This window comes from Hemitrygon akajei, chromosome 11, assembly GCF_048418815.1.
Source record: "Hemitrygon akajei chromosome 11, sHemAka1.3, whole genome shotgun sequence".
Lineage (NCBI taxonomy): Eukaryota > Metazoa > Chordata > Chondrichthyes > Myliobatiformes > Dasyatidae > Hemitrygon > Hemitrygon akajei.
This window is the reverse complement of record NC_133134.1, coordinates 123,108,593-123,180,681: the sequence shown is the minus strand read 5'-3', so window position 1 is coordinate 123,180,681 and position 72,089 is coordinate 123,108,593.

Here is a 72,089-nt window from a genome sequence, read left to right as displayed (position 1 = left end):
TCCGGAGAGGGGGACATGCACCCAAGTCCAACCAAATGTCACGTACTGTCTTTTACCTCTCTCCTGCTCAGGTGGAGGGATGCTGCCCCACCCACCCATGCTCAGTGGCTTAGGGACATCATGTCCAGTCTATACCTTCAGAAGATCCATTATTCAACTCTCAATTCAGACAATTTAGAAAGGGGACCCTTTATTGAATATTTTCAGAATTCCCAGCCAAACTAAAGTCTTTCTTTCTTCCTTTCCTCTGCACACAACTCCCTCACTTTCAGCATTCTGCGGTAAAATTCTACGAACTCAGACGTGTAAACATACAACAGTTTGTGTGTTAGGAAAGTACACCTTCCCTATACCAATGCAGCTCTGTGGGGATAAAGGTTCTGTTTAACCCTTTTTGCTAATGCAATGATGGCTTGGAGATGGGAATTGGGAAGGTTAGGTTGGGGCAGGGAGGCAACCAAAGCACGATTGTACTATGGGTGCATCTCTTTCATAGATGTGAATTGTACATTTGTTACATTTGTTATGTACTGCACAAACCTCCTTTGTACTATGCTATCTTGATTTTTAAAAAAATACAAATATTGCTAAGAAATAAAAACAATGAGTTAATCAGTTTATTGAGATTGACAGTCTAGTTTTTTGAACAAGAGAAGTTTAATACAGGTTCTGCAATCTGAAATATATCTTCTGAAGTATTAACATTTATTATCAAAACCCAAATATACTGCTTAAAATATTTAAGATGGGAAGCTAATAGACTTGTTTGGTAGACTTGATCTGAAGAGGGAAAATATGTTTTCCTTTATGGAATAACTTTAGTGTTCTCAGTAAATTTCAAAATGCTTTGTATAATAAAGCACTGAACTCCATGAACATGTAACTACATCTCAGATTTATGACGTTTAAAAAAAATCACTAGAATTTTAAGTTTGGTTAATGGATGATTATTTGCAAGGAGCATTATCTTTTTAAAATCATGTTCTGCAGCATTTGTTGTTCCTCTTAACTAGCACTTTAGGCAATTATACTTTTTATTTTACGATGTGGCATTCCTTCAGCACTGTAAAAGGGGTACCAACCTGTATATCATCAATAGTTGCCTTGAAGAAATGATATTAAGGCAATACATACAAAAAGCAGGTGTAATGTTGAGAAAATTATTAATTCAGATAACCAGAGAGAAAATAAATGAGGCCACTTCTTTATATGTACAGTACTATTGCAAGGAACATCTAAGGTTGAAACAATTTGATGAAATTAGTTCTTGTATTTATATGGTGCTTTTAACAACTTCCTATACCACTTTATAGCAATGAAGTTGTCTCTAAGTTTAGTCATTATTATAATATTAGATCATAAAACATAGGAGTAGAGTTAGGGCATTCAGCTGGTCAAGTCTGTTCCATTATTCCATCATGGCTGATTTATTATCCCTCTCAACAACATTCTCCTGCCTTCTCACCATAACCGTGGACACCTTGACTAATCAAGAACCTAGCAACCTCTGCTTTAAATATATTCCATGACCTGGCCCCACAGCTGGCCGAGTAATGAATTCCACAGATTCACCACCCTCTGGCTAAATAAATTCCTAAGTGGATGTCCATCTATTCTGAGGCTGTGCCCTCTAGTCCTAGACTCACCCACTATAGGAAACACCCTCTCCACATCTACTCTGTCTAGGCTTTTCAACATTCTATAGGTTTCAATGAGATCCATCTTGATTTTTCTGAACTCTAGTGAGTAGAGGCCCAGAACCGTCAAACACTTATCATACATTCAACCTTCCTTACACTCCTGGTATCCTTCTCGTGAACCTCCTCTGAACTCTCTTCAATGCCAGTATGTCTTTCCTTAGTTAAGAGGCTCAAAACTGCTCATGATACACAATGTGCAGTGTATTGCACTGAAATCTTATATGTTTCAATCAGATCCCCTCTCAATCTCCTTAATTCCAACGTGTACAAGCCCAGTCTCTCTAACCTCTCTGCGTAAGACAGTCCAGACATCCCAGGAATTAACCTCATGAATCTACGCTGCACTTCCTCTACAGCCAGGATGCCCTTCCTTAACCCTGGAGACCAAAACTGTATCAATATCGTGCTTGAAGTGCTGCATTTTCCTAATATTTTCCATGACATAGTACAATTGCTCTTGGTAAGTAACTTTAGAAGCACAGGTTAAAGCTTTTAGAAGGCTAGCAATTATAAACTAAGGTAAGATAATGCACCACTGGCCTCTCAGTGTTAGATAACATGCAAGATTTTTATCTGTCATTTGAACTGTATCTTCATAGCTATCACAATTTAATGCAAACTCAGCTTAACTATATTTGAGTGAACTCCTTCCAAAAATATCCTTGACATTTGCAGAGAACTTGTTCAATAGCCTGGATAACTCCTATGGAAGTAAAGGCCAAAACTGTTGAAGGGAAAGATATGAAAGGTGTTAGAGCCGTGTTTCCCAACCTGAGGTCCATGGACCACTCAGGTACTGATAGAGGTCCATGGTATAAAAAAACTGGGAACCCCTAGATTAAAATGAGTAGGGGATGCTACAGTGTGATTTCAGTGAAAATTGTTATAAAAGAATACAATTGAACTCTCTTTTGTACATTACACACAAAGTAATATTTGCCTACCCTTTGTATGCACAAGAAGCTGCAATCCACAAGGTGTAGCAATGAATTTTCCTCCAATACTCCCTCAAAAGGGAGCTATTTTTCTAACTGACTCCACATGAGAAGCTAATATCTTTTTGGAACTTTGGCAAATCTTGTTGTGTATCGTTGGAACTTGACTGTTAATTGCTTTAGACAGGTTGTACTTCACTTCTAAAATTTGTTTCTACTGAAGAATTAAATGTTGCATGTAGAGTACAAGATGTTATGTGTTTAATATTTCAGTAATATTTAAGTAATATTGTAAATATATTGTTTAAGTATTCTTTCTGATTTACATAATTCATTATATGTTTTATGTAAGTACGTGAATAGCAGAAGTCGTTACATCACTGAGTCACATGTGTATGCCTCACTAAAGAAAAACTAAGTAGACAAGTTACCCTGGGCTCCTAAGCACACACGTCCTGGTTCCTGTGTTTTTCTTTCTATTAGTTTCTGAAGTACAAAACATAACAGTGGCAACAGGGAGTTTTCAAACGAACCTGAGATGACTACCTTCCTGTTGATGTGCAGTGAGATAGAAGCATAGAAACATAGAAAACCAATAGCACAATGTGCCGAACATGTACTTACTTTAGAAATTACCTTGGGTAACCCATAGCCCTCTAATTTTCTAAGCTCCATGTACCTTTACATGGTCAGGTTTTAAAAGTAAGTGCAGCATGTTTATCATCATTAAGATGATAGAGAGACATTCAAGTTAAAAAAGTGCAGTATGGTTTTTTTTCTTTGCAAGGGGATGGAAACAGTCAAGTTAAAAAAAGGCAGAAAGTAGACAAAATTCATGGGTTCATAAACAATGTGTACTGGGTGATAATGATCAAAAAAGAAAAAAAAAGCAGAAATGGCTGGTTACATTGGAAAGATAGACATGCTCGCTTGCACAGAAGATAACTGAATGTTGTAGATTGAGTAAGTTGAGCAGTATTTTGAAGCAAATGTAATGGCTGATCAAAAGTGAAAACCAGCCAAAATGAGCTTGTTGACATTATAAATATAATGCAGAAACATTTAGAACCAAAACTATTGTTGATTGCAGAACACTTTATGTTTCAGAAACAGAATCAAAAGGAAGGGGAATCCATTTCTGCATACTTGGCTGAATTGAAGAAATTGTCTGCATATTGTCAGCTCAGTGATGAGCTTAATGATGCACCAAGAGATCACTTAGTTTGTGGAATCTTACAAGAAAGCATTCAGTGGCTCCTACCTGAAGAACAAATCACATGTAAAAGATTGGTTGAAATTGCTGTATCAATGGAAACAGCATACTTAGATGCCATTGAGTTGCAGTCAGGAATGAAGGTGAGCATGAACAAAATTGAAATGTCTAAACAGAAACCTGTCTAGCTGAAAAGTTTGTGTTATCATTAACAATTCAGATTTAAACATGAACATTCTAGAAAATGCAATAAAATAGGACACATACGAAGAGTATGTCAGCCAGACAAAAATAAATGTATGGTGCAAGGTAGAGAAAATTTTAAAAAGACAAGTTACAGTTTCAAAATAAGCACTAATCTGAAAACTGTTGATCAAAAATCTGATATTGATATGACCCAAGTCTATGTAGCCTTGAGATTTCCAATGTGAAAACTATCAAGAGACATGCAATATGGCTTTCACAAGAAATGAATGGCAAATTAAATAAAATGGAATTGGACACTGGTTCAGCTGTTTCAGTCATTACACAAAATAAGCTTGAACTGTACTTCCAAGATACTGAACTGAAAACTGCAGATATCAAACTCAGAATTTTCACTGGAGAAAAAAACCTCTTCTGGGAATAACATTAATTACAGTGAAATACAACAATCAACAAGCCACATTCTGTTTGAATGTGGTAAGCGCACATAAAATACTGGAGGAATTCAGCAGGCCAGCAGGATCTAGGAAAAGGGTACAGTCAACATTTCGGGCCAAAACCCTTTGACAGGACTGAAATGGAAGGGTTTCTCATGTTTGTGATTGTATGTGGCAAAAACAGGAGGGTCACCATTGTGGGTTGTGATTAGTTGAGACAGCAACAACTTGCTTGAAGATCCATCACCATTCACACGCCACATTACCTACAATAGAGTCAACTGAAAGCAAATTAAGACATGTATTAGATGATGAATATATGCACTGTCGACCCCAACATTTTCTTCCAGTAATTTTACCCATCACTGCAAGATGTTTGAGGTTCTTTTTCCTCTGTACACATTGCAGAAATTCCTACTGCTATTTTCTGATATCATCTCTCCTCTTATTCCATATTTTTGTAACACTTGTTACTCTGTTCTTCCACGACATTTTTATCATTCTTCTCAAAAACACATTTCTGTAGCTCCAAGTCTTCCCTCATTTTGCTTTGATATAAGACCATAAGACATACAAGCAGAATTAGGCTATTTGGCCCATTGAGTTTGCTCTGTCATTCAATCATGGTTGATCCTTTTTTCACGTCCTCAGCTCCACTTTCTAGCCTTCCCCCATAACCTTTGATGCCATGTCCAAACAAAAACCTATCAAGCTGTGCCTTAAGTATACCCAATGACCTGCCTCCAGAGTTGACTGTGGTAACAAATTCTACAAGTTCAACAAGTTTAAAGAAATTTCTTCACATTTGTACTCTGTCTAGGCCTTTCAACATTTGAATGGTTTCAATGAGATCCTACCCCCACCCCCTCCACCATCCTTCTAAATTCCAGCATGTACAGACCCAGAGCCATCGAACGTTCCTCCTATGATAACCCTTTCATTCCCAGAATCATCCTTGAGAACCTCCTCAGAACTCTCTTCAATGCCAGAACATCTTTTCTAAGATAAGGAGCCAAAATCTGTTCACAATACTCAATGTGAGGCCACACCAGTGCATTATAAAGCCTCAGCATCACATCCTTGCTCTTGCATTCTAGACCTCTTGAAGTGAATGCTAACATTGCATTTGCCTTCCTCATCACTGATTAAACCAGCAAGTTAACCTTTGTGTTCTGCACAAGGAATCCAAAGTCCTTTGCATCTCAGATTTTTGGATTCTCTCCCCATTTAGAAAATAGTCCGCTCAATATTTCTACACCAAAGAGCATGACCATGCATTTTCCAACATTGTATTTTATTTGTCATTTTCCTGACCATTCTGCTCTTCTGTCTAAGTTCTTCTGCAGCCTTTCTGTTTCCTCAAAACTTCCTGCCTCTCCACCAATCTTTGTATCATCTGCAAAATTGGCAACATTCACTTCCATATGTTAGTGTGGAATGAATGTAGCTCTGTAACACTTTGAGATTTATACCCATAGAAATTATGTTATTCTTTAGTATATTGCCGAACATTCAAATGTGCATTTGGCAATCCCAACGCTTCTTTTTATTTCAACATCAGCCCTACTATCAGATGTTATAGTGCTCCCTACGTAATTGAACTTCCATATTTGTTTAGCTGTTACATTCCAAATTTCAATTTGCATTTGTGTTGCATTTTTCTTTGTGACTACAATGCATTCAGTCTTGCTGCAGTTGATGGTCAATCCCCTCTTTGCATTTTCTTCAACAACTTTAACCAGTATTGCTTGGAGCTTCTCTTTGAAGCTCCAGGACTGTGCTGAACTGATGGACCAGACTGTATTCAGGGATACATCTTTGAGTCTAAGTGAGTAGACCACAGCTGTCACTGTCTTCATTAAAACCTGTGTGGATGAGTATATGCCTATGAGAGCTTACTGTAGACACCCAAATCAAAAGCTGTGGATGAACCAGGAGGTTCATAGTCTGCTGAGGGCTAGATCTGTGACATTCAAGTCTGGAGACCCAAGTCTGTACAAAAAAAAAACCAGGTATGACTTGCTGAGGGCTATCTCAAGAGAAATGGAACGATTCTAAATGAGGTCAGAGATGGAAACAGTTGCACAACAACTTTGACAGGGTTTGCAGGCCTTTACTTCCTGTGAAGTGAAACCTAATGTCATGAATGGCAGAGATGCTTCACTGCCAGATGAGCTCAATGCCTTTTATGCTTGCTATGAAAGGGAGAATAAAACTACAGCTATGAGGATCCCTGCAGAACCCTGTGAGCTTGTAATCTTTGTCTCGGAGGCCGATGTCAGGTTGACTTTCAAGAGGGTGAACCCTTGCAAGTTGATAGGCCATGATGGAGTACGTGATAGAACTCTGCGAACCTGTGCCAACCAACAGGTGGGGGTGTTCAAAAATATTTTTCATTTCTCATTGCTACGGTCAGAAGTTCCTAACTGTTTCAAAAGGGCACCAATTATACCAGTGCTCCAGAAGATTAGTGTGAGCTGCCTTAATGACTATCACCCTACAGCACTCACATCTATGGTGATGAAGTGTTTCGAGAGGTTGGTTATGGCTAGAATGTACTCCTGTCTCATCAAGGACCTGGACCCACTGCAATTTGCCTGTCACCACAATAGGTCTACAGCAGATGTGATCTCATTGGCACTTCATGTGGCCATGGATCACCTGGACAATACAACTACCTCTGTCAGGATGCGGTTTATTGACTACAGCTCAGCATTGACACAATTATTCCTGCAGTTCAGATTGAAAAGCTCCAGAACATGGGCCTCTGTACCTCCCTCTGCAACTGGATCCTCAGCTTTCGAACCAGAAGACCACAATCTGTGCAGATTGGAAATAACGTCTCTACCTCACTGACAATTAAAACCGGCACACCTCAGGGATGTATGCTTAACCTGTTGCTTTACTCACTTTACATCCATCACTGTGTGGCTAAGCACAGCTCAAATGCCAACTGCAAATTTCTGATGATAGAACTATTGTTGGCAAAATATTGGATGGTGATAAGAGGGTGTACAGGAGTGAGATATATATGCTATTTAAGTGGTGTCACAGCATCAATCTTGCACTCAGCGTCAGTAAGACTAAAGAACTGATTGTGGATGAGGGAATGAGCACCAGTCCTCACTGAGGGTTCAGAAGTAAAAACAATGAAAAACTTCAAGTTTTAATCTGGACCCAACATACTGATACAGCTCACCGATGACACGACCGTGGTGGGTCTCATCAGCAAGAATGATGAGTCAGCTTACAGAGAGGAGGTGCAGTGGCTAATGGACTGATGCAGAGCCAACAACTTGTCTCTTAATGTGAACAAAACAAAAGAGATGGTTGTTGACTTCAGGAGGGCACGGAACAACCACTCCCCGCTGAACATCGACAGCTCCTCGGTAGAGATCGTTAAGAGCACCAAATTTCTTGGTGTTCACCTGGTGGAGAATCTCACCTGGTCCTTCAACACCAGCTCCATAGCAAAGAAAGCCCAGCAGCGTCTCTACTTTCTGCGAAGGTTGAGGTAAGTCCAGCTCCCACCCCCCCATCCTCATCACATTCTACAGGGGTTGTATTGAGAGCATCCTGAGCAGCTGCGTCACTGCCTGGTTTGGAAATTGCACCATTTCGGATCGCAAGACACTGCAGCAGATAATGAGGTCAGCTGAGAATATCTTTGGGGTCTCTCTTCCTGCCATTATGGACATTTACACTACACAGTGCATCTGCAAAGGAAACAGCATTATGAAGGACCCCATACACCCCTCATACAAACACTTCTCCCTCCTGCCGTCTGGGAAAAAGCACCGAAGCTTTCAGGCTCTCATGACCAGACTATGTAACAGTTTCTTCTGCCAAGCTATCAGACTCCTCAATACCCAGAGCCTGGACTGACACCTTAGCCTATTGTCTTGTTTATTATTTATTGTAATGCCTGTACTGTTTCTGTGCACTTTACGCAGTCATGTGTAGGTCTGTAGTCTAGTGTAGCTTTCTCTGTGTTTTTTTTTACGTAGTTCAGTCTAGTTTTTGTACTGTGTCATGTAACACAATGGTCCTGAAAAATGTTGTCTCATCTTTACTATGTACTGTACCAGCAGTTATGGTCAAAATGACAATAAAAGTGACTTGACTTGACTTGAGCTTCAAGGAAGGGATGACAGCAACTATATTTCTTCAGGAGTTTGAGCAGATTTGATATGTCACCAAAAACACTCACAAATTTCTACAGATGCATAGTGGAGAGCACTAACTAGCTGCATCACCATCTGTTATGGATAGGCCAGTGCACCGGATCAAAAAAGGATCAGAAATGGCTGCTGAATGTTGTAAACTCAGATAGCTCCATCGTGGACACCAGCCTTCTCAGCATTGAGGACACCTTCAAAATGTGATGCCTCAAAAAGGAATCCCTATAACCCAGCACATGCCTTCTTCTCATTTCTACCATCAAGGAGGAGAAGGTGCACACTCGATGATTCAGGAACAGCATTGGTTTGAAGCTTTGACTGTTGGGATGGGATAGATCAGCAGATTGAGTAGCTTGACATACACTCTTTGAGGAGCAGACATGTCCAGAAGATGCTGAGAGCAGTGCTTCTCCATTCCTGGGAATAGCCTCCATTGCTCTGTTAAAGGATTCATGGGCACAAATTTTTTCGTAATTGTGGATGCAATTACAAAGTGGCCAGAAGTGTTCCCAATTGCCTCCCCTACAGCCTCACACACAGCTGATGTGTTGAGAAGCCTCTTCTCAAGGACTGGTGTTCATAGTGACAAAAGTCCATAATTTGCTGCAAAACAGTTTCAGTCATTCCTGAAAGTGAATAAAATAAGATATATTACATCTGCACCTTACCACACAACTACAGATGGCTTGGTGGAAAGGTTTGCCAGAGTTTAGCGAGTGCACTCTGAGCAATGTCAGCAGAACACACTACACCAACACTGAATCAGAAGCTTGGCAATTTCCTCCTTGCATATCACAATGCAGCTCAATCCACAAGCAACAACTCCCCACCTATGCTCTTCCTGGGTCATCCCTTGTACTCAGGCTTGGATCTCCTTGAACCCGACCTCAGAACGAATATGAAGGACAAACAACGGAGACAAATCGAGTGCTCCATGTGACAGAGAAGTCGGTCAGGGTCTTCTCGAACCAGAAACCCTGGATCAATAGTGCCATGCAAGCAGCACTTACTGTGTGACATAAAGCTTCATTGTCGGCAATCAGCTGGAGCTTAAGAAAACCAGAGCTATGATCTGCGCAAAGCTATCAAGGCTGCAAAACAACAATACAGAGACAAGGTTGAGTCAAGATTCACAACGAATAGCACACGTGACTTGTGGCGCGAGTTGCAATCCATTGCAGGCTTCAAAGCCGAACGTAGTGATGACGTCAACATTGTGGCCTCGCTCCCAGATGAGCTCAATCACTTTTAAACTCTGTTCGATGTTGCTAACTCTGAACCTCCGCGGAAAGCCACCACTACAACCTGCAACCTGGTCATCTCTGAGGCTGAGGTACGCAGATGTTTCCAACGAGTGGACAGTCGCAAGGCTGCGGGACAGAACGGCATCCCGGGGTGAGTACTCAGGATGTGCGCAGCACAACTGGCAGGTGTGTTTACTGATATTTTTAATCTCTCTCTCTCCCAGTGTAGAATGTTCTCCTGCTTCAAATTATTCATCACTGTCCCTGTACTAAAAAGACCAAGGTCACATGCCTAAATGACTGGCATTCTGTCGCATTCACCTCAATGATAAGCAAATGCTTTGAGAGGCTGGTCAAGGATTATATCTGCAGCTTGCTACGACCCAAACTGGATCCCCTACAATTCGCCAACCAGTACAACCGATCGACAGACTATGCAATAGCCACTGCTCTACATACTGTCCTTACACATCTGGAGAAGAAGGATGCTTATGTGGGAATGCTGTTCTTGGACTACATTTCAGCATTCAACACCATAATTCCACCCAAGCTCGACAGGAACTTCAGAGACCTTGGCCTTGACCCTGCCTTGTGTAGCTGGATCCTGGACTTCCTGTCAGGTTGCCAGCAGGAGGTAAGAGAGGGCTCCATCACCTCCACCCTTCTGACTCTCAACACAGGAGCCCCTCAGGGCTGTGTACTGTCCCATCTGTTACTTCCTGTATACACATAACTGTGTCACCACCCACAGCTCTAATCTGCTAATTAAATTTGCCGACAATACTACATCAGTTGGCCTAATCTAAAGCAATAATGAGGTGGCCTATGGGAAAAAGTCATCTCTCTGACACAGTGGTGTCAAGAAAACAGCATCTTCCTCAATGTTGCAATAACAAAGGAGCTGGTTATGGATGACAGGAGGAATGGAGATGGGCATCTATTGACATCAATAGATCTGAGGTTGAGAGGGTAAATAGCTTTAAGTTCCTCGCTATCCACATCACCGAGGACCTCACATCATCTGTACACACCAACTGTGTGGTGAAAAATGCACAACAGCGCCTCTTTCATCTCAGATGGTTGAGGAAGTTTGGTATGGGCCACAAAATCCTAAGAACTTTCTACAGGGGCACAATTGAGAGCATCCTGACTGGCTGCATCACTGCCTGGTATGGGAACTGTTCCTCCCTTAATCACAGGATTCTGTAGAGAGTGGTGCAGACAGCCCCGCACATCTGTAGTTGTGAACTTCCCATGATTCAGTACACTTACAAAGACAGGTGTGAAAGAAGGGTCTGAAGGATCAACGGAGACCCGAGTCATCCCAACCACAATCCTATTCCAGCTGTTACTAACCAGGAAATGGTACCACAGCATAAAAGTCAGGACCAACAGGCTCCAGGATAACTTTTTCCAGCAGGCCATCAGACTGATTAATTCACGCTGGTTTGAGTGTATTTCTATGTTACATTGACTGTTCTATTTATTATAAATTACTAAGATTGCACATTTAGAGAAAGACGTAATGTTAAGATTTTTATTCCTCATGTACTGTATTGAGGGATATAAGAAATAAAGTCAATCCAGTTCGGTAAACTCACTCCTTACACACACGCATTCACTCACACACAAACATTGCCTTGTCATTTTGTTGCTGTTGCGGTGAATGTAGCACTTCAATGTCTACCCGGGTATACCCAGTGCTTTCCTTCTGCACTGCTATATATATTCAGAGTCAGACACCAAAGTTTAATTTTATTTTATTCTTTACTTGTACTTATCTGTAAATGTGTGATTGTATTGAGTGCTCTGCTGGGTCTTAAGCTGAGCTGATGCAATTTGGTTGGCTTTATGGTGACTTTTCTGTCATACACGGCAGACTATTCTATTTCTTTAGTAATGGGGATATGAAAATATGTATATGTTGTTTGTATACCGTGTTTAAGGTAGATTCTTCGGTTTATTTTGTAATATGATTGTAACTATGTATGTCGTGGGGATGCATCATATTCTAATTCATGTGTAATATTAAGTTAACTTTGTGGGTAATTAAAGATGGTATTGTGGCGACCCACTTCCCAGCGCACTCGAACCGGCTCACAGAGAAGTTTTAATAAACCTGTTTTGCAACTGCAGCTCACCGACTCCGTGTCGTTATTTCAGCGCTGCGTGTAGCACACCGCTACAGTATGCCTTTAGGCTGAATAAAAAGGAGCTCATCACCCTCAGTGGGAGGGAGAGAAAGGGGCCGCCAGGAGTTCAGACTGGAGAAGAATAAGTATGAAGTTATTATTATGTTTTCTTGTAAATAACATTTTGTTAATATTGGCATTTTTCTTTCCACTAATTTTTGTAGTTTGATTTTTGATGCACCTAATAACTAAAGTACTCAGTGACTCCATCCATTTCATTTTTTGGCCAAAACCCAAGTTTCTATCATTCCTCAAACAAGGTTTCATGTTTCTCTCCTGGACAAGCCATCCTGGTGAGGGATTACAGAGGTGATCAAAAGTGGGTACTTGAGACTGGATCACCCTCCCACACAGTAGAGATTGCATCTGATGTCATCTGGAGGAGAGTGTTGTCAGAGGAGAAAGGTGTCCAAAGCTGTCGGAATCACTTCCCACAGCCCCAGCGTCAACTCCTACAACCATCATGGAGGAGACTTCAGAATCTGAGACTGTTTCACATTCACAAGTCTCTCCTGTCAGGCAAAGTGACTCCACCCCTCCTTGTCAGGAAAGTAGTTAACCCACAAGAGTAAGAAATCCTCAATGGAGACAAAATCGTCAGGTCTGAGTAGGACAATTTAAAATTTACTATGCTGTGGAAGTCTGTATATCAGTTGCATTAAAAGCATACTGTATATGTATACAAGTTAAAATGCATTTTATATCGAGTTGGAGTCTTATAGTTAAGCAGAGGGGAGTGTAGTGTATTTAACATTTCAGTAATACTTGAGTAATGTTGTAAAGATATTGTTTGATTAAGCATTCTTTGATGCACATCATTCGGTACAGGTTATGTGTAAAAGCATGTGAATGGCTTACGTCATTACACTATTACGTCACATCTGACCGCCTCATTAAAGAGAGGCTCAGCACACACATCCCAGCTCCCATGTTTTTTATTCAATTAGTTTCTGGAGTTACAAACCATAACACAAGACATAACTATTTCTTTTTTTCTCATTCAGCAAGCCGAAGATAAATTTTAACTTTGACATGCGTAACCTATTTTCTGTAGGCAAAAGTTGCAGGTATTTTCTACAAAAACAGAAAATGCTAGAAACACTCAGGAGGTCCAGCAGCATGTGTAGAAAGAAAACATGCTGAAGCAAATTCAGGTCTCCAGCATCTCAAGAAATATTTTTTTTTGATAGGCATTCTGTGAAGGGAGCAATGTTAATCTAAAGGAGAAGAGTTTGCAGTATCATGGAAGTTGTGAAAAGAACCTAAACTATAAAGACTTCTATCTAGCAAATGAATGTAATAGCATTCAAAAGATAACACTCATGAAAACACCACATTTTCTGAACCGTTCATTGTAATGCCATCTTAGATGAGCTGCATGTAAAGTAGAATTTAAATAATCAGAGGGAAATTTATTTTCTAATCAAAAGTGTCAAGTGTATCATATTGTTCCAATTAGGCATTGTACGTTATTCCTGTGTTTGGCTGCACTGAATTCTATGTCGCTGTCATTCAGAAGCAGAGAATAAACCTTTCAGAGTTTAGATTCACTGATCTAAAATGGTGATCTGGCATTGGGTATAAATAAATATAAATTCTTTTGCTCAACTTGCTTTCAACATGAAGATCAACTCCATCACAATACATCATTATTACATTATAATACTATTATTATTATTTAAATGTTTCTTTTCACATTCTTTATTCCAGCTGCTGGCTCTTCTACATGGAACTTATGTAGTTTTCTCTACTTTCAACTTGTTTTTCCAGGTAATTTGTGTCTAAATATCTGAACATAATATGGACTACAATTACCTACAAGGTATCACCATCCATTCATAATAAATTGTATTAGCTCAAAACACAGCAGGGAAGACACTGTGGCGAGCATGTGGTCCATAACGAGGAAGCTCATTATCTCAACAACCGTTTTATTGTGATAAACACCACACAGCCCGGGCACCATGACCCAGAGAGTGAGTCTTGTACAGATGGGGGAGGTGACCATCACACGTTCTGGTTACAGTTAGGGTGACCCACAAATACATAAGCAAAGAACTGTATAACCCAAGCTAAAATGTAACAATAAATGAAATGAAACTTCCCACCATTATCCCACAAAAGCATTTTAACACAAGAACAATAAACAGTGGTGCTCATTCGACATGCAGGAGTAGGCTGTCGCTCACCTGTCCCTCACTGGAGTGTCACAATACCTTATTATTTAAAAGTTGCTCTTTGCATTCTTTTTTTCATCTTCCACTTTCCACATAGTATACTTTGATATTTTTTCGATCTCATAATTTGGGTCAATGGTTATAATGAGGACATCCTAAGGTAGTAGCTGCCTCTACAGATAATCTTCTTGCCAGGTGAATTAAATTAAGTTGAACATTGTTTAAATTAAAGTAACATTGAATCAAAGGCTTCCAAATTAATTTACATGAAATTAAATTTTGTTCTGACCAAATGGAAGGGTAAGATTTGAGAATTCTCGTCCATTGTTTAAATTTTGTACTTTTTAACATATACAAAAACAGTAAGATTTTTAGCAAATTGTAAATCATTTAATAGCAAGTTGCGTCACCAATAGACCTAATTGCCATAGATAGGCAACTGAAGAAATGCTTATTTGTGGAAGTAAAAATGTGGAAAACATAGAATGTCTTTCTTTCAATGCTGAGTCACTTTATTATTCAGCATTTTCTAAGTTTCTTCTGTGTCTGTTCTCTATTTCACCATCCACTTAATGGCAGCACTTTTAGAAGCACAATATTTATTTACTTTTAATGTTTTGGATCCATTTTCACCAATATTCCAGGCCGTACTTTCCTATCATATTAACTTGCTATTCAAAAAAATGTATTTGCCTCACTTTTGACTAATTTGCCAATTGTCCTCATCTTTAATCTTTAGTTAACTGACACTTCTATTTAATTAACAACACACACAAAATGCTGGTGGAACACAGCAGGCCAGGCAGCATCTATAAGGAGAAGCACTGTGGACGTTTCGGGCCTGAAGGGTCTCGGCCCGAAACGTCAACAGTGCTTCTCCTATAGATGCTGCCTGGCCTGCTGTGTTCCACCAGCATTTTGTGTGTGTTGTTGTTTGAATTTCCAGCATCTGCAGATTTCCTCGTGTTTGCACTTCTATTTAATTCTTTATTTAACTGACCACAGTTATTTCTAGGTATTGTTTCAAATATATTCACCACTATTTGCTCCATTAGAAAAGCTTCCTGGCTTTTTCTACTATATGGAGATTACATAAAGGCAAGTCTCTTATCCCATTGCAATAAATTTCTTCCGATTTTCTTCATGCTATTAACATTAGATCTAATAATCTTTGATTAACAATGCACAATATATATTGAAACTGTTTTAACTGATGTTTCATGCAAGTTGGGAATAGCTACCTTTCTTAACTATAAATAGATATATTTTTCCAAATGACCTCACCTTCTACTACCTTTCTCTCTATACATTCTCAATAGGCACTGTGATCTACTTTTCTCAGTTTTATGCAATCTGCAACACCAAATATCTAGAACATGAAGGGAACAAAATTCCTAATACTGAACCCTTGTTAGCAGCTATTTACACTTTACACATCAGTCCATGGCCTCATCTACTGCTGTGATGAGGACACACTCAAATTGAAGGAGCGACACCTCATGTTCTGTCTGGGTAGCCTCCACGTGATGGTATGAGCATCAATTTCTCGAACTTCCACTAATTGGCCTCCCCTCTACTTCACCATTCCCCATTCCGCTTTCCTTCTCACATCTTATTTCCTTACCTACCCATCACCTCCTTCAGGTGCTCCTCTGATTTCCCTTTTCTCCATGGCTTTCTATCTCTCCTATCAGATTTTCCCTTCACCAGCCCTTTATTTCTTTCACCAATTGACTCCTCAGCTCTTTACTTCACCCTCCCCTCTCCCAATTTCACTTATCACCTACTACATTGCATTTCTTCCTCCCCACCCCCACCTTCTTATTCTGACTTCTCATCATTTTTCTCCATTCCTAATGAAGGGTTTCAGCCTGAAACATTGACTATTTACTCCTTTCCACTGATGCTGCCTGCCCTGCTGAGTTCCTACAACATTTTGCTTCTGTTACTTTTCTTTATACTTCCCTGTTGTCTGAAAATCAACCTTTTGTCCTTCCTGTCTGCTTTCTGCTCCTCAGCTAGCTTTGAAGTTTGTTGGAAAGCAACAATATTATGCGGTGCCAATCCTTATTAATCCTAATAGCTTCATTTAGCTAACATCTATAATATGGTGTTCTGTCAGGTGTTCTTGGAAATTTGTACCCTCTTTACAAACACCCTTTTGGGTACTTTGGAGAACTGGAATGCAAACGTGAGCAAATCTGCGGTGGAATTCATGTGTTTCCATTTCTGAAGATGCCATGGATTATTTTAGAGTAGATTTTGACATTTTGACCACATATACTTTACCACTTTTTAAAAAAAAATTCAGACCATTTGATCACATCAAGCATCACAGTCCACTGCATCTTTTTCAGATGATTGCAACACAAAGGATGGTGGATGGTGAGAATTGCCTGAGGCTGAACTGAAATTAATTTTGCAATATAGAAGGAGGGCATTCCCCTGTTAAGTCTAAGCTAGCTCCCAGAATAATCCAAAAATCCCATTCTCTTACTTATAAATTTGCAAACTGTAGTGGTAGTTAATAGTGTTAATCCTTTGCCATTCAGTTAGCCACTTCATATGGGTAGAGTTTACATACTGTACACACACAGGGTAGTCAATAAAGTTCAGCTGAGTATTCTGCATGCTGGCGTTCAGGTCTGCTCTGCACTATTCCTCAGTAATGAACACAACATAGTGTCAGAAGTGATTGATCATTAATGAGACATTGGTGCTACAGGAGGATTGAGGTCCCCAACAAGAAAGAATTTACAATAAGACTGTTCTTGTTTACATTTATCAATGGAAAATATCCACAGACTTATAAAACTGAACTGCCTATGTTAGCTGTAATTGTATCTACCATGAGGCATGAGCTAAGAAAGGGCCGAGGTTGCTAGGCAATGCCTTCGACCTATACCCAAAAGTCGATACATTGTAATAATCTGTGGGCTACTAGCCTAAGTAAGTGCACAGAGACACAGATATTGCAGAGGTCAGTCAAACTCTCAGGGATAGAAAAGAAGACTTCTGTAGTCCAAATAAATAAAGTAATAAATATCCAAGCAAACAGGAAAATGGAGCAAATATCTGCAGTATTTATATCTACTTAACTAATAAAACCTGCCAAGTTGTTTGGTATCGCTAAACCAGGGGACTTTAAGAGATGGCTCAGATGCAAGCATTCTCACTCAGGCTTCGAAAGAGCATCAAGTAAGCACCTGGATATACTGCACTGGCATGTTACGAAGGATGAACAACTCTGATGGGCAGAAGGGTGCAGAGTCGCCCATGCCGCCGCCCCCCCCCCTCTTTTGGAGAATCACAAATCGCTACTATTTCGATGCTGCTACCAAGGAAGTAGGACAGACAAAGGAAAGCTGCCAGGGCAGTTGTTATTGATAACAGCTCATGAAAGTTAATGAGAGAGAGACACAGCTAAGAGGTACCCCATGGTGGAATGGCTCCTACTAACAAAAGAGGAGCGGAACCATTGATTACTGCTATTGTCTTTTGGAGAAGGATTGTGTACTTGGTACTGTTCTATTCATTGAAACCCCTCAGGGGGCAACCAGAGTGGGCTGGTTTGATGGGTTGCATCATCCCAACCTGATTGACACCTGAGACCCCGTGAGTGGGGATAAAAGTGAGGTCTGGGGTAACACCCCTCAGACGCACCAGGAGAAACGCTTGTGAGCAGCAGAAACCCATGAGACAGTGTGGGACATCGGAGACCGAACGAAGGGTCGGTAAATTTTAACTCACAGTGTCTATAGCGAGACCGGTGGGGGCTTGTGTGTGTGTCCACCCTTGCCTGGGTGACGAGTCCACCACGGAAGAACGGTCTAACTAAAGGACGGAGGGGTCACACTTGAATGGCCACAACAATGACACATCGACGGATCGAAATCATAAAGGAAGGTTGGCAAAGACCATAGTTGTCACTGTTTGCGCTCTCTTTCTCTAGTCTCTCTCTCTCCAACAATTGCAACACATCGACCGACAACTACCGCAGCCTGCATGAACTGAACTGAACTTTATATTTCCATCTGACAATTCATTATCCCCTAGACAACGATAGAGCTTGTTTTAATATTGATTATTATTATACCTGCACTTTTAGGTTTAGTATTGCTAATGTGTATTATCTATATATTTGCATTGATATTGATTTGTACATTTTTACTAATAAACACTGTTGAAAATAGTACCACCAGACTCCAACGGACACTTCTATCTTTGCTGGTAAGACACCCAGTTACGGGGTACATAACAGGCAACAAAGCAGATGACATCATGGGTGAATTAGGACTGAGAGATGAGTACAAAACACTGTAGGACAAATGCAAAAAATATTTCACAGGAAAGCAAAATGTGATATATGAGAGGGCAAAGATCAACCTCAGAAAACAGGGTCTTCATGAAAGTGTAAATGATTTCATCACAGTATTATATACCCTGTCAGACAACTGTGAATATGAAAATCTGAGAGATGAGCTCATTAGAGAAAGGACTGATGCTAGGCTACTGGACCCAAAATTGTCAAAGACTTCCATTGCAGGCAAATCTCACACTAGAGAAAGTTATTACGATGGTCAGGCTGAAGGAGAATGTTCATCAGCAACGGGCACGATTCAGGCATGAAAATGATGCTGTAAAGCTGGAAGCTGTAAACAAAGAAGGGTACAAACCCAGGTCCAGTCAGTAAGACTACAGAAAGAGGCAGCGTTAGAGCTCAGCTCAAACAAAACAAACAAGTAAAACAAAGAACAGGTAACATGTCCAACTGCAGAAGATACAGCAAGCCTCCATTCCATGTCAATGAACTCTGTCCAGAAAATGAAATTAAATGCCTCTAATGCAATAGAGTTGGCCCTTATAAAAAAAAACAGTGTTTATCAAAAACAGGCCTTCAGGAGGTCAAAGAAGACCCTGATTCAGATGAAGAGAGAGCATTCCTTGGGGTTCTGGATTCAAATAGATAAGGCTGGTGTAATATGGTTCAGTTGCAATATGAGGAGATGTTCGAAATGGACACTGTTGCAGATGTCACAGCAATCCCTGAATGTCTGTTCACAAAACTGGTGATGAAAAACAGGCATTACTCTAAACCCAACAAGGAAAGTGCTCATAGGGCCAGGGAAACATAAGCTCAGCGTGAAAGGAATGTTTACTACTTCCATCCATAAAAATGGGAAACAGTTAAAAGAGAACATATTTGTCATTCAAAATCTCTTCTCACCACTACTAGAAAACATGCCATACTAGAAAAGACATACTAGAAAAGATGCTGAACCTCATTGCCAAGGAGTCTGATAAACAATGTTCAGAGCCAGGAGAAGTGCCTGGAGTTGTTCACAGGCCTGGGGTATTGAAAGAAGTGTTCCTTATGCAACTGAGGCCAGGAGTGACACCTTACTCTCTTACCACAGTGAGGCATATACCTGTCCCTTTAATGAACAAAGTCAAAGCTGAACTTCAGAGAATGGAGGCACTTGACATCATAACTAGAGTGAATGGACCTTCTGACTGAAGTGTAGGCATTGCTCCTGTTCCCAAGCCAAATGGCATAGTAAGCATTTGTGTCTAACAAAATTGAATAATGCAGTGTGGTGGGAGAAATTCATTCTGCCCTCTGTTGAACATAAATTGGGTGTGCTGAGTGGAGCAGAGTTCTTCACCAAACTAGATGCAAACTTAGGTTTCTGGCAGTTTCATTTAGCTCCTGAGACACAGAAGCTCTCAATCTTTATCACACTGTATGGATGCTATGCCTTCAAGAGCCTCCCTTTTGGCAGACCCTGAACTTTTTCAAAGGTGGATGAACCAGATTTTGGAGGGACTAGAAGAAGCAGTTTGCCACATGAATGATATACTCAACTTCAGATGCTCAAGTGAGGTATGTGGCTGGAGTGGAAGCTGCCTTGCAGAAACATAAGCAGACTGGAATTACCCTGAACAAAAAGATATGTGAATTTGCAAGGTTGGCAGTGGTGTTCTGTGCTCACCATCTGTCTTCAGAGGGAGTGCAACCAGATTCAGACAAATTGGCTGGAATTCAAAAGATGGGACAACCTACAAATGTATCAGAGATCTGCAGGTTCCTTGGCATGGTACACCAGCTGAGTAAGTTCATTCCAGATTTGGCAGAGAAATCAAAATCACTACATGACCTCCTCTCTCAGAGTGTAACACGCTGTGAGGTTTCACTTTTAAGGCTAATGTAATGGCTTCTATGTAATGTTCCACTGCTAAGGTAATGGTTTCTCTGCAGCAGCAATGTTTGGGTTATGGCTAGAGATAAAGGGATTTTGGAATGTATGTTATCCAATGGGAGAAATGTTCTTTCTTGTGTGCCTGGAAGCTGGGATTTTGGTGGTCTTTCATTGGGAAATGATGGAGAGAGAGGGGACACGAATGGTCAGAGTCAGAAGACCACTGGACCGAGTGGACTGAGTGAGGGCCTGAGGGCCAGCAACACTCAGAGGAGGTTGATGGTTAATGAATAGCCGTATCAGTGAACTCCAATGATGTGCAATAGACTTTTTCCTTAAAATGGGCCCTTTTTCTTTTTATTTTCTTTACTAACCCTTTATTCATATTAAGATTTATAAAGTTCAATCATTGAACTGCATATGGTGTACTGTTTGATATTTTGCAGTACGGATTTGTAACCAGGTAACACATCACACAGCATCCACACAAAGAGATTTCTCAGTTTGGCGGGGCCAGGAGTTGCTTTCCCCTAGACGAACACTTGCTGCCCGAGCCTCGGGTTACAATTGTGGGGGCGACATTCGTGATTGATTCCGTGGGATGCTGCCTTGAGCAATGAACCAGTGGGTTGTGTGTTCAAATTTGTGCTGGTATGGATGCTGCTGGGGTGGATCCTTTGGGTTACCAGTAATTAATGCCTGCATGTTGAGTAGGGTGGATATTGGTTAGTTCAAGTTTTGAGTACGGTTCTAGCTATTGGCAAAGTTGAAATTGTAGCACCGAGTTTTGATAAACTGGCGGGCTCAGACCCTGTTTTCGTTCAGACCAGCACTGACGTAAAGGTGGTGGGACGGTCTGCATCTATCGGTGCCCCAGATGAGGCAGGGCCATGGCCTGTCCATAATGTCAAGGAGGAGGAGAAGGTAGCCGAGCTGGCTGAGTTACAAGTTGAGTTTCCCGTAGCTGGGGGCGAGACTTCAAAGACAGAGTTCTATCGTTTCTGAGGAAACTTATAGAAACCTGCAAGGAGAAAGTTGGGGAGAGCTTTCTGGGGACATTGTCCTTGCACCCAGTGTTTCGAGCTGCTTTTGAGGAAGTGCGTGGCTGCCTTGTGCCCGATACCAAATTTAAATAATGGTCCGTGTGATTCACCCAGTCGAAGCCACTGGTGGTCCAGCCTGGGGAGGTAGCAAGATTGATGGGGACCCCCAAATTTCCCGGTGTGCCTGAGGGCCAGGCCCTCTTATTGGATGCTCCAGAAGACCTCGAGGGGAAGATAGATAGATAGATAGATAGATAGATACTTTATTCATCCCCATGGGGAAATTCAACTTTTTTTCCAATGTCCCATACACTTGTTGTAGCAAAACTAATAACATACAATACTTAACTCAGTAAAAAAATATGATATACATCTAAATCACTATCTCAAAAAGCATTAATAATAGCTTTTAAAAAGTTCTTAAGTCCTGGCGGTTGAATTGTACAGCCTAATGGCATTGGGGAGTATTGACCTCTTCATCCTGTCTGAGGAGCATTGCATCGATAGTAACCTGTCGCTGAAACTGCTTCTCTGTCTCTGGATGGTGCTATGTAGAGGATGTTCAGAGTTTTCCATAATTGACCGTAGCCTACTCAGCGCCCTTCGCTCAGCTACCGATGTTAAACTCTCCAGTACTTTGCCCACAACAGAGCCCGCCTTCCTTACCAGCTTATTAAGACGTGAGGCGTCCCTCTTCTTAATGCTTCCTCCCCAACACGCCACCACGAAGAAGAGGGCGCTCTCCACAACTGACCTATAGAACATCTTCAGCATCTCACTACAGACATTGAATGACGCCAACCTTCTAAGGAAGTACAGTCGACTCTGTGCCTTCCTGCACAAGGCATCTGTGTTGGCAGTCCAGTCTAGCTTCTCGTCTAACTGTACTCCCAGATACTTGTAGGTCTTAACCTGCTCCACACATTCTCCATTAATGATCACTGGCTCCATATGAGGCCTAGATCTCCTAAAGTCCACCACCATCTCCTTGGTCTTGGTGATATTGAGACGCAGATAGTTTGAGTTGCACCATATCACAAAGTCCTGTATCAGTTTCCTATACTCCTCCTCCTGTCCATTCCTGACACACTAATTAGTGGCCCCTGGTCCACTAATTCCCAGTGACGGCAATATCCAGTGTCCTTGTGAGACAAGCCAGGGGGAAACTAGAGGGAAAAGGTGGAAAGTTGACAGCAAAAATAGAGGTGGTTACCACTTGGTCAAGACCCCAGATTGTGAGCACTCTGCGTTTGGTCCTCAGGTTCTGTGGTATACGCTGCCTTTCGCTAACTCCCCATTGATTGAGGAAGAGACTCCCAGCCCTTCTCCCATTGAGTTAGATGAGAGGGTGTGGAGGTCTCAAAGAATTAGGAGACCCCAGATAGGCTGGACTACCATTTTGGGGAGTTATGTCACTGCTTTGTACACTTGGATTAGACTTTGTGTTTTGCAGGAAGGGTTGGTGAATTATCTTATCGTAATGAGGACATGACTAAATTTTGTGGGGGGAAAGTGTACATGCTGTAAGGTTTCACTGATAAGGCTAACGTAATGGCTTCTATGTAATGGTCCACTGATAAGATAGTGGTTTCTCTGTAAGCAGCGATGTTTAAATTATGGCTAGAGATAACGGGAGTTTGGAATGTATGTTATCCAATGGGAGAAATGTTCTTTCTTGTGTGTCTGGAATCCGGGTTTTTCACGTTCTTTTGTCGGGGAGCGATGGAGAGAGAGGACGCGAATGGGGAGAGTCGGAAGACCACCACATGGATTGGACTGAGGAGCGAGGGTCTGAGGACTGGCGACACTCGGAGGAGGTCGATGGTTGATGAATAGCCGTATCAGTGAGCTCCAATGATGCACAATAGACTTTTTTCCTTAAAATGGGCCCTTTTTCTTTTTATTTTCTTTACTAACTAACCCTTTATTCATATTAAGATTTATAAATTTCAATCATTTAATTGCATATGGTCTGAAATTTTGCGGTGGGGATTTGTAACCAGGCAACACATCCCGCAGCATCCACAGAAATGAGATTTCACAGTTTGGCAGGGCCAGAATTTGTTTTCCCCTGGACAAACACATGCTGGCCGAACCTGAGGGTTACAAGAGAAATGTTTGACCTGGCATACAAAACAAGAAAAGTCATTCACATTACTTAAAGTAGAACTTATCTCTCCATCAACATTGGCATTCTTTGATTTGAACAAAGCAACCAAGGTCTCAGCAGATGCCTCTCCCTTTGACCTAGGTGGAGTGCTCATGCAATATTGCAGAGGTGTATGGAAGCTAATGCCATATGCATCAAGAGCAGTGATACCTACTCAACAGTGTTACCGATAAATCAAAAAGAAGACACTGTCTCTTATATAGGCTTGTGAACACTTCAGCTGTTACTTGATGGACACTGTTGTTACATGAATGAAATTGCTGGAGAAAATTACTGGTAGATACAAAGCAGCGTCTTTATTCAACAAAACAAGGTACAGCATCATATGGAGATGCTCTCGGTGGAAAGGTCTGCTGGCCCAATGTGGGGCTCGATATTTAATGTGCCAAATATCAAAGGACAACTCCATATTTACAATACATGGACAATGCTTTCTTTGCAATCACACCTCCCAACCTGCCTCCATACCACAGATGCCGGCATCATCTGGACTGGGAATCACAGCTTTTAGAAATCTATCGTTCCAAATTAAATCCACAATACTTATTCAAAGGCAGAAGACTGGTAGCCAAAGTCTTCTGCTAAATGTAAATGATCTAAACCCAAAATTCACTTTAACAGGCACCTACTGTTTCCTACTTGAAACAGACTACAAGCCAATTGTCAGTCTCCACAGCTCAAAGACTTTGATGACTTACCTCCACATCTGCAAAGTTTTAGACTGAGAATAGTGCAATGCTGTTATGACATTGAACGTGTTTGCTGCAAATCTTCCACAAATCTGACACTCTGTCAAGGATACCATGCAAAAGAGAGTGCATGGAAGCTGACTCCTCTGTCATGGAAAATAGCAATATCTACATAGCTCAGGTACATGAAAGCTTTCCTGGATGATAGTTGTGCTGAGTTGAAAAAGGACCAAATGTGCAGCAGGGCCATGCAATACTGTAAGCAGGGATGCCCAGTTGTTCCAAAAGGAGCTCACAAACTCAAACCTTTCTGGCTTGAAATAGACACACTCGCAATTCCTGATTGTTTCCTGCTAATGGGCTCCAGACCCATCATTTCTGCTTCTGTACACGACAACATCATTAGTCCAATCCACCAGGCGCATCAAGGTATTGAAAAAAGTCACATTTTGTGAAGTAATCTGTGTGGTGGCCTGGCCTGAGCGCACAGCTGGGAGATAATGTAAAGCAAGGTGAAGCTTGCAGAAAACTGCACAAGAGTCATGCTGAACATCTCTGTCCCACAGACGTTCCATGGCAAGTTGCAGGCACATAGATTTTTGAGCTGAAAAGAGACAACTATGTTCTCACTGTGGATTGCTACTCACAGAGTGTGGAGGTGTCCAAGCTGTCCTCTATGTCCTTAATAGCAGTAATGCAGTACCTGAGAGCTGTATTCACTCACCATGGAATACCAGAGACACTTGTGTCAGACAACAGTCTACAACTCAGCTGCTCAGAATTCAAAGCACTTGCTAGGGACTATGAGTTCAAACACCAGACAAGCAGTCCACGGTACCCACAGGTAAATTAAGAAGCAGAAGGACCAGTGCAAAATATTAAGTGTCTCCTACTGCAAGCAAAAGACCCCTACAAAGCACTGTCAGATTATTGCTCGACACCTCTTGTGGGTAAGTACAGTCTATCAGAGCTATCAATTAGACAGAGACTGAGAAGAAGCCTATCAGTTCTTTCTCCCCTTCTGCAACATCATGTAGACAATGCGTGCAATTCTAAGTTAACAAAGCAGGAGAAAACAAAGAGCATGCATGAACTCAAACACAGAGCAAAATCTTTGTAGTTGCTCAGGAGTGGTGAAACTGTTTGGGTTTTAAGCCAATTCACTAAAGTCCAGCAGCACAAACCACGATTGCTGGTGATCAGAACATCACAAGGGAAATCAGGTGGAATAGGCTTGCAGCACAAATAAAATGCCGGAGGATATCAGCAGGCAAGGCAACATCTATGGAAAAGAGTAAACAGTCAATGTTATTGGCCGAGACCCTTCACCAGGACTGAAAAAAAATAGATTAGAAGTCAGAGTACAAAGGTGGGGAAAGAGGAAGAAGAAATACAAGGTGGTGGATGATAGGTGAAACGAGGATATGGGGAGGGATGAAGTAAAGAGAAAAAGTTGACTGATGAAAGAGCTAAAGGGTACAGAGGAGAGCTGAGAAGAGAAAAAAAAGGATCAGCCAAATGATGGAGCAGACTCTATTCTATGGCCTAATTCTACTACTACATCATATAGTCTTAAAAGATTTCTGTTGACGTTTCGAGCTGAGACCGTTCATCAGGACTGGGGCTAAAAAGATGTGGTGTCACAGTGAGAAGAAGGGGGAGGGAAGGAAGAAACACAAGTGATAGGTGAAACCGGGAGGGGGGGGGATGAAGTAAAGAGCTGGGGCATTGATTGGTCAAAGAAGTAAAGGGTTGGAAAAGAAGGTATCTGATAGGAGAGGACAGAGGCCATAGAATAAAGAAAAGGGGAGGAGCACCAGAAGGAGATGATGGGCTAGCTAGGAGATGAGGTGATAGAGGGAAATGAGAATGGGGAGTGGTGAAAGAGTTGAGATACAGTGGAAGCATTATGGGAAATTTGAGAAATCAATGTTCATGTCATCAGGTTGGAGGCAACTGAGACAGAATATCAGGTGTTGCTCTCCCAATCTGAGTGTGGCTTCATCATGACAATGGAGGCCATGGACTGACACTGCACTGTCCATCAATAAAGTCACATCACAAACTATTCTCTCACACATACATACTAATGCATCCATTTCGTCCACCAGCCACTGACACTAAAGTAATTTACAACATCGAAATAATCTACCAGCATGTTTTTCTAAAGGGAAGCAGCTAAGGTCAAAACTAACCCCGGACTGCTGGCATGATGGCTCTCTCTACGTCAGAGATATTGAGCATTATTGTATTCATTGATCATGCAGCTGCTTCTGATTTTGTTTCATTGATCCTTCATGGCATAAGTATGGTGTGAACAGGATAGGATGACAGTGATACTGTTCTTGCCATTAAGTTAGACACTATGATAGCAGGCCCTTTGGTAGCTGAATCTATGCTGACCTTCAGCACCCATTTATGTAAATCCTATACCTATCTTAATATATTCTCCCCCTTTTCCATTATTTTCCCCATGTGCTGCCTCTCACTCACACACAGGGAGAAATTTACCTGATCACAGAACCTACCAAGGATCAAGGATTGAGAGCCCCATGTTTTTGATATGAGGGAGAGAACCAGAAAAGACCGAGAGCCGTGCAGTCACATAGGGATGCAGAATCGAGCACTAGAGTGTCGAAGGTTAGGTTTGTTGAGGAGTGAGGCAGCATCTCCATAATAGGTTACAATAGAGGTACATCTAATGTCAGACAAATGTGTACAATGTGTATAAAAATTCTTTTTCTTTACAAACATCCACAAAATCAGAGGAGTGCCCCAAAGAATGAATGACAGTTAAATGTTAGAACCACAAAGCCCCCCAGCTCCCCACTCCCACGCATTAGCAGCAAAGCGACGACTCACCTCCCCCACAAGCAAAAAAGCATCTATACCCTCCACCGAGCACTCACGCGTGCAGCAAAGCATCAGTAAAGACACAGACTTGCAGTATCCCAAAGAGTACTCATTCACCTGGTAATTCGACATACCGCAGGCTCTCTCTCTCCCTAATAAGGAAAGAAGAGGTTTTCCTGTTTCACAACGAGAGGGGAGACATAACAAAACAACTCGCCGATTTATGGTGTTATAAGTCTTGTTGCATCACTTTATCCGAGTTCTGTGCCCAAAGAACTTGGGGCTCTGGGCACCCAGCCAGCAGCCAGCTGCTTTCGATCTTCCATGTACTCCCACAATACATCAGGCGGTGGCACCAACCTCGAATCTGCCCACCTGCAGAGCCACGAAAATCCAGCACCCTGAAGGCATGCTAGGCTTCTTGTCTGCGTCCTTAGCATTTTGAAAAGTGGCCGGTCATGAGGCCCTGAGAGAGGGTCCCATTCCCGAAAAGAACAAAAGTCAGCATGTAACTCCAGGTCAGGGTTTTCAAAAGAACCCTGAAAAGAAAATAAAAAGATATATTAAAGATAGAAACAGAGCTGTTTCTGAAGATGCAAGCAAAGGAGTCGCCATTAGGTGCCATCATCCTAAACTCTGCCCTCCGTTAGTCACATGAAACTGTAACTTTACTGAGAAAAAGATATATTGTTAGCTTCAAGGAAAAAAAAATCATTTGAGTATATATTCTAATTTAACATTGTCATTAAACATCTGTAGCATTTTGCATGAATCATAATTATTGGACTGACTTGCACTCACGGCCATTAAAACTTAAGTTCTCGAAATTATCTATTAAACAGATCCAACAAACCAGGGAAAATGAGGGGCTTAGATTGGGTAGATAGTCAGAGTGTTTTCCTCGGGTGGAGGAATCTAATGTTTAGGGGTATAGATATAAAGTGAGGGGGGACACTTAAAGGAAATCTGAAGGGCAAGTTTTTTTATGAAGTGAGGTACCAGAGAAGGTGGTAGTGGTAGTTACAATTACAATGATTTAAGTGTATTTGGAGAGATGCCTGAATAGGAAAGCAGTAGAAGATTATGGGTTGACAGGCAAATAGACAGGCATCAGATAGTGTGCATGGTGTATGCCAAAGGGTCCAGGACTCTAAAACGCAGCATACTAGGCCATTCTCACAGAGGTAAGGGAGCAAACCTGTCATCTTGTCTGACTGCCAGAAACCACATGGAATCCAGCAGGGCATCCAGTCATTCTGGGATTTCCCAGCATATTGTTGGAAGATTTGTGGAGTTATGAGCAGTGCAGTGGGCTGTCAAAGGATACAGCAGAAAATAAATCAGAAAAGAGAAATGGCTGATAGAGTTTAAAATAAGCAAATGTGAGATGTCGACTTTGGGAAATCAACTGTTATGCAGAAAAGTATGTGGTCAATGGCAGGTTAACAACAATAATGTGCAGAGGGACACTGGGGTCCAAGTCCATTGTTCTTTGAAAGTGGCCATGCAAGTAGATAGGGTGGTGAAGAAGGTGCATGACAATGGTCAGTGCATTGAGTATAAGAGTAAAGAAGTCATGTTGGTGCGATATGAAACTTGGGGGTTCAGCTGCACTTACAGTATTATGTTGAATTTTGGTTGTCCCATTAAAGGAAAGATGTAGAGGCTTTGGAAAGGGTGAAGAAAAGATTTATCAGAATGCTGCCTGGATTAGATGGTAATATCTACAACGACAGGTTGGACAAACTTGGATTGTTTTCTCAAAAGTTTTGGAGGTTGAGGGGAGACCTAATAGAAGTTTATAAAACTGTGAGAGGCGAAGACTGGGCACCCAGTCAGAATTTTGATCACAGGGGAGAAATTTCAAGTACTGGAGGGCATGCATTTAATGTGAGAAAGCAGTCTTTAATGGAAATTTGTTCTTTACACAGAGAGTGGTAGGTACCTACAATGTGTTGCCATGGGTAGTAGTGGAAGCATTTATGATTGTGGCATTTAAGAGGGCATTTACTATAGATACATAAATCAGTAGGCGGAGAATGGAAAAATATAAAGGGAGTTTAATTTAGCGTCATGTTCGGTGAAGACTTTGTGGGGTGAAGGGCATGTCCCTGTGCTATACTGTTTTTTATTTGAACTGTATGTTCTGCATTGTGGGATTGTCACTCATGTCCAGTGCCAAGATCCAATGATCTATTTTTTTTTTGCATCAGATTTAGAAGGTATTGGGAGTAGTAAGTAATATAAATATATAACTTGCTATTTATATAAATTATGGACCCAGGATTCTCAGTAGATAGAGTGGATGATGCAATTTTTAATGAATCCTTGAGAACATCATTGACTCTTTTCATCTGCCCAATTGATAATCTATTTCACTGATAGCTCTCTTGAGTGAGTACGTCTTTTATGAGAATCTGGGATTGGTCTGGGATTCAAGATTGGCGAGATATTATTATTGTTAAATCAATTCCTATTTTGAATGTTCAGAATTCTTAAGCAAAGTAAATATTGTTTGTTCAGAGATTCATTCTGTTGTGATTTGAGAGAAAGGATAAACATCAAAATATCAATATAAAAAGGACATATTTTTCCTAGAGTTCAGCAAAACAAATCACCACCATTAGTAGAAGGTCACTGCATGTTTATGTAACCAGCTGTTGTGCTGCTATTTTTATTTTCATTATATATTATATTATTTATATTTTCATTATAATGAAGACAATTAAAGGGTTTTAGTTCTGTACTCGGGACCACTGTGTGAGCACACTTTCTGACACATAAAATTTTGTCTCATTGAGTTAAATCTAACTTTTTATGAATTTATTCAGCATGCAGCTACAGCTGAAATGATGCACCAGTTTCAAGCAGCTATTCTATGTGTCGTGTCAATCTACATATGTCAGAATCCTGGTGCATAGCTTCAATCTGAAATGTCAACAATTCCTTTTCTCGCATTGATGTTGCTTGACCCACTGAGTTCCTCTTATACTGTAAAAGACTGTTGTGGAATAATTCAGAAAGTCTGCTCTCATATCAAACATTAAGCCATAAATTCAATCACTCTTGCACTTCCAGGAGGATTGATTGTTCACTCTACCAGAATACTCCACACATTCTATATAAAACATCTCATTTTTATACCTATTCAGATAAGGTCCAGCATCTTCACTGATGCTCAGATGATTACTTTCAATTCTTGACTAATCTACAATGGGAAAGTCAATGATATTTGACACCACTTTCAAAGCATGATTTTCACATGCCTCACAGATCTCTGCCTCTAGTGATCATGTCCTTATGGGATATTTTTGTTCAATTAATGCCTTCCTGGTGGTTACATCAGGAACAGAACTATTATCTCTAATTAGTACATTCCTCTAGAATTCTTCTGGAATGTTGCAACACAAACCAAGTTGGACTTTTTTGGTAATGTAGAAATACACTTTGTCTTAGGCTAGGCTTTTATAATATGGTATGCAAACTAGGTCCTTGTGCCCATGTCACATGTCATATTGAGGCCATTAGGCTTCTGAACTCCCTGCTGCATTGCATTTAACGCGTCACAGGTTAATTTGAATTGAATTGACTTTATTTCTTACAAACTTCACATATATGAGGAGTTAAATCTCCATCTGATGTGCAATGTGGAAATTATAGTAATTTGTAATAAATAGTATGTACAGTAAGATATACAACAGAACAGCCAATATAGCTTAGAAATACAATTGTGTCAGCATAAATTAATCAGTCTGATGGCCTGGTGAAAAAAGCTGTCCTGGAGCCTGTTGGTCCTGGCTTTAATGCTGCAGTACCATTTCCCAGATAGTAGCAGCTGGAACAGTTTGTGGTTGGCGTGACTTGGGTGCCCAATGATCTTTTGGACCCTTTTAACACATCTGTCGCTATAACTGTCCTGAATAGTGGGATTTTGGAATAGTGGGAAGTTCACTCCATCACTGTCTGCACCACTCTCTGCAGAGGAAGTACAGTTCCCATACCACGCAGTGATGCAGCCAGTCAGGATGCTCTCAAATGTGCCCCTGTAGAAAGTTCTTAGGGTTTGCGGACTCATGCCGAACTTCTTCAACCGTCTGAGGTGAAAGAGATGTCGTTGTGCTTTATTCACCAGTACAGGCCAAGTGCTCTTTACTTTGTTTATTTATGTGTAATTCATTTGTAGATTTTATTCTTATTTTACTAAGTTATTGCATGCTTTATGTATGTTATGTGTACTTCTGTGTTTTACACTCTGGACTGGAGAAACATTGTCTCATTTGATGGTACACATATATATAGTTTAATGACAATAAACTTCACTTAACTTGACTGTAAGCTAGAGATAAACCAGAGTTTTATCCAAAATATATCAAGTTGAGAATATGCATTAAATAACAATGTTACGTGAGATGATTGTAAATCAGAATGGTATTAAATTTAGTGACAATAATTCTGTACTATTTAGTTTACAGTCTTGTTAAAGTACATCAGTAAAATACCTGGTTTTGCCAGGGCTGTTTGTGCTTGGTGTGGTGTCATTGATTGTATTGAAACAGCCCCTCACATATTGCCAACTGCATTGTGGGCAAGGGCAGAAAGCACTGAAAAGCTCCCCAACATGCAGCCACAGTGAGGATCACTATTCCAAGAGAGACTGTATTAACCATCACGGTGCACATTATTCCTCCCAGATTAATACACAGCAAATGGGCAAGAGTAAGAATCAATAACGTCCTGTGGTTGTAAATATTTTTCACACAAAAATAAATGACAATTACAATGCTCAAAATGGTGATATTAGGTGTAGTCGCTTTTTACCCTATCTTTTTCTAAGGATAAAGCAAGTGAAATTGATCAACACAATATAAAAGTGTTAGCAAATCCTGTTCTAATACACAACAATATCAACAAATTAAATGCACTATTGTAATGGATATTTATGCCTTTGCAATTTTTGATAGAAAACAAGCTAAAGTTAAAGTTCTGTTGTTGAATGTGTTTTGCTCTTCGGATGTAGTGCACGCTTAAGATATCTGACTTCTGACAATGATGACACCTCTTATTCAGCAGTATCTGGCAAAGACAGATGTTAATCTTTTTTCATTAAAGAACAAGTTAAAATATGTAAAAAAAAAAGCTTTAAAATTGCCTGAAAAGATACACAACACAATAGGGGTGGGCAGAGACATTTCAAGGATTATACAAATTGAAAAAAAAACCCATTTTATATAACAGGATTGATTCTTAGAAGACTTATTTTCCTTTAGGGATATTGATCACAAATACAAATCATTGATCTTAACTCCTACAAGAATTGCTTTTATTGTTGCATTACAAAAGCTAAGTCTATCAGATATTATCAGCCTTTGAGTAAGTTGATAGCTAATGATTAGAGAAAGCTTACTCTTTAATGCTGACGTGTGGATGAGGGCTACTCCAAAGATCTCTTATACATGCTGATGTATAGTTCTAGTTGGTAAAGCCTCTATCTGCTTGTGAAAGCATGTACTATTATTAGGATATATTTCAGTCCTCCACAGATGGAAATAAAGGTCCCACAGAATTAATCTGTAAGTTAGTCCATGGTCCTTCTATGGGGATTGTATGTCTTAATTCTGCTTTTCCAGCTAATTTATCTGGGTTTACTGGGCAAAATCGAACAATTCTTACACTAATGTCTAAATCTCCTCTCATTTTTGGCCACCAACACAGATTCTTCAACTGTTCCATAGTTCTGTCTGCCCCTTGATGCCCAAAAATGTCATGGTACCAATATATCATCTGTCTTTTTTTCACCTTCTGTCACCACAAATTGATTATTAAGTACAATCCCATTCTGTACCTGTGTTCCTGAATATTTCCCAGATTCTTCAGGATTCTCTCCTCTCTTCCCTTGTACAATTCCTCTTCCAGTCTCAGTTTTTCTCTCTTCATTTCAATTACATCTTCAAGCATACATTGCATTATAACAGATTTTTAAAAAAAATTGCTTGTAATTTCTTTGATTTATTTTCACTAAGTGCTTTCCACAATGCATCCCTCAGGGTCCCTGACCCACCACTCTGTAACTTTCCTATCCACTCCTCATAATCTGTCCAATTTCTTCATCTATAACTGTGAAAATAATCTCTCTCATCCTCCAAACTGAACTTTGGGTTCTTCTTGTTCTTTCCTTTACCCATTTTAAGACCCTAACCTAGAGTGAGGTTCAACTTGAAAGTAGGGTCCTAGACCTCTATTCTTTCTTTTTGAGTTCATCCCAAGATGCCAAAATCTGTTGACCAATCAACTGTTCTAAGTCTGGCAATTCACTACGCAACTTTTAATTAATCAAAGCTCACACTTTATTGTCTCTGCACAAACAACAATGAAACTATTTTGACCCCAGGCCAACAACTTAAAACATGATTTCTACTGTTCCCTCTGTACCAATATTCACTCAGACCTTTTCTCCAATTTATAGCACCAATATAGGGGATCTCCTGCTGGCCCAGCAAATCGTCTTTTTTCTCCTAGCCCTTGGCATTGGGTTCTTCCTTGAAATAGATCGTCTCTGGAGTCTCATCACTTTGCTTTTAAAGCCCTTCATTCTTATACTCTTTCCTCATCAGATCAAATGTTTCATTTCAACCTTATTGGCTCGATATCATCTGATTGAAGTGTGTCAGATTCCCATTGGATGTCACCAAGGGCTACACAACTTGGTGACTTCTTTTGCTATATTTAACACTGGTTCAAACCATCAAACTAGGTAACCCAGACACTGGTCCAAGATAACGAGATTACTTCTGCAAACCTGTCATCTATCATTAACAGCTTATCTGAGAATGATCTCAGATTTACCGATGTGGCAGGGACTCACATACACCAGACCGATGTAGGTTTAATGGTGAAACTTGCAGAAAATTCAGTAAAGTAACATACATACAGAGAACATGCTGGAAAGACCAAAATAAATGGACTGCATAGAGAAGAGAAAAAGATAAAAACTCAAGTTGCAGTTTTGAAAAAAGCACTAATCTGCATGCTGTTCATAAAAATTCTAATAATGATGAGATTGATAAAGGACTAAGTAGCCTTAAGATTTACAATGTGAAAACTAACAGGAGACAGGCAATATGGTTTACACCAGAAGTGAACAGCAAATTAGTTAAAATAGAATCGGATACTGGCTCAACTGTTTCTTTCATTTCACAAAATATATCACTATAATAGGCCCATTTTTGGAGTAGCATCTTTACCTGCACTCTGGCAGAAAGCTATGGACCAAATGCTTCAAGGCTGTCCAGGCACTCAGTGTTACCTGGATTACCTCATTGTTACCAATGTGGATAAAAGGAACATCTCCAAAATCTCAAGACAGTTTTAAAAATATTAGAACAGTGCAGGCTCAGAGCAGGATGCAACAAGTGTGAATTCTTTAAATTAAGCATCACTTACTGTGGTCACACCATTGATGCAGAAGTTTTAAACAAGTTTGCCAAGAAAGTTCAAGCAGTGGTGCATGCTTCAAGGCCAAAGTACATGCCACAGTCGTGATCCTTTTTAAGATTGGTCAATTATTATAAAGGTTCCTGCCAAAACTGGCTATTCTTCTCGACCCCTTGAACTCAAAACTACAGATTGGGAAGAAATGGCAATAGACAAGCAGTGTCAGGTGGCTTTCCAAAAGACAAAGAAAATAGTGATGTCAGACACTGTACTCACTCATTTTGATCCACAATATTCAATGAAGCTTGCCTGTAAAACCTTGCCTCATGCAATAGGTGCAGTCAAATCACATGTCATGAGTGATGGAAGTGAACACTGCCAGACTTTGCATCACATTCCCTTACCGCTGCAGAGAAAAATTATGCACAGATTGACAGAGAGGCCTTGAGTCTGGTTCTGGGTGTAAAATGTTTCAACCAGTACTTGTATGGGAGAGAGTTTAACCTCATTACTGGTTATCAACCACTAGTCTCCATTTTCGATCCACAATTCCACTAACAGCACCATGAATGCAGAGATTGGCTCTGTTTCTTGAAGGACACAATTACAAGGTTGAATTCAAGAGGACAACTAATCCTGGAAATGCTGATAGATTATCCTGTTTAACCTTGGAAAAGGAAATACCTGAAAAATTTACAAAAGGGGGCACTCCTCTTGACATTAATTATCTCCAAGGCAAACTGAAAGTCTCCCTATTATGGCAGAGATGATCCAAAGGGAAACTAGAAAAGACCCCACACTGTTTTATGTCTACATGACAACCCAAAGTGGCTGCAATGTGCAGCAGAACCTCCATTATCCCCATTTTTTCCAGCATGGGATGAACTTGCTCTTGACAGGGGTTGCCTTATGTGGAGATTGAGAGTTGCTGCTGTTACGGACTCAGCAACAATAAATATATGAGTGAGGCAGGGGTTTTGATAACAAACAAAACATTTATTAAACACTGAAAAACAAACCCCCCAAAAGTAAACAAATCACTAACGTAACCGGAAATCAGCTGCTGTGCAGCAGCTTAAACAGTTCTTAAAGCAATGAAGCTTAAATAGTTCTTCAAAGTAGTATTGCAAAAGTTCAAAATGCTTACAGTCCATTTAAGGGAGAGACTTTTTAAGACGATTTAAATTCTCTTTCACGTCGTGTTGTTTCGGTTCCCAAATCGAACTTTTCCCACAAAGAATTTACGAAGATGGACAAATGAAACAGCTTAAAGGCACTGACCTTTCCTTTACAAAACTGTTCCCAATCCTTTCTGCTATTCACAGGGATTAACATGGGCACAGTCAACGAATTCCTTCTGAATGAGGATCAAACAAGGTCGAACCTGTTTCACCGTTGAAATCGACTTTCCTCGATCTTTAACTCCCGAACTCCAATCTTCACTCTCCACTAATTCTCAACTAGCAGTATTATAAAGAAACTGCTGACAATGACCTTTTAAACTTTAGGCATTAGATAAAACTCCATCTTTCAACTAAACTGCGTCATAACATTAAATCATGTAGTGGCATGAAGTCAACATAGCAAATCCAGCCACGAACTGCCCCTCCTCACAGGGAGGGGTCCTCCTTTTATACCCTGTAAAAAAAAACTGTCACATGACCTCTACTGGCAGGAAAATGACGTCACTCCACCATCACAAGACCATTACCTCAAGTCCAGTATAGCTTCAACACCAGTCACCTGACAAGTACACCAGTGTCACGTGTCACGGGTACATAACACTGCTACCATCCAAGCTGAGAGCTAAAGTGTTGGAGGAGCAATATGCTGATCATTTAAGTGTGGTCAAAATGAAATTGTTGGCTCAAAGCTTTGCCTGGTGGCTTGGGATAGATCAGCATATTGAGCAGCTTGCTTTACAATGCTTGGGATGCCAACACTTCCAGGCGATGTCAAGAGCAGTGCTTCTCCATCTCTGGGAATGGCCTGCATTGCTATTAAGTGTATTTAGTCTATGTGTTGTGTATTTAATATTTCAGTAAATTGTAAATATATTGTTTGATTAAGGATTCTTCATTTGTTTATATAATTCGCCATGGGCCATATGTAAAAGTACATGAATGGCATATGGTTTAATACCACCACAGCACATGTGGGCACACCTCAGTAGATAAGTTATCCCAGGATCCTGCATTTTTCTTTCAATTACTTTCTGGAACTACAAAATATAACAGTGTTACAACAGTGATATTTCTCTTTCTAATACTGTTGACCAAGCTGAACAGATTATTAGAACAAGGTTCCACGTTCATCAGCAATCTGTCATTTGAAGCTAAATTCAACAGGTGCATTGAAAATCTTTCTAACAACCGCTGAAGGTATTCCTAAGTGTGTGATTAAGACAAGGGAGAATGGTTTTCATCAGTTCTTGTGTGCAAATAGCAAAGTGTGAAAGAAATGCACCAACAGGTTTCACACCAGAATGCCTCCCTGGTTCATCCTAATGCACATCTTGAAGAGTTCTGATGTTGCCATGCATAGCTCATGTGGCCCTTGTATTATTATGAAATGAGTACCCTAGGCAATTTAAGTTTGTAATTAATTTTCTTCTGTATGTTGAACAAGTCATACTTTTCCACACAATTGTATGCCCTGCAAAGGTAATGCACAATTATTTTCATTATTGGTAGCAACTCTCTTGGAATTCAGAACTGAGAACATCAAACCATTTTTGGAATGTCCTCTACTAAATCCACCTTGGATTCCGGGGTAAATGGGTTTAGTCATGATCTGCTATCTGACCAGGGCAGCCCAGGTCAATATTCAGTATGGGAATGTTTTGGTAGATGTTACCACCACTGTGCTCAACCTTTTTCCTTATACATGGACACAATCCTACCATTTCCCAAATCTTGGAGCTCAATTCTCTTCAAAGCACACACAGCTGTTCAGATGCAGTGTCAATATCCTGTCCCTGACTAGCTCGGGAATAAAGCTATATCACCTTGGAAGTCAGTAGATATCTTTACCTACAGATCAGTTCACTAAGGAATCAAATACTTCTGCAGTGCTGATATTTTCCCTAGAGTACAGCCTGTTGTTACACCCATCCTGTTATCATTGGTAGTTGCTTGTTATCATCTGCTTGTTATCATCAGTAATGATATGAGCTTTGTTTTCAAAAAAAACACTTTTCTTTGTTGATGGACCTGTTGTCTTTGTGATATCATCTGTATTAAGGGATGAACAAGTATTGGGAGGAAATTGTACCCATTTGTTCCTGGTGCACAACAGGATAGTCTCTTTAACTACAATTCAAGAAGCTTTCAATGTGTTCAATGTCTTCCTGTTCAGGTCTTGTAATGGATGAGGGCAGTTTCCATTACAGTGACGTTAGCATCGTACGAGGGGTGATTGATAAGTTTGTTGCCTAAGGTAGAAGGAGAACAGTTATACAGCTCTCGTTACATGCACGTGCAGGTCAACTCTTTGAGTGATTATGCAGAAAGATTGAAGTTAATAACTCATCTCCTTCTACCTTAGGCCACAAACTTACCTATTACCTCAATGAGTTATTAACTGATGAGTTATTAACTTCATAATCTACATTTTCCATTGAGTTATCTTGTGTTGTGTTCTTACATTTCTCTCATCCTCCCGCTGCAGCCTATTACAATATAAGGATTTTCTGCCTTCACTGACTTTAGGAAGCAATGGTGCATCATATTTCACACTCTCTTCACAATATTAGTGAACATATTGTGGTGAGCATTTGGTCCATAATAACAGATGAGAAAGCTCGATAAACTCAACAACAGTTTTATTGTGATAAACCATGACCCAGAGAGAGAATAGCTCAGTCTCATACAGACGGGGAAGGTGACTACCACACACCACAGTTACAGTTAGGGTGACCCACAAATACACAAAGGAATAACTGTATAACCCAAACTAAAATGTAACAATAAATGATCTTGAACTTCTCACCATTATCCTCCGAAAGCATGTTAATGCAAGAACAATAAACAACGTTGGTCATTAGAAATGCAGGGGCCAGCTGACGAGCATGCAACCCTGCCCCCACCCCACCCGAAGTGTTACGGTATATTTGTTGGGAATTCGGAAATCTTTCTTTAAATAAAATTGGTTTTTATCTAATATCTTTAATAAGCATCAGACATACAGACATACTTTATTGATCTTGAGGGAAATTGGGTTTTGTTACAGTTGCACCAACCAATAATAGAGTAGAAATATAGCAAAATAAAACCAGAAATAATTAAATGATAATAAGTAAGTTATGCCAAGTGGAAATAAGTCCAGGACCAGCCTATTGGCTCAGAGTGTCTGACACTCCGAGGGAGGAATTGTAAAGTTTGATGGCCACAGGCAGGAATGACTTCCTATGACGCTCAGTGTTGCATCTCGGTGGAATGAGTCTCTGGCTGAATGTACTCCTGTGCCTAACCATTACATTATGGAGTGGATGGGAGACATTGTCCAAGATGGCATGCAACTTGGACAGCATCCACTTTTCAGCCACCACCATCAGAGAGTCCAGTTCCACCCCCACAACATCACTGACCTTGCGAATGAGTTTATTGATTCTGTTGGTGTTTGCTACCCTCAGCTTGCTGCCTCAGCACACAACAGCAAACATGATAGCACTGGCACCACAGACTCGTAGAACATCCTCAGCATCGTCCGGCAGATGTTAAAGGACCTCAGTCTCCTCAGGAAATAGAGACGGCTCTGACCCTTCTTGTACACAGCCTCAGTGTTCTTTGACCAGTCCAGTTTATTGTCAATTCGTATCTCCAGGTACTTGTAATCCTCCACCATGTCCACACTGACCCTTTGGATGGAAACAGGGGTCACCGGTGCCTTAACCCTCCTCAGGTCCACCACCAGCTCCTTAGTCTTTTTCACATTAAGCTGCAGATGATTCTGCTCGCACCATGTGACAAAGTTTCCCACCATAGCCCTGTACTCAGCCTCATCTCCCTTGCTGATGCATCCAACTATGGCAGAGTCATCAGAAAACTTCTGAAGATGGCAAGACTCTGTGCAGTAGTTGAAGTCCGAGGTGTAGATGGTGAAGAGAAAGGGAGACAGGACAGTCCCCTGTGGAGCCCCAGTGCTGCTGACCACTCTGTCTGACACACAGTGTTGCAAGCGCACGTACTGTGGTCTGCCAGTGAGGTAATCAATAATGCATGACACCAGGGAAGCATCCACCTGCATCACTGTCAGCTTCTCACCCAGCAGAGCAGGGCGGATGGTGTTGAACGCACTGGAGAAGTCAAAAAACATGACCCTCACAGAGCTCACCGGCTTGTCCAGGTGGGCGTAGACACGGTTCAGCAGGTAGACGATGGCATCCTCAACTCCTAGTCAGGGCTGGTAGGTGAACTGGAGGGTGTCTAAGTGTGGCTTAACCACAGGCTGGAGCTGCTCCAGAACAAGTCTCTCCAGGGTCTTCATGAGGTGGGAGGTCAATGCCACCGGTCTGTAGTCATTGATCAATAAATAACATTGGTCATTAGAAATACAAGGGTGGGCTGTCCACCATGCCACCCTGCTCCTCCCCCACTTCCCCCCACCCAGAGCAACATACTGCCCCCACCTGAAGGGTTGGCTATCCTCAGCAACCCCAGAGTAGATAACAAAGTCCAAAAGTCCTAGTGGTAGTTGACGCCACTGGCTAGGGTGCTGGAGGATTCTGGAACCCCAACTGCCTGGGAGGCATAGTTTTCTGAGACAGGCGGCAGGGAACCTAGAGTGTCACTTTTTTTCCTCAGCTGCACTGGGTCAGTGGTGGCCACTTCCAGTGGCTTTCCAGCTTAGGGATAGCCCTCTCTCCCAGGATAGGCAGTGGACCCATACTGGGCCCCCACTAGGTACTGCTATATGGCACCCCAAACTGGCAGCCCAGCCCCTTCTGGGACACACGAGCGAGGCGGCAGTGCACAAACAGCTTCACGTGCTGCCTGTACCCAGGCCAGTAGAAGCTTTGTGTAGCTTGTCTGACATCTTTGTGACCCCAAAATGGCCAGCCCCCACCGGTATATACACCAAACACAGCACCTTGGTGCAGAGCCGCTGGGAGACCACAAATTGCGGGAAGATCTGTCACTATTGGGCAATGGCCACTGCCGGAACCGCAACCCGTCGCGCACCTCCAGCGTTCCCCACTGCGAGTATAGGGCTTTGGTCTCTGGATCCAGGACAGAGACCTCTGTCCACTCCAGCCATTGTCCCAAACTCAGCCGGGCCAGCACAGGACCACTCACCTGCTCACTGTGAGTCTGTTTGTGGTACATGGTGGTGAGGTTGTCACTGGCAGTCACATGAAGGGCCTTCAGCATCGCTTGCCCCTGGTTGCGTTGAGCAGCTGCAGGGTGTGCTACTCTGCTGTGGGCCCCTCTGAGACTGGTTATGGTTGTCGCTGCACCAGCCCAGTCCAGTTACTGGAGCTGCCCTTTCGGAAAGGCTTCGGCGCCGAGGTAGAGTGTTGCCCCCGGCATATCCGCACGGGCACCCCAGTGGGACAGCAAGTCCAGGCCAATGGTGCAGAACTCCTGGACGTTCGCAAACCACACCTTGTGCTCCATTGTGTCTTTCAACACTCCGATGCGCAGCCACCTCTTCCCTCTCAAGTCGCACAGACGCCAGTGACTGTAGCCAGCTGGACTGCCTTCGTTATCCACCCAGGAGGGGAGGGCTGGTCCAGGTTGTGAAGGACACCCAGATGATGATAATGGTTGACTCTGTGTCCACCAACGCATATATTGGATGCCCTCCACCACGCAGTGCATGTATAGGCCTTCCTCTTCACCCAGATGGCCCACCCAGAGTGGTGACAATCGAGGGATACCCCTGGAGGTCTTGGGAGGCACCATCCAATCAACGTTTCCTGGGCCAAATGGCCTGCCTCACCACAGCGGTAGCAGAGATTGTTTCGTGGTCTGCATCGGGGTTTGCACAGTGCTGGTTGGTCCTGTCTTGTGGGTTCTTCCTTATGTGTTTCCTTCTCCAGCTTGCTGACACAAGCCCAGGCTCACGGGGTGCAGGACGACACTGGAATGACTGGGGGACTAAAACTGCTTCTGCCTTCTCCACCTCTACCAGCACCTTGGCTTGAGATGATGATGATGATGATGATGATGTCAGGCGAACATGCTGCGGAAAGAACTGCGGCAACAGCACCTTTACAAAGGCATGGAGGGCAAGCTCTTTCCGGGCTGCGAAGGGAACTGGGGGTAGCTATGGTGAGCATTGTGGTGGAGATCTGCTGCATACAGCCCCAGGCTTTCTCCCATTTTGTGCCGTTTGCTGCAGTTCATCTCTCATTGTTTCCTCCAATGGCCTCTGGTCGAAATGCCACTCCAGTGCTGCTACGAGGGCCCTGTAGTCAGGCTGCTCTGTAGATGTTAAGTCGAGGATGGCTTGCAGGGCATCTCCCTCTTGTTCTCCGCTGACTTGGTGGAAGTCCACCCGTTGTGCCAGGCGGCAAGTTTGACTTGTACCGGGTAAGGCTACAGGTGGCTGGTACTGTTGTATCTGGTGAGCTTCAGGATGGACATTGAGGCACAAATCGTCAAGGCCCTTTGGTCTTCCTCTTGCTCCAGCAGAATCTGCCTTGGTGCCCATTCTCCCATAGCAATGGCTTCTTGGGTTCCCCAGTGCGGATCATGAGGGAGGCGTGTGATGCACTCAGTCTTGTCCCACGTGTTGTGGAGCCTGGGTACACTCGCACTGTCAGGGCTGTCTAGTAAGGCATGATGCTCAGTTCCCAGGTCCTCCCTCCAGGTCTTCATGAGCCCGGTCCAGGGTTGTGGGGGAGGTGTACTGCTCATTCCCTTGACTTATTCCCCGGGTCTTAAGGTGCTCTATCCAATGTCGTAACTCTTCAATATCGTTGTCAATTTTGGATCCCACTCCTGACATCAGTGTAATGAGCATATGCTTTATAATGTCAGATGAGGAAGTTCAATAAACTCAGCAACAGTTTTATTGTAAGAAACACAAAAACGTATCAGACACCTTGGCCCAGAGAGAGAACAGCCCAGCCTCGTACTGACAGGGGAGGTGACAATCACACACTTCGGTTACAGTTGGATGACCCACAAGTACACAAGTGAATAACTGTATAGCCCAAACTAAAATGTAACAATAGATGAACATGAACTTCACACCATAATCCCCCAAAAGCATTTTAACACAAAAACAATAAACCACATTGGTCATTAGAAATGCAGGGGGCAGCTGACCGGTATGTAACCCTGCTCCCCTCCCCGAAGTGTCACAGTACATTTGTTGGGAATTCTGAAATATTTCTTTAAATAGAATTGCTTTTTATCTAATATCTTTTAAACTCTTAAAGAAGAAGCAATCTATCTTTTCAGACATACAACATCAGTAAAAATTTAGATGTAAGAACAATATTCAGTATAAGTTATAACTATATTGCAATTAAGCATTAATATAATATTTTTATCATGTTGGCGCATGGCCAAGTGGTTAAGGCATTCGTCTAGTGATCTGAAGGTCGCTAGTTCGAGCCTTGGCTGAGGCTGTATGTGTGTCCTTGAGCAAGGCACTTAATCACACATTGCTCTGCGATGACACTGGTGCCAAGCTGTATGGGTCCTAATGCCCTTCCCTTGGAAAACATCAGGGGCGTGGAAAGAGGAGACTTACGGCTTAGGCAACTGCCGGTCTTCCAGTAAAAAAAAACCTTGCCCAGGCTTGCGCCCTGGAAAATTTCTAAGGTGCAAATCCATGGTCTATCAAGACTAACAGAGGCCTACACACAATATTTTTATCATTATGAAACACCTCAAGGTATGTCACCGGGAGAGTCTTCAAGCAACATTTGGCTAAAAGCTTCAAAGGAGACATTGGGCCAGGGAGTTGAAAGATCTCTCAAAGTTTTTTAAGATGGAAAGTGTTCAAAAGTTGAAGAGGTTAGAGTGGAAATTCTAGAGGGATACTGTACTTGAAAACAGCAGTTAAAATCAATGGTGATCAAAACTAGAGGAGCCCATATTATTTGTGTGTTCTAGGTAGGGATGAGATTACATGCCAGGGATGGGTGAGGTTAGGAGGAGCTTGAAAATAAAGATGTGAATTTATTGTGGAAATAATATATAAAGGGAAGTATCGGAGGCATGGAGGAAAGTGAATTAGTACATAGTCAGTATGAACTTAAGTGAGGTGTTGCATTTTAGGAAGACAATTTAGTGTATGGTGTGCTATATTGGATGCTGTAAACATTAAATGAATGTCTGAACAGTTCAAAATGACAATTTAACTCTTTCTGAACCCTTAACATGTGAGGTCTGTGTGTTTGTTATTGTAATGTATGGATCTATTTCTTTTAAAGCAATAATCCCATCCCATATTGATCTGACGTCTGTGCATATGTTGTTGTCTATGCATGCACGTTGTTCTCTCTCGCTCTCGCTGAAAAGTGAATACACCTGTTAAAGTCATCTCCCGCGTGTGTACTTTTATTTAATTGATATGTAGTTGTGTACAGACACTACAAATTGTTGACAAGTACAAACCTCAATGTCAGAAAATATTGTGAACTGCACCAGAAGTCATGGGACAAAACAATGAGAGTTAAACAGTATCACCAAGATTACATAAATCATTTCCAGTGCCTTATGCATGAAGCCTGAAAGTGGATGCTGAACTGCAGTGCTTGGAGGTGTCTGGAATTCTCTCTAAGGTTGTGTGGAACAATAGGGCAACATCCATTGTCCCGGCGATCAAGAAAGGGAAGTCCGGAGCCATTTGCATATGTGGGGATTTCAAAATGAACATCAACCTGGTGCTGCATTCTGTGTAGTATCCCCTGCCATAGATATGACATTTTTTCATTTATGGCAGGGGGGAGAGGTTTTCAAACATTAACTTGCCACGAGCCTTCGTGCAAATGGAGATTAAGGAGTCAAGCAGGAAGTTCCTCTCAATCAACACTCACAAGGGATTGTTCCAGTGTAATCGTTTCATCTTTGGCATCGCATCAACTCTAGCAATTTGGCAAAGGACAATGGACCAAGTGCTCCAAGATATCCCAGGAACACAATGTTACCTTGTTGACATCTTTTTGACTGGCAAAAAATGATGAAGAGCACTTCCAAAACCTTGATAAAGTGCTTACCAGGCTGGGTAAGTATGATCTATGTGCAAAGAGAGAGAGAAATGTGAGTTTTTCAAGAATGAAATCTTGTATTGTGGACATGTCATTGACAAGCATGGCTTACACAAGTCACAAGAGAAGATTGAAGCAGTGCCACAGGCACCCAAAATGGAAAACGTGTCACAACTCAGATCATACTTGGACCTTGTAAACTACTACCACTGGTTTCTCCTAAACATTGCTACAGCACTGCATCCATTGAATGCACTGTTACAGACAGGAGCAAAGTGGGAATGGTCAGAAAGATGTGAAAAAGTATTCAATGAAAGCAAGAGACTAATAACATCAGATGAACTGCTCACCCATTATGACCCATCCCTGTCCATAAGACTGTCATGCGATGAATCTCCTTATGGCATTGCAGCCATTTTCTCACACATTATGGAAGATGAATCTGAACGCCTGATTGCATTTGCTTCAAGATCTCTGATGAGCACAGAATGCAACTCCATATAGATTGACTGAGAGGACCTTAGTCTAGTATGGGGAATAAAGAAGTTATTTTTAATTACCTTGACAGACAGATGTTTATGCTAGTGATAGATCACCAGCTCCTTGTGTCTATTTACAGTTCCAAGAAAGAAATTCTATTGATGACTTCTACCTGGGTACAACATTGGACACTGTTCCCAGAAGCCCTCTCTTATGATACAGAGTTCAATGATACCAAACAACACAACAACACTGATGGCTTGTCATGTCTTCCACTATTGATGACTGAAGTAGAAAAGTCTTCATACTGTGACCCAGCAGAAGTGTTTCATACAGCATTGGTGGACCAGTTGCCAGTAACAATATCCAAAATACAAAGGGAAACAAGGAATCCAACATCGTCAATAGTCTATGCATCATCATGTAAGGATGACCAGTTCAGTGTAAGCCTGTGTTTCCAGAGTTTTCAGTGAGACAAGACCAACTGTTAGCATGTCAAAGAATGCTGATGTGTTGATCTTGTGTCAAAGAATGCTGATGTGTTGATCTCGTACACCAAAATGTTAGATAATCTGCATGAAGGATACCTGGGTACAGTCAAGATGAAGAGTCTTGCCCAGGTCTATATATGGAACTGGGAATATAAAAACAGATTGAAGACTTGACCAAAAGCTGTTCGGGATGCCACAAGGTTCAAAATGCACCACCACAGGAGGCATTGCATCCGTGGGAGTGGCTGCCTTCACCACGGCAAAGAGTGCATATTGACTTTGCTGAGCCACTCGTGGACTCCACGTTTCTGATTGCTGCGGATGTTCATTTGAAATGGTTGAGGTTATATCAGTGAAGGCTCTGAGGACTATCTTTACCAGAAATGGCTTCCCAGAACAAATTGTGAGCGACAACAAAACACAATACGCAATACAGAATTCCGACTCCACATGAGGAAAAATGGCCTCAGACATTTTAATCAGCACCTCACCACCCAGCAATAAATGGGTTAGCTGAAAGGTTTATCCAGACCTTCAAGAAGTCAATTCAAGAAGGACACTTTTCAACAGAACAAGGTGGACAGCTTCCTTTTTGAGTATTGGAACTTTGTTCATGCAATATCAAATCAAACACCTGCGAAGTTTCATGAACAGAATCTGAGATCTCACATAGACCTCCCAAGTGAAGCAACAAAAAGATATGAGATTGGACTGGAAATGCTAGCACGTGATTACCAAGAAGGCAAATGGACACTCAGTAGGATAGAACTGAACCACTGATGTACACAGCGGATGTTGGAGATCATGCATAAAGAAGTAATGTGGACTAGATACTGGATGCTCAACCAAAAACACACCTGAGCTGATTGCATCCAAAAGACAGACACATTATAGCCACCGGACTTACGTCTCAGTGATGATCATGTCACTAACAACAACATGACACCTGAAACTGCGAACATTGCATTAGACAACACACCTGCCAAACCTGATGTCACTCCATAGGTCCAGAGGTGCCATCCAAAAGAGTGAACCTTTAGACCTATGAAGTTGTTATGGACTGTTATTGTGAAAGCATGACTTTTTTTGGAAAAAGGGTTTATGAAAGAGAAATTGAATGTTTTGAACATATACAGTTTTATGGTGCATTAATCTAAAGGGGTGGAGGTCTAATGTATGGATCTATTTATTTTAGAGCAATAACCCCCCCACCCCCAGTACTACAACTTGATCTGTTGTCTGCACATGTGCAATGATCTGTTGTCTGTACATGTGCTGTTGTCTATGCATTTGCATTGTTCTCTCTCACTCTCACTGCAATGTGAGTACACCAGTTAAAGCAAACTCCTGCATACATGCTTTTATTTAATTGATATGTAGTTGCACACAAACACAACCATTAGTGAGTAATCTTGGCAAAGTGTCTATAGGAGGATTTTAATGTCTGGAGAATGTTTGCTGGTAGCCCCTGGATTCTTACTTCATCCCAAGCTGTGAACCAGAGACATCGCTCTCTCCCTTATTAGGGAGAGAGAGAGCCTGTGGTATGTTGAATACCGGGTGAACAAGTAGTCTTTGGGGTAACTGCAAGTCTGTGCCTTTGCTGTTGCTTTGCTCACACTTGAGTGCTCGGTGACGGGTGCCGATGCTTTTTTTTGCTGGTAGGTGGAGGGGGATTGTTGCTTGCTGCCGCTTACGTGTGGGAGGGAGGGGAGCTGGGGGGGTGGAAAATGGGTTTCTAACATTTAACTGTCCTTCATTGTTTGGGGGCACTCCTCTGTTTTCGTGGATGTTTGCAAAGTAAAAACATTTCAGGATGTATATTAGGCAACACGAGTGAATCTGCAGATGCTGGAAATAAATAAAAACACAAAATGCTGGCAGAACTCAGCATGCCAGACAGCATCTATGGGAGGAGGTAGTGACAATATACATTCAGGATGTATATTGTATACATTTCGCTGACATTAAGTGTAACTTTGAAACCTTTGAAACCATTAAAATACAAGTTGGCTTGATGAATTCATTTTTGGATTCAGGCTTATTGTGCATATGGAATATCTACGTTCTTTTGTAAGTTGAAATGAATATTGTGTCTTAAACATTTTTGTACTAATGGATGACGGCTGACCATTACAATGTTGAATTTATTTATTAGGGTATGCTGAGCGCTGTTAAAGGAAGCAGGATTGTGTTAGAAAACAAAAGACAGGCTGTGTTGAGACAAAAGATCAAAGTGCTTGTATATTTCTGGGTCTCTTTGTGCTTGTGCAACTCATATTTATTTGGATACTTTTTCTAGTTTCATTGGACTTCAAGCAGGGCTGAAAGTTGCGATCAGTGCCTGTGACCAAGGGGTGGTTTCACCAGTGAGTCAGAAATCAAAGTTCTCCTGACAACTGCAATAATCAAGTGGTTACTAAAAATCATGCACCTTGAAATCTTTGTGGTAATCTTTTTCACTTGCTCCGTGGTATTTTGTATGGTTTATTTGTGTTTTCTATTTTAAATTTGGTTCAAGTTAATTTGCAGTACTTGTACTCTTATTACCACATTACCTGGACACTTGAATAGTTTGGGTCTGATCAGTCCAGCCTATTACAACTTAGTGCTGCAAGCGGTGTCCAAGAAATTGTGGAGGTGAACAAACAAGTCAAGCCGTACTGTACATGAGACTCTTTACTTCCCTGGATGGACAGATAATTCTTGAGGGTTTGGGATCGCTGGCTAATGTTCTGAGTAAATGGGGGCCTCTTAGGTGTTTAGAAAAGGCATTTGCTGAATTGTCTGACATTAAGCTTCCATGTGTAATATCACAATGTCTTAAGCATATAACATTTCCCTCTAAGAGGGATTCGCTGCCTCAAGTAAGGTGGATATTTATGACTAGTTGCAGCCGTTGAGTATCAAAACAGCTGAACCCTCCGAGGAAACCAAGCAACTGCAGTACAAGTTGGCATCTTTAAGTTCTCAGAACACTGTTTTAAGTGACATGCCGTGGGTGAGGAAGCTGTGCGTTGAACAAATTCCTGTGGCTGATGGGTATATCCGGATGATGATTCAGAAGGGGATGAAAATAATGTAATCGAGGTGTGCCCCCTTAGACGTGAAAAAAAATTAAAGACAAATGCCAAATACTAATGAACAAAATCAAGCTGCAGCGACCGTCCTATCACTACTGAGACCACAATCCATAACTACACTGCAAATGAGTTATAAAAATTAGCCTAAAGGCCACGTTAGCGGCTAGGAAAATCCATGACCAGCTGGCTCACATACTTATGGGATTTAGGAGCCTCACAACTGTTTTGAATTGATTCACACAGCATCATCATTAATGACGGACCAATTGGTTCTGGCTGAATTATGGGCTGGTCAGGCTGACAGTGCTGACTAGTCAAATGATCTGACCGTGCTCGCTACCCTGTCCCTCCGGATTAGGAAGCGTCTCCTCTTCGCTGGAAAAATCCATGGGAGCTATTTCATGATTGTATGGCAATACATTCTTCCATTTATAATAATAATGCCATTATTGCCCCTGAGGCTGTCCCCTTTTCCCTTGGTATGTATACCTGATTGATGGAATGGGGACCCTACTGGTGGAGAGGTGTCCTGCTGGCTCTGTTAGGGATCGCTGAAGGTCAGACTGTTGTGGAGACTAACAGACTATTAAACCCTATTTGAAGGCCTGGAAAGCGAAAAATTGATGGTGTATCTACTAGTGTTCTTTATTTTCTCTACCATGAGCACTGCCACTCAGGTGGGTTGCATTTTATGGCCCAAACAAAGGGACTGGTTACCATAATGTCCCCTGCACTGGAATGTACTGCTAATCCCAAAAAGCAGGATGTTCCCTCGTTATATCCAGACTTGGGTGAATTGGACCCTAGATGACAGGTTACTCAGCCCGTTGTTGAGAGTATGGGCCATGGATTTGGGGCCATCATTGTTGCTTTGACTTCCCTTGTCAGCCACAGTTGTACTATTTTGCCATTAGTGTATTTCTTTGCTTTTGGAATACATCTATCATGCACCTTCCTCATTTCCCTCAGAAATTTACCTATCAAATTTCAAGTTCAACTCAATCATATTGTGGTCACTGCCTCCTTTACTTTACATTCCCTCATCAAATCTGGCTCATTACTAGCATACCTAATCCAGCATAGCTGATCCCCTAGTAGGCTTAACAGCAAGCTGCTGTAAAAAGCCATCTCGTAGGTATTCAAAAAATTCACTCTCTTGAGATCCACTACCAATCTAATTTTCTCAATTCACCTGCATGTTAAATTCTCCCAAGACTCACATATTATTACCCTTTTGACACACCTTTTCTATTCCCCATTATATTCTGTAGTCAATATCCCAGTTACTATTTGGAGGCCTGTATATATTTGCCAGCAGGGTCCTTTTACCCTTGGATTCAATATCTTCTGATCCCACGTCACATCTTTTTACTGATTTGATGTCCATCATTTACTGATGGAGCAAAGCCACTCCACCCCATCTACTCACCTTCCGATCTCTGATACAATGTGTAACCTTGGACATTCAGCTCCCCACTACAACCATCCTTCAGCCACAAATCAATGATGGCCACAACGTCATAGCCCACAATCTGTAGAAGTGCAGCAAAATCTTCCACAAACAAAAGAAAATTTGCAGATGCTGGAAATCCAAACAACACACACAAAATGCTGGAGAAACTCAGCAAGACTGCCAAAGGGTCTCAGCCTGAAACGTCGATTGTACTTTTTTCCATATATACTGCCTGGCCTGCTAAGTTCCTTTAGCACTTTGTGTGCGTTAACAAGATCATCCACCTTATTTCTTATACTCCATGCTGTGAGACATAACACTTTGAGTACTGTATTTGCTACCCTTTTTGAAACTCTATGCCTAATGCACTGACACACGCCCTGCTGGCTGTAATTTTGTTCTGCCGTCTACCAGCCCTTTCAAACAGTCTGACTGCACACTAACTTTGCTTTTTTAACCATCCGGCCTATCCTGAGTCCCTTCATTCCTGTTCTCATCCCTCTGCCAAATTTGTTTAAACCCTCCACAATAGTAGCTACTAAGCTATGTCTTATCCGGTGAGGTCATAAGGAAATTGAAGAGGCAGTTGAGTCCCTTTTAAACCTGAGGGATCTTTGTCCTGTCTCATACCCTTATAAAAGCCCTGTGTGGCTAGTTTGGAAACCTGATGTCTTCTGGTGTATGATCAGTGATCATCGCCATTTAAATTCTGATCCTGCTTTAAGCCCTTTCTGGTGGGACTGACAGTTATTATGCTGTTATTAATTTGGCTGATGCTTTCTTCTCTATCCCTATTGTTGAGCAGTTCCAAGATCAGCCTGCTTTTACATGGAACGGCCTTCAATACACCTTTCATGGCTTCTATGGGGATATGTCCATAGTCCTGCTATTTGCTATAGTATAGTAGAATAGGTTTGTGTGTATCTGTCCTATCCCCAGCATTAAATTAGCTCACTATATACATGATGTGCTATTGTGGGAATCCTCTGAAGAGGAAGATTTCCAAAGCTCTAAGTGCTTTGATTGATCACATCTGATCGAAGGGAGGGGAAATTAATCCCAATAAAGTACAGGGTCCAGCCATGACTGCTCATTTTTTGAGAACAGGATGGAAAAATGGCAATAGAATAATTCCCCATAAGGTCAGAAATAAGATCCTAAACATAGCACCCTCAACATCAAAACAAGAAGCTCAAAGCCTTGCTATCATTTTGAGATACTGGTGGCACCACATACCCCATCTGACTATGATCCACTCACTCTTGTACACTGTGACCAGAAAGAAACCTAGCTTACTATGGGGCCCAGAGCAACAATCAGCTTTTGAGGCTGCAAAAGAGACCATTGTCATGGCCTTACCCCTGTCTCCTCATTGAGAGGGCCTCCCCCTTGAACTGCAAAAGTTCTTTTAAAGATGATGTCATACTTCTGGAGCCTATGACAGAAGTATGGAAAAAAAAAATGCCTCTATGTTTCTGGTCTCAAAGGCTTCCTTATGCTGTGACTAGATACGCTGTGTCTGAGAACCATCTTTTTGCCTGCTGCTGGGCTTTGACAGAAACTGTGGCACAGACAGGGGATTCTCGCGTCTCTCTCTGCCCGAACCTTCCCATACTGGGACAGGTACTGTCTGACACACACATGCCCGTAAGGAAGGGCGTGCACAACAGAGTTCATTTGTCAAGTGGAAATGGTATATTTTTGAACAAGCGTCGAAGGAGGCAGCTGGAATTAGCATATTACATGAACTGGTTGTCGAGTGTCCTCTGGCTGTGTCACCCCTGCCTGAAGCTACTGCAATTGAAGTCTCACCTGGTGCGGGTGTGTTCCCTTTGATATTCTGACTCAAGCTCTGCAGCAGCATGTCTGGTTCACCAATTACTCTGTGATATGGAGCAATGGTTGTCACTGTTGGAAGGCTGCACCTTTAACCCTGTCACCCAACAAGTTCTGAAGAAGGAAAGCTCTGATTGGTCAAGTCAAAATGCAGAGCTTGTAGCAGTGCATAATGTCAATATGCATAAAACCTAAGAAGCCTATGTTTATACTGATTCTTAAGCAGTTGCTAATGGACTTGCTGTCTGGTTGCCTTATACTGTTATGGGGGCACTTCCCTTATGGGTAGTTATGGAAGGGCATTTGGGACTGATCATCACATATTTCCCATACTGTTTCCCTTGTCAACACAAGGTGTTGAAAGATGCTTCACCTATGACAAGATTTAACAACATTGCTGACAAACTCACTAGTGCTGATATAGTGACATACGGCCCTTAAACTCAAATACTGTTAGTCTCTCTTGCTTGGTGGGTCCACGAGTTTACTGGTCATTTCGGGATACAGGGTACCATGGAGAGGTCTAGACCGTGAAGACTATTCCTTCCCACTGATGTAGGTCCTACAGCAGTAGGGAATTGTGAGCTATGTTTAGAAGGACTGATTGCTTTTAAAATGGCTGCCGTTCACCATGGATGTGCCCATGATCAGTTTTGGCAAATGGATTATGTTGGTCCTCTTCCTTTACTAAAGTGATTCCAGTACCTCCTCACTATAGTAATCACTTATTCTGGTCTTTTGATGGCAATATCTACTGTTAAAAGTAATCAGGATAATACCCTCTGGGGATTAGAACACCTTGTTTCTGCATTTGGCAATCTCCTTGAAATATAATCTGATAATAGTTCACACTTTTCGGGTTCCAGGGTACAAGAGTGAGCTGTCATTAATGGTGCACATTGGGTCTTCTATGTCCCTAATTATACTAAACCAGTGGTGTGAGTGAATAAAACAATGCCCTATGAAAACAGCAAATTTGTTTGCTTACTCCTGCCCATACCTTATCTGAATGGTTACCTGTCCTTCCCTATGACTTGTTTAATTTAAACAACCACACATTGAAAGGTGGTACTCCACTTTTGTTAATGACAGAGCAATCTAACCTTTTGACCTTGATGGCACAACAGAACACAGTGATAAAGAGCCAATTCAATTCTGCAAGAGGGGTTGACATACCCATCTTCCCCTTCAGTGGAGGGTGAGATTATAGCCAATGCACAAGAAAATACATACTGGGTGATGGCACAAGGGCAGACCCATCCAGTGCCTCTGGATAAGGGTAAATTGGCAGGGAGGGAATGAAAACATTTCTAACTATCTCTCTCCTTTTGTTTGTTAAAGGTTCCTGCTGGAATGTTGTTTTTTTCTGTTTGTCTTGTGTTTTTTTTAGATTTCAGACTTCTATTGAGACCCAACGAGTCACCGATAACCTTGTAATTTGGGGAAATTATATTATTGTTTCAGGAAAAATTGTATGTTATGTGATAGGTGTTAATTGGGGGTCTATGAGTGTGAGGGAATGTTGTAAAGCTGGAGTGACTGGCCTCATATGACTTTTTCCTATGAAGCAAATAAAGTGCCAAATTGATTGTAATTTGACTTTCTGTCCCTGATCACAATGTAGCGCTTGTAAATCCTACACTTTCTTTCTGATTGTAAACAAGATGTCATCACTCCCCTTAGGAATGAGGTGTACTTGGTAAGAGGGAGGTCTTCAAAAGTGAAAGTTAGAGAGTGAAAAGCTTGTATGTGCCTATCAGAATAAAGGTAAAGAGGTAAACAGGTTTAGGGACCCTTGGTTATCAAGAGATATTGAGGCCATGGATAAGAAAAATAGGAGGTGCATAGCAGGCATAGACAAGTAGGGACAAATAAACTACTTATGGAGTATAAGAAATGCAAAAGAACATTTAAAGAAAGAAATCAGGAAGGCTAAAAGAAGCCACGAGATTGTCCTAACAGAAAAGCTGAAGGAGAATCCTAAGGAATTCTACAGATATATTAAGAGCAACAGCATGGCAAGGGACAAATTGGTCCTCTGGAAGATCAGAATGGTAATCTATGTATGGCGCCAAACAAGATGGGGGAGATCTTAAATGTTTTTTTTTCATCTGTAAATACTAAGGAGATGGACATGGACTCTGGATGTGAGACAAAGCAGCATTGAATTCATGGACCCTATACAGATTACTGAGGAAGAGGTGTTTACTGTCTTGAGGCAAATTAAGGTGGATAAATCCCCAGGGCCCGACAAGGTGTTCTCTTGGACCCTGTGGGAGACAAGTGCAGAAATTGGAGGGGCCTTAGCAGAGATATTTAAACCATCCTTAGTGATCGGTGAGGTACTGGAGGACTGGTGGATAGTTAATGTTTTCCCACTGCTTAGGAGAGGCTTTAAGAATAAATCATGAAATGATAGGCTGGTGAGGCTGACATCAGTAGCGGGAAAGTTATTGGAAGGTGTTCTAAAGGACCGGATATATGAGTATTTTGGATAGACAGGAACTGATTAAGCATCGTCAGCATGTCTTTGAGTGTGCTATGTTGTGCCTAACTAATCTTAGAGTTTTTTAAGGAAGTTACAAGAAAAGCTGATGAAGGCAAGGCTGTGGATGTTGTCTACATGGACTTCAGCAAGGCATTTGGCCAAGAATGTTCAGTCACTTGGCATTTAAGATAAGATAGTAAATTAGATAAGACATTGGCTTTCTGGGAGAAGCCAGAGAGCGCTTGCCTTTCTGATTGGAGGCCTGTGATTAGTGGTGCTGAGTCTGTTATTGCTTATCATCTATATCAATGATCTGGATGATAATGTAGTTAACTGGATTAGAAATTTGCAAATGACACTGAGATTGGAGGTGTCACGGATAGCGAGGAAGACGATCAGAGCTTGCAACAGGATCTGGACCAGCTGGAAAAATGTGCTGAAAAATAGCAGATGGAATTTAATTCAGACAAGTGTCAGCTATTGCACTTTGGTAAGGTCAAATAAGGTAGGTTATAGATGGCAAACAGTAGGACAATGAGAAATTCAGTGGAACAAATGGATCTGGAAATACATGTGCATAATTCATTGAAAGTGGCATCACAGGTAGATAGGGTCTTAAAGAAAACTTTTGGCAAATTGGACTTCATAAATCAAGTTACTGAGCACATGAGCTAGGATGTTATGTTGATGTTGTATAAAACAATGGTGAAGCATAATTTGGAATATTGTGTGGCAGTTTTGGTCACCTACCTAAAAGAAAGATGTAAATAAGGTTGAAAAAGTACAGCGAAAATTTACAAGGATGTTACCAGGACTGGTGGACCTGAGTTATAAGGAAAGATTAAATAGTTTGGAACTTTATTCTTTGTAATGTAGAAGATTGAAGTGGAGATTTTGATAGAGGTATACAAAATTATGAGGGCTATAGTTAAGGTAAATGCAGGCAGACTTTTTCCACTGAGGTTGGGATCAGTCTACAATTAGAGGTCATTGGTTAAGAGTGAAAAGTGAAAAGTTTAAAGGAAACATTAAAAGAAACTTCTTCAATCAGAGTGCCGTGAGAGTGCGGAATGAGCTGCCAGCGCAAGTGGTCCCAGTGCAGGTGATAGGAGTAGGCAGTTTAAATGGTTTGACACAGACAGGATGTTCCAAAGGGCCTGTTTCTGTACTGTAATTTTCTATGACTCTATGCCTCTATATATTTTAATGTGAGTGTTTAAGATCTGTATAATTTTTTATACTTTAATAATTCTATTATTAGTTTGAATCATCCGAGGGATATTAATATGTATTCTTTGTTTTAAGCTGAAGGAATAGTGTCTTTCATCTGCCTTTTATTCAAGGGATGAGATGTTTCATATCAAATTTTGTAGAATATTTAATGAATATCTGAACCATTCAAAATTGCAATTTAACTCTTTCTGAGCCATTAACATGTAGAATCTGTATGTATTTTAGTGTGTAATGACTTCTGGGTGTTCGTACAAGGTAAACTGTTAACATCTGTAGAAAATCATTAGCATGGGAACGTCTGCAGATTTTGTGAGTGTTGCTTTTAATATCTATAGAATGTCTGCTGATTCTTTCTTAGTCTCAGTCACCATTAAAATGTGAATGTCTGTTGAGTTGGCTTCATGGATTATTTTCTGGATTTAGACTTGTTGCTTAATATTAATGTTCTTTTTGTTGGGCCGGTGGGACTCATCAGTCTTGGACAGCAGCACACCTAGGAGAAGGAAAACTCTGATTTTAAATCTCCGCTGCCTTGCGGCATACCCACCCGAGGGAAAGACTTCGGGAATAAACCCCGAGAAGGAAATCCGGAGCCGGGGTCCCTAAGGCAGTTTGATGTTGTTTACAGCTTCACTCTGGCAACCTCTGCGACAACACTGTGTGAAGCTGTACTGGTGCTTGCCCTGACCCTGGACTACATCAGTGTCGTGGAGAGGGGGAACCCACTGCAAGGGCCACAGCCAGTTCTTCAAACCTTCCCACCTAGGCTTGAGCCCTGGAGAGGACCCAGTCCATAAGAGTTGCAAACCCATGATCCCCTGGGATCAACAGCTGCCTACTAATGCTCTTTTGGAAGTCCAAACGAATATGGTGTCCCAAACATTGTTGGACTACAGCATGAGAAGTGACCATTATAATGTCTAATTGGTTTATGTAGGCATGCTGACTATTATGTTAATAGGTATAGGATGACTTTGATAAAAGACAGGCTGTGCTGAGACAAAAGCTCAAAAAGTTTGTTTCTGGCTTGCCTTGTGCTTGTGAAATTTTTTTTTATTGGGTTGCCTTTCCTGGATTTGGTGGACTTCAAGTGGAGCCAGAAATCATGATTGGTGCCTGTGACCAAGGGACAGTTTCACAAGTGAATTGGATTTCAGAGTACCACCGACAATAGCAACAAACAAGTGGGTTAAGAATCATGAACTCTGAAATTCTTTGGAAATTTTTTTGACTTGCTTCATAGTATTTTATGTGGTTTATTTGTGCTTTCTACTTTATGGTAATAAATTAGGCTAATATTACTTCATTGTGCTTGTAAACTTATTACCACAACTCCTAGACACTCTAATAGTTTGGGTCTGATCAACCCAGCCCATCACATCAGGTATTCACAGTGAACACTAGGGCCTTGGGAAATGTTGTAGAATGTTGTAGAGATCTAGGAGTACAAGGCTTTGTGTACTCTAGCTTTCATTATTCAGGTCACTGATTTTAAAATTTGGGATGTTATTTTGCAGCTGAACAAGACATAGGTGAGGCTACATTTGGAGTTTTGTTGTCAGTCTTGGTCACCCTGCCTTAGGAAAGATGTCATTAACCTGGAAAGAGTGTAGATGAGTTTTAAAAGGATGTTGCCAGGACTTGAGGGACTGAGCTATGGAAAGAGGTTGAATAGGTTTAGACCTTTCTTATTGGAGTTCAGTAGAAATGAGGAGTGATCTTATAAAACACGAGGGGCATAAATAGGGTCAATGCGCACAGTCTTTTCCTCAGGGTTGGGAAACCAAGGACTAGAAGATGTAAGTTAGGACAAGAAGGGAGAGGTTTAATACTTATCTGCGGGACAATTCTCCATCGAAAGATCAGCATATAGATTAAGCTGATAGTGGAAGTGTTTGAAGTAGGTGCATTACCAGTATTTAAGAGGTATTTGTAGAGCTGCATGGATTGGAAATGTTTTAGAGAAATGGACAAATGCTGGTATGATAGGATTCTTGGTCAGCATGGAGCGGTTGGGTCAAAGGATTCATTTCCATACTGTATGACTCTATGACTCTATGCTGCAGTTTTGAAGGGCATATAATGGGAGACCAGCTAGAAGTCCATTGGTACCAGTTGCATGGACACAATGAAAGCAGGTATGAGAGTATCAGTAATAGGCATGAGTGGAGCTAGTCAATGTTGTGGTGGGAGTGAAGCAATATTTGTGTATTAGTTGTCAATAATTCACATTGACATTTGATGTGAAGATCATGTTTCAAATAGACTGGTCTAGATTTAGATGATTGCCAGGAAAAGAGATGGAGCCAGCAGCTAGCAAACAGGAACTAAACAAAAAACTACTGGAGGAACTTAGTGGCTCAACCAGGTATCTGTTGAAGTAAGTTGACAATTGATCATTCAGGTCAAAACCCTTCATCGTCATCTTCATTCAGTCCAATGAAAGTTTTTTTTTTGATCAGCAACTTCAAGTCTCCACTTTTCTTTACAGATGCTGCCTGATCTGCTGAGTTTCGCCAGAATTTCTTTATGTTCCAGGTTCCAGGATCTGCAGTCTCATGTATCTCCAGCTAACAAATAGGTTTTGTGGAATGGACCAGCACAACAAATACAAATTTCACAGTTTTCTTTGGAATTATCATAACAATGGCACTTCACTGGTACTAAGTGCTGATATAAATCTAATGCTTGAAGGAAGATTTACCTCTTGCAAAATTATCTAGTACTCCATAAAGTTTTCTAGCTAATCCAGTTATTCCTGGCTTCATACCGACTACTGTTATCATGCAAATTCATCCATATTCCTTTGAAGGTATACTGAAGCTAAATGCATCTAACTGCCTAGGAGGAAGAACATTTGAAGAGCAAAAGTCTTGTGTTCATAGTCTCATATTCTTGATCTGTTTATTTGGATTATATTGACTGACATTATGATTTTCCATCAATTGTCAACACCATCAATCAAAGTAAGAAAATCAGGAATTTTGTGAACTTTCAGTACTTTGCACCATCAGGCTCTTGTATCGATGTGGATAACTTCATTCACTGCTACATCAAACTTATTCAATGACCTACAGACTCACTTTCAAATACTTTTTAATCACTCACATTCTCAGTATAATTTTTATTTGCATTTTGTGCTCTTTTGCACATTGTTTGTCAGTCTTTGTACAAGTACAGTTTTTCATAATATTCAATTAGATTTCTTTTTCCCTGTAAATGCCTGCAAGAAAATGAATCTCAGGGTAGCATATAGTAACATATACATACTTAGATAATAGATTTACTTTGAACTTTAATTTGTCCTGAAAGTGTGTCAGTTCATCAGGTACTCTGGGATGTGTAGCCTGCAGAAACAGCTATCAATTAGCAATCTATGTGTGTATAGTAACAAGCTTGAAATTGTTCAATAATTTATTTATTATAGGCAAGCATTCTTTTATGTTACTGCATGCTGTAAGAAAATTTGAATCTGATTGCAAACATGTTGATTGTCACGGTCCCAATCGTTAATTCCCTATTTTCCCCTAATTTCCTTTGATTGTGCCACAGTTCTGAATGTTAATTTCCCATTTGCTCCTAATTCTCTTTGATGACAACACTCCTGGTTTCCATCAAGACCTGCAGCATAAGAACCCTGGCTTTACAACCACTAGTTGCCAGATCGTTGGTTTTGCCTGTGTGGTAGTTAACTTTTCCTGGCCGTTTAGGATCGTGTGTTCTATGTTTTGCTCCAAGTACCGAGATTTACTGTGAAACCCCGTCTCTCCATGTCAAGGCTCCATGTCAAGATCCGTCCTGTTTGCGGTTCAACGCTCACGCCCATGTAAACATCCTAACTCAATCTCCGTGTGGATTCCTGTCACAGTATGTTGACAGACCAAATAGGAATGCCATACTAGATCTAGTATTAGGTAACGAACTGGGTCAGGTCACAGATCAGTCAGTGGGTGAGCATCTGGGTGACAGTGATCACCGCTCCCTGACCTTTATCATGGAAAAGGATAGAATCAGAGAGGATAGGAACATTTTTAATTGGGGAGGGGCAAATTATGAGGCTATAAGGCTAGAACTTGCAGGTGTGAATTGGGATGATGTTTTTGCAGTGAAATGTACTATGGACATGTGGTCGATGTTTAAGGATCTCTTGCAGGATGTTAGGGATAAATTTGTCCCGGTGAGGAAGATAAAGAATGGTGGGGTGAAGGAACCATGGGTGACAAGTGAAGTGGAAAATCTAGTCAGGTGGAAGAAGACAGCATACATGAGGTTTAGGAAGCAAGGATCAGATGGGTCTATTGAGGAATATAGGGTAGCAAGAAAGGAGCTTAAGAAGGGACTGAGGAGAGCAAGAAGGGGGCATGAGAAGGCCTTGGTGAGTAGGGTAAAGGAAAACCCCAAGGCATTCTTCAATTATGTGAAGAACAAAAGGATGACAGGAGTGAAGTTAGGACTGATTAGAGATAAAAGTGGGAAGATGTGCCTTGAGGCTGTGGAAGTGAGCGAGGTCCTCAATGAATACTTCTCTTCGGTATTCACCACTGAGAGGGAACTTGATGATGGTGAGGACAACATGAGTGAGGTTGATGTTCTGGAGCATGTTGATATTAAGGGAGAGGAGGTGTTGGAGTTGTTAAAATACGTTAGGACGGATAAGTCCCCAGGGCCTGATGGAATATTCCCCAGGCTGATCGATGAGGCAAGGGAAGATATTGCTGAACCTCTGGTAGGATCTTTATGTTCTTGTTGTCCACGGGAATGTTACTGGAGGATTGGAGGGAGGCGAATATTGTCCCCTTGTTCAAAAAAGGTAGTAGGGATAGTCCATGTAATTATAGACCAGGGAGCCTTACTTCTGTGGTGGGAAAGCTGTTGGAAAAGATTCTTAGAGATAGGATCTATGGGCATTTAGAGAATCATGGTCTGATCAGGGACAGTCAGCATGGCTTTGTGAAGGGCAGATTGTGCCTAACAAGCCTGATAGAGTTCTTTGAGGAGGTGACCAGGCATATAGATGAGGGTAGTGCAGTGGATGTGTGGAAGAGGGACGCCTCACGTCTTAATAAGCTGGTAAGGAAGGCGGGCTCTGTCGTGGGCAAAGTACTGGAGGGTTTAACATCGGTAGCTGAGCGAAGGGCGCTGAGTAGGCTACGGTCAATTATGGATAACTCTGAACATCCTCTACATAGCACCATCCAGAGACAGAGAAGCAGTTTCAGCGACAGGTTACTATCGATGCAATGCTCCTCAGACAGGATGAAGAGGTCAATACTCCCCAATGCCATTAGGCTTTACAATTCTACCGCCAGGACTTAAGAACTTTTTAAAAGCTATTATTAATGCTTTTTGAGATAGTGATTTAGATGCATATCATATTTTTTTACTGAGTTAAGTATTGTATGTAATTAGTTTTGCTACAACAAGTGTATGGGACATTGGAAAAAAAGTTGAATTTCCCCATGGGGATGAATAAAGTATCTATCTATCTACATGGATTTTAGTAAGGCATTTGACAAGGTTCCACAAAGTAGGCTTATTCAGAAAGTCAGAAGGCATGGGATCCAGGGAAGTTTGGCCAGGTGGATTCAGAATTGGCTTGCCTGCAGAAGGCAGAGGGTCATGGTGGAGGGAGTACATTCAGATTGGAGGGTTGTGACTAGTGGTGTCCTACAAGTATCTGTTCTGGGACCTCTACTTTTTGTGATTTTTATTAACGACCTGGATGTGGGGGTAGAAGGGTGGGTTGGCAAGTTTGCAGATGACACAAAGGTTGGTGGTGTTGTAGATAGTGTAGAGGATTGTCAAAGATTGCAGAGAGACATTGATAGGATGCAGAAGTGGGCTGAGTAGTGGCAGATGGAGTTCAACCTGGAAAAGTGTGAGGTGGTACACTTTGGAAGGACAAACTCCAAGGCAGAGTATAAGGTAAATGGCAGGATACTTGGTAGTGTGGAGGAGCAGAGGGATCTGGGGGTACATGTCCACAGATCCCTGAAAGTTGCCTCACAGGTAGATAGGGTAGTTAAGAAAGCTTATGGGGTGTTAGCTTTCATAAGTCGAGGGATAGAGTTTAAGAGACGCGATGTAATGATGCAGCTCTATAAAACTCTAGTTAATCCACACTTGGAGTACTGTGTCCAGTTCTGGTCACCTCACTATAGGAAGGATGTGGAAGCATTGGAAAGGGTACAGAGGAGATTTACCAGGATGCTGCCTGGTTTAGAGAGTATGGATTATGATCAGAGATTAAGGGAGCTAGGGCTTTACTCTTTGGAGAGAAGGCGGATGAGAGGAGACATGATAGAGGTGTACAAGATATTAAGAGGAATAGACAGAGTGGACAGCCAGCACCTCTTCCCCAGGGCACCACTGCTCAGTACAAGAGGACATGGCTTTAAGGTAAGGGGAGGGAAGTTCAAGGGGGATATTAGAGGAAGGTTTTTCACTCAGAGAGTGGTTGGTGCGTGGAATGCACTGCCTGAGTCAGTGGTGGAGGCAGATACACTAGTGAAGTTTAAGAGACTACTAGACAGGTATATGGAGGAATTTAAGGTGGGGGATTATATGGGAGGCAGGGTTTGAGGGTCAGTACAACATTGTGGGCCGAAGGGCCCATAATGTGCTGTACTATTCTATGTTCTATGTTCCGTGCCTGTGTCCTGCATTTGGGTTTGTGTCGTTCATTGCAACAGAACGATTTGGCCACAGCGGACCCAGCGGACACGAATACCCTGCAACAAGCTCTTGCCAGCCAGGGCTCCCTACTGGGTCTGCACGACCAACTCCTCCGGGAGGTCATGGAGAACCTCCGTTTCCTGTCTGCTGACAAAATGAAGATCAGTGACCAGGTGGACCATGTATCCACTCATTTTACCCCATCCACTCCTGGAACTCTGTCTAACCAGCTCAGACAGCTGGTAATGGCAACCCCCTACGTGTCAGTAACACCCCCGCCAAGAGAGCCACATGTACCTGAACCAGAGCACTACGCTAGGGATTTGAGGAAGTGCTGGGCCTTCCTTCTGCAATGCTTCTTGGTGTTCAAATAGCAGTCATCCACGTACTCCATGGATAAGTCAAAGATTACTTATATCATGGGGTTGTTGCGGGGAAGTGCCTTAGTGTGGGCTACAGCTGTTTGGGATAATCAGCCGGATATCTGCTCTTCTTTCCTCGCCTTTATCGTGGAAATAAGAAAGATCTTTGACCACCCCATCCGTGGTAAAGATGCCGCTAAGCATCTCTTCACTCTTCGCCAGTGCTCACGCAGAATATTCTGGGGAGTTTCAGATGTTAGCGGTGGACTCGAGGGGAAACGATCAGGCACTCCAAGGGGTACTTCGGAATGGTCTCAGCGATATGGTGAAAGATGAGTTGGCGGCAAGAGACGACACCGACAGCCTGGATTCCTTGATCTCCCTGGCCATCAGGTTGCACAATCATCTCCGAGAACACCATAGGGGAAGAACTGGTTGTCCACCATCTCTGACCACTCGACGACACTCATTACCATCTCCCACCAGCACAAGCCTCTCTTCTCCTCCTGCTCCTAGAATAGCTCCCAGCCCAGCTGTTTCCACCGCCCCGGGAGAAGAACCAATGCAGCTGGGACGGAACCGCCTTTATCCCACAGAATGACTCCAGAGATTGAGAGCGGGGGATTGTCTATATTGCGGCCAGTCCAGCCACTTCCCTGCTACCTGTGCCCTTCAGCCAAAAGGGAAGGCTCACCAGTGGTAAGGAGGATACTGGTGAGCCAGACAACATTCCTTTCCATCCCCCGAACCCAGATGCAGATCCAAGCTACTCTGTGTTATAACCAACAGTCCCTGCCTCTGTCAACACCAGTGGACTCCGGCGCTGAGGGAAACCTTTTGGATGAAAATTTGGCTTCCTGGGCCGGAATTCCTCGTGAGCCGTTGAGTACCCCCCTAGAAGCCCGGGCACTGGATGGTAGACTACTGGCTCGAGCCACACACTGCACACCACCCCTTTCTCTCTAGGAACCATCGGGAACAGGTACGATTCAATTTAATTTCCTCTCCTCAAACTCCTGTAGTGCTTGGTTACCCCTGGTTAAGCTGCCATAACCCCCACGTTGACTGGTCCACCAAGAAGATAGTCAGCTGGAGTCCGTTCTGTCACTCCATTTGTCTACACTCAGCTCTTTCCCCAGTCTGCCCCTGAAACCCCCGACTTATCCAAGGTTCCAGCAGAGTATCACGATCTGGTGGAACAGTTTAGTAAACAATGGGCCCTTTCCCTGCCTCCACACCGCCCTTACGATAGCACAATTGACCTTCTCCCAGGAGCTCCTCTACCCACCAGTCAGCTCTATAACCTGTCCCGGCCTGAAAGGGAAGCAATGGAGGCTTACCTAAATGATTCTCTCGTGGATGGCATTATCTGATCCTCATTTTCTTTGTGGGGAAGAGAGACAGCTCACTGGGTCCCTGCATGGACTACTGTGGCCTGAATAGCATCACCATTAAGAGTAAGTATCCACTGCTCCTTATCAACTTTGCTTTTGAGCCCCTTCACAGAGCCACCATCTTCTCTCATTTGAACCTACGGAGTGCCTACCACCTGGTCAGGATGAGGGAGGGAAATGAGTGGAAAACAGCTATTAACACCCCTCTTGGTCACTTCAAATATCTGGACATGCCATTTGTTCTCACCAATGCCCCCGCCGTCTTCCAAGCCCTGATAAACAATATCCTTAAGGACTTTATTAACTGTTTCATTTTTGTTTATTTGGATGACATCTTAATCTCCTCCCGCAGTCTTCAGGAACACACCCACCATGTCCGTCATGGTGCAGAGGCTTTTGGAGAACAAACTATTTGTGAAGGCTGAGAAGTGAGAGTTTCATGTCCCCTCAGTCAGTTTCTTAGGGTGCATCATCGAGAGTGGGCAAGTGAGGACGGATCCCCAAAAGATCCGGGTGGTGACGGAGTGGCCAAAACCTACGACACTCAAACAACTGCAGCAATTTCTGGGGTTCGCAAACTTCTATCATCGTTTCATCAGGGATTACAGCTGAGTGGCAGCGCCCCTTACTCAACTCACCTCTACTATGACCCCTTTTCACTGGACCCCCGAAGTGGACTCAGCATTCTTGGAGCTGAAGAGGCGTTTCACCTTTGCTCCCATCCTGGTCCAACCAGACCCCTCTCGCCAATTTGTTGTAGAGGTCCTCGCCCAGCGCTCCGTCCCAGACCAAAAGCTCTATCCCTGCGCCTTCTTCTCGCGCTGTTTATCCCCTGCCAAACGGAACTACGGTGTAGGGAATCAGGAATTACTGGCCGTCAAACATGCTTTGGAGGAGTGGAGGCACTGGCTGGAGGGAGCTGAACATCCATTCATCGCCTGGACAGACCACAAGAACCTCGCATACATCCAAACCGCCAAATGCCTGAATTCCCGCCAAGCCAGTTGGGCATTATTTTTTGGCCATTTTAGATTCACACTCATATATCGTCCTGGTTCCAAGAACGGGAAGCCCGATGCTCCCTCTCATCAATATGTCTCTGAGGAGGGCCTTTCCAACACTGAGACCATCCTTCCACCATCCTGTGTGGCTGCTCTCCCATGGGAGATCGAATCCATAGTCAAAGAGGCCCAACGGACTCAACCTGACCCAGGCAATGGACCACCAATCACCTTAGTGCCTGACTCTGTTCAGTCTCAGGTTCTCCAGTGGGGCATACTTCTCGTTTCGCCTGCCATCCTGGAATCGATCAAATTCTGTTCCTTCTGAAGAGACGTTTCTGGTGGCCCTCCGTAGATGCTGACACATGCTCCTTCATCTCTGCCTGTTCTGTATGTGCCCGCAGAAAAGCCTCCCATCAACCACCTGCTGGGTAGCTACATCCCCTACCTGTCCCTAGCCTCCCTTGGTCTCATATTGCGCTGGATTTCATTACTGGACTACCCCCTTCACATGGGAACATTGCTGTACTCCCTACAGCCCGTGAAATAGCCGACCTCCTTGTTCATCATGTCTTCCACCTTCATGGAATTCCCCCTGACATTATTTCTGACCGGGTCCCCCAGTTCATTTCTCAAGTCTGGAGATCCTTTTGTCAAGCCCTTGGAGCCTCAGTAAGTCTGTTATCCAGCTTCCATCCACAGACTAATGGTCAAACAGAACGAGCAAACCAAGGTTTGGAAGCAGCACTGCGCTGCATAACCGTTAACAACCCATCATCCTGGAGCACCCATCTTGCTTGGGTAGAGTACACCCACAACTCCCTGGTCAGCACTGCCACCGGAATGTCACCCTTCGAATGCTCCCTCGTTTACCAGCCTCCTCTGTTTTCTGCTCATGAAGATGACATGGCTGTGCCGTCAGTTCAGACCCATCTCCGCTGGTGCTGCAAGATTTGGAAGGATGCACACGCGGACCTGCTCTGCTCAGCCAACTGCAACCGGAGGATTGCCATTCGCCATCGAATTCCTGCACCCAATTATCAACCTGGGCAGAAGGTTTGGCTCTCATCAAAAAACATCCACCTTAAAAATGAAGCCAAGAAACTCGCCCCTCGCTACCAGGGATCATTCGAAATTGAAAGAATAATAAACCCCTCAGTGGTCAGACTGTAACTGCACAGATCCATGCACATTCATCCCATGTTCCACGTCTCCCAATTGAAACCTGTGTCTGTCAGCTCTTTGTGGCCTCTGGTGAATACTGGATGTGTGCCACCGAGGCAGGAGTCTCCAGTACCTGGTCAACTGGGAGGGATACAGCCCGGAGAAACACTCCTGGATTCCCCCCCGCTCCTTCATCCTGGATCCTTTCCTCATCCATAATTTTCATCGAGACAAGCCAGACAAGCCTGTGGTTCACCTGGAGGCTCCTGTTGAGGTGGGGGGGGGGGGGGATGGTATTGTAATGATCCTGATCGTTAATTCTATTTTCCCCTAATTTCCTTTGATTGTGCTATGGTTCCATCCATTAACTTCTCATTTGCTCCTAATTCTCTGATGATGGCACACCTGGTTTCCATCAAAACCTGCAACATAAGAACCCCAGCTTTACAATCACCAGATCGTTGGTTTTGCCTGTGTGGTGATTAGCATTTCCCAGCCGCTTAGGATTGTGTGTTTTAAGTTTTGCTCCAAGTACCGAGATTTACTGTGAAACCCTGTCTCTCCATTTCAAGGCTTTGTGTCAAGATCCCTCCTGTTTGCTGTTCAATGCTCACACCCGTGTAAGCATCCTAACTCATCTCTGTGCCTGTGTCCTACATTTGGGTTCACCTCATTCATCGCAACAGTTAATTTCTTGTGTTACATCTTAAAGGAAGTGTTCCCTGATTCCTGTTATCTGTGCTTGACCATGCTCATCCAGATGGGATAGTTAGCCAACACTCTTCAAGTTGAAATACTCAAAATCCTCAGAATCAATTGGGATTGTGGTTGTGTTTTATATGTTACTGAACACCTATTCTACTATAAAGTTCTACTCAAAAGGAGATATACAATGGGTCAAGTCCTCTGCTAATGATACTGGTAGATATGTCCATCATGAAGCAAGCCTTGAACAGAGACTGTTGTACTACCTTCGATGCTGAACAATACTGGTTGCCCAACTACTGCACTCCAGTAGGCATTGCATACGAGTCCTAAGAGGCTTTGTAAACATCTGCTGAAACCCCAGCTCTCAGGCTCATGAACTTCCCCTAAAGTCTTTGAACCCACATCAGATTATACAAGTGCAAGTACAATGAGCTCAGTGATAATGATGGGGAAACTACAGTCAGGAAAAAGGAAACTAAAACTTAGATCTGATTTAATTAAGTTACCTTAAATGTTTGGTTTAATGTGTACAACATGTGTTTATGTTTCTTAAATAATAGTGTTTGTTTTAAAATTCTAAATTATTTTATCAGTTTGTAATTACATTCAAAAATGTTTAACTTAAATGGCTTGTTTGGCAGCCAGTGAGCCTGAAGGTAGAGCTCATTGACGACTGAAATTATTTGGCAGTGTGTCCTTACCAGTGTCCTGGATGCTGGGCTTCTGGTCGATCACAGCACCTGAGAGCTTGCTAGGAAAGACTGCATGGGTTCTACACTAACCAACAGTGGAAGATTTGTCACAATATATAAAGTGTAATTTTGCATTAGCAGTTCTGTGTTTTTCTGTTCCTTCCTCTGGACTTGCTACCTGGTTCTTTGCCACTTAGCTTGATATTTTTCCACTGCTTCGGAAGCATGATGGAACATGGCCCACTTACCTGGAAATGTGTAGCCCTAATAGTTATTCAAGAAGCTAAACACCATCAAGGAGAAAACTATTTGGCTGTCACCCCATCCAGCACCCTAAACATTCCCTCCAGCAATAGCTCACTATTATACAACGTCTGCAGATTGTACTATCTACAAAATGTTCTGCATTTACTCACTGAGATTACTGCAACAGCACCAAATTTGCAACATCTAGCACCAAGCAGAGCACTACAAGTAACCTGTAAGTCACACAGCATACTGACTTAGAAATGTATTCGGCAGTACTGTGCATATAAGAAGAACAGAAATCAAGGAAGGTGATTCACCATTGTATTTCTAACTGCATTTATAAATAGGTAATAAATGCCTTCTTCATCAGCCAATAAATCAATCATCCTTAAACAGACTAGTTCTGCTACTATGGTCGTTCTTTTTTATAGTGGACTCCGACACTAGAAAGAAATTAGCTTCTCTTTATTCTCTCAGTCACTTTAATAGTCTTACACATAACATTTAGATTTCCATTTAACTCTCTAAATTCAATCAAATGTCATTCTTGCCGGTGAAAGCCAGACTCTTTTATTCCCTATATAATTCAGGAAACCATTCTAATGAAATATCTGCACCTCTCATCACAAAAAATAATATCAATTCCACTATTGAAATATACTGTGGTGTCAAGAATGGAACTGTAGAATGCTGAAAGCTCTCCACATAACAGTTACTATCGAGTTGTACAATATAAATCTGAGACCGTAATTTGCCACAGTGTGAATCTGTGACAGGCCTTTAGAGCAAGTCCTAAATGAAGACAAAATGCTTCCCTGTGGGATGTGAAACAAATGAGTAGTTTTCTATAATCTAGGCATGCACACCATCTAGAAATTGGCCTCAAAACTGCCATTCTCAGTAAGTAGAAGCTAGGTCACTTCACTGTTATCCACACTAAGAGTTACTGTTTGGAACAGGAGAGGCTCCGGGAATTTCTAATGGGCAATTTGAATAGAACAATGTGGATGTGCATGCATGCTGCTCTAAGTGAATTAACCATACATCTAGAGAGGTGTCAATTTAAAAGTCATGTCTAAAACTAAGACAATAAAAGCTATCTGTAAAATTTAGTGAAGATGAACATATCCTATCAAAGAAAATGAAGTTAATAGAGCTGCCAAATAATTTCTTAGAAATTCCAATATTGTCTTAAATTGGTATTTGTCACTCTTTGCATAAGTGGCCCCATGAAAACAGAAAAGAAATGTATGTTAGGTTATGCATTTTTCCCATCTATGCAAATTAGAACGTTTTTAAAATACTTCCTTTTCCCTTGAAGAGAAATGGCAGTCATTCTGAACAGTTCTCATGTGAGCGAAATGGAGTTTATATAACTTTTAAATAGTTTGTCCCAAAAGTACAACTCAAGCCAATTTTGTAGAAGTGCTCTGTGAATCAATTTTGACCTCTCATTCCTGATACTCTTGACTCATTTAACTTCCCAAAGCAAGTAAATGTAATGACACCATGAGTATAGACAACTTTATGCTAACAATTTACATCCATTGTGAGCTCAGCTAGGGTCATTGGAATTCATTGCATTTAAAAAGCTAACTGATATCAAAGGGGAAAAGTATCTCTTGATTGAAATAAGGATCCCAGATGTAAAGGAAATAAAAATGCTGTACTAGCCTACACCTAAAACATCACCACAGTTGACTAAGAAAATGAAGTTAATAGAAATGTCAAATGCTTGCTGGAAAATCCCATTGGTGTGCAGATTGGCATTTACCACTGTCTGAATACATGGACCCTTGAGAGCAGAGGTATTCCAGCATTAAAATGTTCACATTTTATTGAACACAAAAGCAATCTATCACTAAATGACAGGAGCAAAATGCTTTTCCATTAATAGTTACTTGAAATGATTTATGCTGAAAAAAAATTCATTCACATGCAATTAATGTTAATGGATTTTAATACTTAATCTCAGGCTTCAATCTTTGTCTTTCATTGGCTAAAAATTCTGTATGGCTTTTAACATTTATTGTTTGTCAACACCAGATAATGATAATTTATTTTCTAAGCTAATTAATTGACCTGAGGCTTTCTTTTTAATTGACAATCTAACATCCAAAAAAAATCAACCTGCTTGAGAGACTCAAAGCAATCAGATAGTAGAATCAATGGGGGGATATTTTTGTTATCTCAATAAGGAGTACAAATAATTTTGATAACTCCAGAGATTTTAGATGCAGTTTGTTGAAAAACAATGCATGGCTCCTTCAGAGTATGTGGAGTTATTCCTGAACCAACAGAGTAAAATCTCATAAAATTTCAGTGCTAATAAACTTCCAAAGCTGATCTTAGCTAGAGGATCTCATCCACCAGGGGATTATCCTGAGAATTATCTGGATTAAGTTAGGAAGATGTTAGCTGCAGTGACAGATTTATCTTTTCCTAATCAAACAGTGTTTCTGGATGAAACAAAGATAGAAAGTGCTGGAAATGTCTGATACCACAGATATCAGAACTGTTCAGGTTAGCAATATTTAATGTAAATATAACAGGAAGTACAACCATGAATTTAGCTAGTTTTCTTAGGATGGCTACCAAACTGCCTATTCAGTAACATTCCATAGAATCTGAAACTACCCTTCTTTAGATAATAGATCACAGTTTCTCTAAATGAAGCTGGAATTACAGGTGTGCACCGCTTAACATCCATTCGGACAACGTCCAATCACATATACGTTCGTAGTTCTGATCAGAGAAAGTGACGTAGTGGACATAACCAAACTCGTGTATCGTGCATCTCTTGAGTGTGGTAGCATTATCTCTGTTTAATTTTCTTTCAAAAATATTACTGTAAAGTGCATCTTTGCTTCCAAATGCAGTAAAACCACTCCTAGTGATAACAGCAGCAAGAGGCAAAGTATATAATATGGTGTTTGCACAATGTCCAAATCACATAACATCCGATTTCACAGAATGTATCGTGGACATTAAGTGACGCATACCTGTATTACAAATCTTGAAGCAAGTTCAACTGAGTAAGGCAATTAATGTGGGTGATATGTATGTGATTGGATTGATCAACAATTTAAGTAACTTGAAATGAATTGATTGTATTTTCTTTACACATAGAAAACATGTTCTGTGATAGATATTCACTGTCCTAGAACAGGAGGTCTTATGTTTGCTAAGCCTGCTTTCTAAACACACAGCAGCTGCCACTTGTAAGATCAAAAACAGATGCAAGTAAACTTCCAACTAACAGTTTGTTTAACTTCTGGTCTAAAATGGAAGACATTCTTCAGTTCTTAAAATGTAAATGGAAGGCAGTAATCAGTTAGAAGTTTAAACAAAGTTTGGCCTGTAGAGAAATTTCACAGATGCTTTCTCTATGAGAAGGAACATGCTAGCTCATGACATCTGCTTAATTACAGCTCAAAGAATAGTATAAGACAATGGATTATTTAGTTTGTGTTGTTTCAAACAGACAAGCTGACTCTTAAGTTGCTTAAGTGAAAGGAAGCTTTGGAACAGATAGATATCAGTTAGCACATCAATAATTGATGTGCTTATAGTTGAAAAGTTTATGTATTCAGAAATTTGCTTCGCAAAATTAATGCTGAGATCTATGTCTTCAAAAAATATTTCAGACCATTTGTGTTAAAAGGATATATGAGGAAATATCATATGTGTGTGAAGTTACCCAAATGGTAGAAAAGGGTTATAAATGTGGAGTGCAGTTCTGTCTTATTACGAACAGGGAAGGTATATCAATAAGCATGAAAGATATGTGGAGTGAACTAGAGTCCATTCCTCCAGTTTCAGTTTCTGCAATGGACGATTTGTTGCCTACATCATGTTTTGTATTTTTAGTTTACAGGAATTGAGTTTAAAATGAGTTATCAATCATTTCCATCCTTTGTTCCTTTATCTATAGTAACATTAA